Source organism: Cryptomeria japonica, chromosome 8, assembly GCF_030272615.1.
Source record: "Cryptomeria japonica chromosome 8, Sugi_1.0, whole genome shotgun sequence".
In the NCBI taxonomy this organism is placed as follows: domain Eukaryota; kingdom Viridiplantae; phylum Streptophyta; class Pinopsida; order Cupressales; family Cupressaceae; genus Cryptomeria; species Cryptomeria japonica.
The window spans coordinates 589391102-589463190 of record NC_081412.1 but is presented as its reverse complement, the minus strand read 5'-3'; the positions used below and the strand labels follow the sequence as shown (position 1 = coordinate 589463190).

The 72089-nt window shown below is 32.4% G+C and overlaps 4 protein-coding genes and 1 pseudogene across 4 annotated transcripts; all 5 read left to right on the top strand.

The window, feature by feature from the left end:
- The first annotated feature begins 19555 nt into the window (after window positions 1-19555).
- Window positions 19556-21042, top strand: LOC131857816 (uncharacterized). Its single transcript, XM_059210546.1, has 4 exons — window positions 19556-19694; window positions 19842-19940; window positions 20034-20441; window positions 20897-21042. The coding sequence occupies exons 1-4, from the start codon at window positions 19556-19558 to the stop codon at window positions 21040-21042; spliced, it is 792 nt and encodes a 263-aa protein (XP_059066529.1).
- Window positions 21043-31819: 10777 nt separating this feature from the next.
- Window positions 31820-32759, top strand: LOC131029929 (glycine-rich cell wall structural protein 2). The gene has a single exon (XM_057960610.2). The coding sequence runs from the start codon at window positions 31968-31970 to the stop codon at window positions 32481-32483; it is 516 nt and encodes a 171-aa protein (XP_057816593.2). The 5' UTR covers window positions 31820-31967; the 3' UTR covers window positions 32484-32759.
- A 10178-nt stretch (window positions 32760-42937) lies between these two features.
- Window positions 42938-43810, top strand: LOC131029881 (glycine-rich cell wall structural protein 2). Its single transcript, XM_057960532.2, has one exon. The coding sequence runs from the start codon at window positions 43113-43115 to the stop codon at window positions 43596-43598; it is 486 nt and encodes a 161-aa protein (XP_057816515.2). The 5' UTR covers window positions 42938-43112; the 3' UTR covers window positions 43599-43810.
- A 4871-nt stretch (window positions 43811-48681) lies between these two features.
- LOC131029936 (glycine-rich cell wall structural protein 2-like) lies at window positions 48682-54661 on the top strand (annotated as a pseudogene).
- Window positions 54662-62943: 8282 nt separating this feature from the next.
- On the top strand, window positions 62944-63730 carry LOC131029946 (glycine-rich cell wall structural protein 2-like). Its single transcript, XM_059210016.1, has one exon. It carries the CDS (start codon window positions 63097-63099, stop codon window positions 63586-63588), a length of 492 nt encoding a protein of 163 aa, XP_059065999.1. The 5' UTR covers window positions 62944-63096; the 3' UTR covers window positions 63589-63730.
- The last annotated feature ends 8359 nt before the right edge of the window (window positions 63731-72089 follow it).

Genomic DNA, 72089 nt, shown 5'->3' with positions numbered 1-72089 from the left:
TTTTAATAAAATGATGCTTTATGGGGTTTTTTACCTGAGAGGGTTTTCCCCATTTATATCTTGTGTATTGTGTTAATTTATGGTTGCATGTTTCTTAATGCAAGGTGAACTCACAATAATGGTTCCTACTTTTTCTTGTGAACGAAATTCGCAGGTTGGGAAAAAACAATTTAGGGAGTTCGACCGAACTGGGGGTATTTGAGTGAACTACCCCCATGGGTTCAATAAAACCTAAGATGGATTTTTGGGTTCTCTCGAACCCTTTAAAAAAAATAAAAAATTTAAGTCTCTATAAAGCCGAAAAATGACAGTTAAATAGTCATTTTTGATTTGGGAGTTTACTGTGGAGAGGGGGTTAGAGAAAACCTGACATCAATATTATGTCACTGTGCCATGTCAGCAACAACCAGCGCTTCTCACCTTTCATCTTTTGATCTACATTATTTCAAGTGCACCAAATAACCTTTCTTTGTTTAATAATGTTTTTTTTTTTTGTTTTTTTTACTTTTTATTAAATTTATTTTTAAAAAAGTAAAGAATATGTTTGTTAATTTTTTTTTTTAATTAAATAATTTTATATTTATTGTGTCTTTTAGCATTTTAGAAAAAACGTTAACAAAAACTTAGAAAACATAGATACTAAAATTTAAAAACTTAGAAAAACTTTTGAAATTTTTTAGAAAAACATTAACAAAATTAAAACCTAGAAAAACGTTAAGAAAAACTTTAGAAAAATGTTAGAAAACTAAATATAATAAATTAAAATGTTAGAAAAATAAATAATAAATTAAAACTTTAAAAAACATTATAAAACTTAGATAATAAATTTAAACAAATTAGAAAAAACTAAATCTCTATGACCCCTTTTCACATCCTATTACACACACAAGATGACCCCTTAGGACCCCTTAAGACCACATATACCCTTGATGACACTATATGACCCCTTAGGACCATAGAGGATTGTATAGTGTCCTAAGGGGTCATATGTGGTCCTAAGGGGTCACACATGTGTTATAACACATGTGTTATCCTTTAGGAAATCATATGACCCCTTATAACATCATAGTGTGTACAATATACCCCTTAGGACCCAATTTGACCACATATTAATTGCATAGTGTCCTAAGGGGTCATATGTGGTCCCAAGCAGTCATGCATGTGTTCTAACACATGCATGACCCCTTGGGACCACATATGACCCCTTATTTAACATCCTAGTGTGTACCACATACCCCTTAGGATCACATAGTGTTCTAAGGGGTCATATATGGTACTAAGTGGTTAGGAATGTGTTCTAACACATGTGTGAACCCTAACAACTACATATGACCCCTTATAACATCCTAATGTGTACAACATACCCCTTAGGATCACATAGTGTCCTAAAAGGTCATATGTGGTCCTAAGGGGTCACACATGTGTGACCCCTTAGGACCACATATGACCTTTTAGGACACTATATGATCCTAAGGGGACCACATATGACCCCTTATAACATCCTAGTGTGTAAAACATACCCCTTAGGATCACATAGTATCCTAAGGGGTCATATGTGGTCCTAAGGGGTCAAGCATATGTTCTAACACATGCTTGACCCCTTAGGACCACATATGACCCCTTCTAAAATCCTAGTGTGTACCACATACCCCTTAGGATCACATAGTGTCCTAAGGGGTCAAGCATGTGTTCTAACACATGCATGATCCCTTACAACCACATATGACCCCTTATAACATCCTACTATGTACAACATACCCCTTAGGATCACATAGTGTCATAAGGGGTCATATGTTGTCTGAAGGGGTCACACATATGTTCTAAGACCTACATGACCCCATATTTAACATCCTACTATGTTCAACATACCCCTTAAGATCACATAGTTACCTAAGGGGTCATATATGGTCCTACGGGGTTAGACATGTGTTCTAACAAATGCATGACCCCTTACGACCACATATGACCCCTTATAACATCCTAATGTGTACAACATACCGTTTAGGATCACATAGTGTCCTAAGGTGTCATATGTGGTCCTAAGGTGTCACACGTGTGTTAGAACACATGTGTGACCCCTTCGGACCACATATGACCCCTTATAACACCCTAGTATGTACAAAATACCCCTTAGGATCACATAGTGTCCTAAGGGGTCATATGTGGTCCTAAGGATTTAGGCATGTGTGTTATAACACGTGTGACCCCTTAGGACTACATATAACCCCTTATAACATCCTAGTGTGTACAATGTCATATGTGGTCCGAAGAGGTCACACATGTGTTCTAACACATGCATGACCCCTTAGGACTACATAGGACCCCTTATAACATCCTAGTCTTAACAATATACTCCTTATGATCGTATAGTGTCCAAAGGGGTCACACACATGTTCTAACACATTTGTGACCCCTTACGACCACATATGACCGCCTATAACATCCTAGTGTGTACAACATACCCCTTAGGGTCATATGTGGTCCTAAGGGGTCACACATACATGTTAGAACACATGCATGACCCCTTAGGACCACTTATGACCCCTTATAACATCTTAATGTTTACAATGTACCCCTTAAGACCCAATTTGACCACATACTAATTATATAGTATCCTAAGGGGTCTTACATGTGTTAGAACATGTGTGACCCCTTATGACCACTTATGAGGTCCCTTATAACATCCTAATGTTTACAATGTACCCCTTAGGACCCAATTTGACCACATATTGTTCACATAGTGTCCTAAGGGGTCACGCATGTGTTCTAACACACATGCACATGACCCCTTAGGACCACTTATGACCCCTTATAACATCTTAACATTTACGTTGTACCCCTTATGACCCAATTTGACCTCATACTGATCATATAGTGTCCTAAGGGATCACACATGTGTTAGAACATGTGTGACCCCTTAGGACCACTTATGAGGTCCCTTATAACATCCTAATGTTTACAATGTACCCCTTAGGACCCAATTTGACCACTTACTGATCACATCATGTCCTAAGGGGTCATATGTGGTCCTAAGCAGTCACACATTTTTTCTAACACGTGTGACCCCCTAGGACCACTTATTACCCCTTATACCATCCTAATGTTTACAATGCACCCCTTAGGACCCAATTTGACCACATACTTATTACATTTTGATTTAGTCTTTTTCTCTCAAGTCCCTTAATTTGATCAGCATGTATTTGAATTAGTATATATGTACATGATTTAGTCTTTTGAGCTCTCTTCCCTTAATTTTCTCAGCATGTGTTTTAATTTAGTGCACATATATCTTTAATGATCTCTTTGTCTCTTTGATGAATGATATCTCTCTCTCTTTGTCATCAAAATGATCTCCCTCTCTCTCATTCATGTTTTAATAATTCAAAACATGTATGTGATATATAGATAAATTTATATATAATGATCTCCCTCTCGCTCTCTTTAAAATAATTTATTTAAATTTGAATTATGCGAGAATTTCATATAGATGAATTATACGAGAACTTCATGTGTACATTTTAATTTAATGAGATAAATATTAATGATCTCTCTCTCTCTAATTTAACTGATTTGAATTTAATGTTTTAAATTGAATGCACTTCATGTGTGTGCGCTTACGTAAATTCTAACTTTATGATCTACCTAGATAGATGGAGGATGAGGATCCCAATGTACCTATGCCTGATCCAGATTGTCACACATAAGCTCCTTATCAAGGTCCACCTCCACAGGTTCCTAATCAGGTCCCTCTCCCTGATATCGGTACCATATTTCATCATAGTGACCATGAGATGCATAAATTGAGAGGTATTTTAGATGACCCGCGAACAGATGGTGTGTACAAGAGTACATGCGAATCCATTTTTTGGAGTTTACAGTTATTGAGGGATCGTCTTGATAGCCACACCTCATTTTCACCAAAAATTATAGATTCTATCTATAAATAGTTGAGGGCTAAGGTGAGGGGTCCTCATTCCTTTGCTGGCATGTTGAGGGTAGTCTCGAAGGAAACTATTAAGGAGGGATGTTTTCTACAGTATCAGGAGAAGAACAAGGTGAGAGGATATCACGTGACATGATGCATTGATCCATAGGGTGCAGGGTTGATTTACCCACACTTCTTAGCTGCAGATGGTCATTATCCTAATAACGACCAGATACCATTATACTTTGCACAATAGGTCTATACTGAGGTTCACTATAAGTTGAAACCCAACTACCGTGACCTTCCTAGATATTATGGATAGGGGAGGGGCATGATTGCTGATAGAGATGCATATCGTAGGTGTGATAGTTCTCTGCCCAGACACAAGGATCTTGTTGGTGAGAGATTTTCGATGATAGTCCCAACCCTCACCCCCATAGTAGATCATGTTGTGATTGGTTGTCAGAGAGAAACAATGGATAGGATTGGAGATATTGCATCAGCATCAACCACCATATCATCAAATAGGATGGGTAGATATATGATGAGATGACCATTTTCCAAATCATCCACAGATGCATCTTCCAGTCACGAGGTGGCTTCAAATTTAGATCAGTATGTTATTGTTGGCATTCCCTTGCTAGATGATGTAGCGGCTATAGCAAGAGGTGCTAGACATGTATAGATGTCACAGTATTTATTTGAGGACCTACTACATTCATATTTTTTCATTTCATCTCAACTTGGGATGCCATTGGTTGTTGTTAGAGATGAGATTCTTATAGGCACGCAGGCTACTACATCAACGCATATGCCATGATAGTCACAACATTCTCATCACTCTATATATTCTCTAGGTGACACACCTATAGATAAATTTGTTGTTGTAGAGGAGGAGCTACGGGCTAATCAGGTCCATATCATAGATGACGGCTTGGATTCATTTGAGGAGCAACTACGTGGTTTGAGTCAGACTAGTTTTATGGATATGCTACTAGCATCAGACACTTCATCAATGCCCAGTCATTTAATTAGCCCCTTGCACTCCTCAGTCATTCATACAAGCAGAGAGAGATATGCATGCATGACTAATGTGGTTGATATGATCATAGGAGAAGATTAGACTATATAGGTTCCTGCTACACAGGTATGTATGTGTGTGTAATTTTTAAAAGGATGTACATGTAATTTCTAGATTTAATAAATAACTTTAAATAATTATCATTTATTATTCAAAATAATCCTAAAATACACATGTGTATGTACAAAAGTTACCTCATGTCACTCCTAGCTTTGGCTCAGAGCATGTGCGTAGGCGAGATTCTTTCAATGCTACACCTGCTAGCGGACATGTTAGTTATGGATTTTGTATGTACTTGTGTGTTACAGTATATTTTAATTTACTAGTCTATTTGATTATTTAAATAAGATTCATACATTTAGAGATATTTTAATATTAAAATATAAATTCTACTTTTGCAGGGGTCTATTGGACATCCAAACTCTCACCAAGACTCTCACTTAGACAATCGCTCTGTTCGTGGCCGACATGATGCATGTTCATTTTCCACTTTATAGCTCATGTGTTTATCTTTTTATATACATTCCATACTTTCATAGACGTGTATTGCTACATTCAGACTTACTTTACATTGCTATGTATTCAGAATTACTTTATATTGATCTTGTATTCTTGAGCTTACTTTATATTTCTATGTATTTAAATTATATCATGTGAACGTTAGATTATACTTTGTATAGTTTGTGTTTGATCATACTTGCACATTTGATTATACTTTATATATATACATGTGTTTGATTATATTGTACAAGTATTATCATATGTGTACAAATGTGTTTGATTATATTTAAATATCTAGATCATGTGTGTTTGAAGTTTAGAAAATGTTTAGTTCACTTGAATATATATCATGTTTCAATTTGTGCTCATTTAGATTAAAAATGATTATATTTTGAATTTAGATTGAATGTACATGTTCATACATGTGTACAGATGCATTTGAATTTAAATGAATTTGAATATGTACAGATGTGCACTGAATTTAAATGAATTTGAATATATGTGCATACATCTTAATTAAAATTTCATATAGTTGTAAATGCATTTAAATTACATGTATAGTTGTGAATGCGTTTAATTAAAAATTAATACATTCTAATTTAAACTTAAATACAAAAATGTACTAGAAATAATTGAAACCAAATTTCATACATGTCTTAATTTACACAAAAACATCCTAATTTACATAGACACACATGTATCCTAGTTTACACATCATGTCCCAATTTAAATCAAATTTCAATCAAATTAAGCATTTTTAATTAAATAAATTTATGCCACACGTGTCCTAATGAGTACATCTATATGCATGCTAAATAATTTTAATAACTTATAAAAATTATGCATCTGCATTTAAAAAATTAAAGATATACATGATCCTAATTGTGCATACACCCCCTTAGGACATTTTTAACTCATCCACATCACAATTTATTTTGTACATGTACACACATACTATTATTTCACATCACAAGCTATATAAAAATCAATTCATGGGTTCAAACAAATTTACTTAGGTGTACTAAATAGTTCATACCACATCAAGTGGTTTAGGCCGCTCTTCAATAACACCTAATATTTTCTCATGATCTTCCCTATCTAGTCTCCACTTTTGAGACCGCTTGCGATGTGGAACTATATGAAGAAATAGGCCAACAACAATAAGAAAGTGGGTATATTGATATACCTTTTTATCAATTTGGTATTTAGTGAAATGAATCCCATGTTGAAAAAATTTAACTTGTTTAAAATATGTCCCTTGCACTACAACTGAGCTTGCATACATGTATAAGAAATGAGGAATAAAAAATTTGTGTAAGCTGTGTATAAAAATTAAAATGTGCACATGTACATTTAAAATAAATTAATTAATTTAAACATTCAAATCAGTTCAAACCTCTGGGAAAGGACATTCCATCACTTATTTCTGATTTTTTTAACTTCTTTCTCTCTTCTATGCAAAAAAATAAATAATAACTAACACCTTCTATATTTTCATCTTCTGCTATGACTGCAAAAATATCTCCTACAATTCAAAACAAGATATAAATTTAAAATGTACTCGATTAAAAACATGATATTTGTACATGAACACAACATTTTTTAAAGGAAATATGTATATATATATATAATAAATATGTATACCTTTTTTAATCAATCCTAAAATATAGTCATAATCAACAGAAATCAAATGAGTGTCTTACAAGATTTTGTCCTCATTTTCCTCATATGTGTTAGTAACATCTAGTGGCACAATATTCCATTCACTGATATATGCAATCTCTTGCTTCTTGCATTTATCATAGTTTTCCAAAATGCAATTAGAACAAAAACATGAATAATTCCTAGTGTACAATGTCCATGGGCGATTATTTGTACTCATGAGACAATGCAAAGATCTTGTTTTCTCCACTCTCTTGCATTGATGCATTGATCTTCTATCCACATCTGAAAAATGTACATGTGTACACAAACATACATATCAAGTTGTTTATAAACATTTGAACTAAAAATTTAAAAAATTTAAAAAAATATTTTAAAATGTTAAAGGAGATCACATAGGTCAGTTATCTCCCAAAACACTTTATATGGAATGGGCCTGTATGTTCCCCATGATGAACCGAGATAATTATGTTGCACAAAGTGTTTCTTACACTATTTAACAACATGTGCATCATCTATACGATCTCCTGCATAATTTATTTGATGCTTTCTTAGAGCACATTTGATACAAGCTCCTACACCATCATGTTCACCCTTTCCATGACCACTCTAAAAAAAACTCCAAACATGTGGTATTTTGTCATTTCGATGATATCTACATAGTGTATAAAATAGCCTCAAAGATTTGAATTGTGTCACACATTCATCAGACCAAACAAAATGTTTAACTATTGTTATGCCTCTCTCTTTCAAATATTCAAAAAACTTATTAAAGCAATGTTGTACAAAAAGTGTGTCATGCTCCTTATCATCACTAATGTAGAAGTGGTACTCTTTCTTAATGACATGATTTTCAAATGTACTGTCAGCACCATCCAAATCCATTTATGCATGTTGATAATACACATGCACCATAATAGAGATTTTCTTTCAAAAGTAATACTCTGATTGAATCTCTTTTTGATGTGCAAAAGAGTAATTTTCTGCAAAGTCCACTACTCATAGAATAGTTCTGGATGGGAAAGTGTCTCTTAATATATGAAATTTTTGTGCTTTCCACTTGGTAAAAAAACCATGGCATATATATGGTTTTATCAACTTACAAAATTTTTCCATAAATGTTCCAATAGGTATCTCCTCTTCTACATAATCTAACCTTGTAGATTCCTTTCCAAATTTTGTTTTAATTTTTTGATACTTGTAACTCTTGTAATTTACCATCTTTTTCATGTCAATATCTTCATCTCTCAAAGGAAATTTAACCAACTTCCCGCATGTTCTACAAATTCCTTTTATGCAATTTATTTGACAGGTTGCATTATCATTTGATTTATCACATAAGATGGATTCTATGAATTGACTTGTTAGTTTAGGAGGAGCTTTTTCATAACCATCACTACCTTCTCTAATCTTTCAAAACACCTGATAGTACAGATCAAGTTTGATGTGATAACAACAACAAAAAGTTTCGAAGACCTTGTTTACCTTCACATAATATGGCCTTAACATTTCAAACATGGTTTGTCCAATCTTTATATGAGGGTTTGATTTAGTAAACAACACATACAATTCATGTTTTGTTTTGTCTAACCAATGTTTTACATGGAGATCATAACGATTAGGGCCAATCTTTTTTTTGATAACATCTCTACTATTTGATGAAGGACGAGTATTATCATTCCAAAAACTTGTCACCAAGTTCCTAACAACATCTTCAGTTCCATTAGAATGAGGAGCTCTACACATAATTTCCCAATTCCCTTTTGAGGTAGTATCATCCAAACTCCTTCTCCTTTTCACATATTTTGATATTGTCCTTCTACTAAAACTAAACTCAGATGATAGTAAAGAGATTTGTCTTTTTTGAGGCAATCTTTCATTTACTAAAGATGTCAACATCACTCTTCTTGAAATGGTCTTATCTATTGTTTGAGTTTTTTTACCAATTTTTACCAAACCTTTCTTAACATTTTCAACAATAGATTTTTGTAGTTGAGAACTTTTCCTCTTACCCAACAATTTCAGTGGATATATTAACTCTTTACGAGTAAGTGCAATTGATATCAATTGAGATTCCTCTAGTGTAGTATCAAGATTATTGAAATGAGATATTATTTCTTTTGCACTTTTATTCATTGACCTCCTTTAAGTATGTTTAGGTTCTTCATTGAGATGTTTCAACTCATTCACATCCATTTCAAGTAAATGATCTAAGTTTTTTATAAGAAATATTTCTCTTCACTTGTTTAGTTAGATCCACAATATGCTCATCCATACTGGTAGGACGTAAGGAGACTGACCCCTCTCCTTTGACCTTCATTGGTTCAAATTGGGCAATGTCCTTCCTATGTTCTTCAACTATAATGTGTTCTTCAACAGGTTCATTTGCCTCAACTCATGCTTGAGAACTTCCTTCTTCTCGAGCCCGTTCTGCACATAATTTAAGATGATAGAGAATATTTTAAATGCAATGAAAATCCAAGCATAATTTGAAACCAAATTTCCAAGTAATAATAAGACCTAAATATCATGTCATAATAGGTGGACTATTATGTCATATTTAAGACATATTATCGTATAATAGGTTTTAATATCACATGTAATAGGTCCTAATATCTGCATAATATAGGTCTTAAGGTGACTCAAGTATAATATGAATTTTTTTTTACATACGTTGACATATTAAGTCATAATAAGACCTATTATGTCATATTTAAGACCTATAATTACATAATAAGTCCTAATATCACATAATAGGTCCTAATATCAAATAATATAGTTCTTAATGGGAGTCAAGTATAAGGTGAAATTTTTTTCCATACGTGGTCATATTAAGTCATAATAAGACCTATTATGTCATATTTAAGACCTATTATCACATAATAGGTCCTAATATCACATAATAGGTCGTAATATATCATATAATATAGATCTTATTATGACATAATAGGTCTTAGTATAACCTAATATGACCACGTATGCAAAAACATTTCACATTATACTTGACTCCCCTTAAGACCTATATTCTATGATATTAAGACCTATTATGTGATTATAGGTCTTAAATATGACATACCAGAACTTATTATGACATAATACTTCTTATTATGACTTAATATGAACACGTATGCAGAAAAATTTAACATTATACTTGAGTCCCCTTAAGACTTATATTATACAAATATTAGGACCTATTACATGTGATATTAGGACCTTAATTATGTGATAATAGGTCATTAATATCACATACATAATGACCCTAATATCACATAATATAGGTCTTAAGGGGACTCAAGTATATAATGTGAAATGTTTTTGCATACGTGGTCATATTAAGTCATAATAAGACCTATTATGTCATAATAAGACCTATTATGTCATAATAGGTTCTATTATGTCACATTTAAGACAAGTATTATCGCACATAATAGGTCCTAATATCACATAATAGATCCTAGTATCACATAATATAGGTCTTAAGGGGACTGAAGTATAATGTGAAATATTTTTGCATACACTAAAAAAAAAATTAGACACAATGTTTGTTTGTTTGAAAGTGTTTGATTGTTTTGATCATGCAAGCACAAATCCTAGGACTAGTCGGAACAATAGTTGGTGAATCTCACTTGGGGGGCTACCCCGAGCTACATAATTCAGAGCAGATACTTAGGTGCTTGACCCCACTGGCTCCCCTCCATGACACTCACTTCTCCGGGGAAGCCAAGAACTAGTCCCCATGAAAACTCCCCTTGCGAACTTTGTATCTCTACTAATATAACCGTATGTGTGTGAGCTGCTTCAGAGGTCTGACCTCCTTCCCCAAAAACTAGAAGGTTTTCGGCTTCTAACACAAAAGAGCACTAGTAAGGGCATCTATTTAGGTGGGCATAGATCCAGCGAGTTAACGTCGCTATGCCATTTCAGCACCCATTGCTTGCAACTTTCATTACAATCACTTTTATTTATAGTGGTATGGAAGAGCTTGGCTTTATCATGTTACCACTTTGGGTCATTCCCTCTCATCGAGCCTTAAGGGATACTCAAGAGGCAAGCCCCTTTCTAAGGATAAAATAAAAAGATCCTATTGCTCAAGACACAAAAGACAAGTTTGTTAATTTTAGAGCACCAATTGAAGTGTTTGCTAAGCTAAAAAGACACTTGGTTTCAAAATCTAAATTAAATTATATATTTATGGACTATCTAACTTAAATTATAAATTATAAATGGGAAAGAGAAGGGTCCTAAAGATATAAATTTTAAATTTATTATAAATGGACTTAAGGGGGGAGAGAAAATCCCAGTTACATGAGAAGTAAGTTAATGGAATTTGAAACGCAAATACACACATTATTTAAAATTAAAACAAAATTATTTTTTAATTAAAACAAGATTATTTTTAATCCTACCATTTCCAATTTATTTAATAATAATATCATTTAGAATTAATTAAAATAGAATTATTTTATAAATTAAATTAATTCAATTAAATTAATATTATTTAAAATAATTTTCATAAAATTATTACATAAAATATATTTAACTAATACTATCAAATAAACACAAATTTTGGTGCATAATACATATAAAATTAAATAGAAATTAAATAAAATACATACTTGCAGCATAATATCTTTGTCTTCTTTGTTCTCAATATCTTTGTTCCATTTTGGGTGAATAATTCCTTGAAGTTTTAGTGTGCCTTCTCTTTTTGTTCCCCATGATTTTAAAATAACCTTCAAATATCTTTAAATTATTTCCCTCAAAATAACTTTCAAATGTCTTCTTTCATTCAAAAATGTAAATTATTTTGATCATTTGTGTTTAAAAAAATGAAAAAAATATCCATATTTATATGAAATAGTAAATTGTTAAAAAAAAAAAAAAATTTGGGTCGGTTGGGGTTCGTACGAACGTCGACCATTATAGAAGTTTGGGTTCATTTGAACTAGGTCATTACGTGAATGTTTCTTCCATTATTTTTCCCAAGGGGTTCAAATGAAAGGGGGTCCGAACAAACCCCCAATGGTTCGAGCGAACACCCTTCGTTCGAACCTTGTTCGTATGATCTACCCTTTTTGGGCATCTCTCCCTAAATTCTTCATAATTTAAAGAAATTTTGGCCTTTAAACCTCTGGTTCAAGGCTCAAATGAAACAATCTTGATAACCCAAAAATATAAGATGGTAGTGCTCAGAGCAAGCTTTCCAACGAGTATAATTTTATTACATTGCAAATTTATTATGATCTTGTTTTTTTAATTTTATGAAATATCGGTTTCACAGAACATGAACTTCTCTGTTCAATGCATGGGAAAAATAGGAAAGTAATTCAAAAAAATTATAAAAAAAATATAAGCCCTCCATATTGATTTCTTCTTTCTAAAAAATAAACAAATTGAATTTCAATATATATAGAACAAGTTATGTGTTCAAACCTAAACCTATGTCTCAATTATAACTAGTCGGACTTCAAAACTTAATAAAATGAAAAATATTCAACATATCACTATCAAACCAACCAAAATTCGAAAGAATTGAGTTTTTATCATTTATAGAAAAAAAGATATTCATTTCGGGAGGCACATCACTGTTAAAAAATATAGTTTGCTATTAAAAACTACTTTTAGAGAGGGTGATGAAAAAAAAATCTTCAAAAAAAATTGAAAAAAATATATTAAGAATCTAACGACAAAATGCTACAAATCACTAATTTACATCATCTTCAAATTATTAATAGTTTAAAAGTTATAGTTGTCGGAAGTTGAAGATTGTTTTAAAAATGTTCATCTTAGTGTCAAAAGTGGCAAAAAAGTGGGAACCATTATTGTGGGTTCACCCTGCACACTTTATATCTTGTTTATTATGATTAGTATCCTAAGATCCTAATTTCTAACATGGTATCAAAACAGGTTAGGCTATAGGAATCATTTTTATAGGTTATATTAAAAAAATATGTTGAGCTTGATGAAAAATCTTCTTATGAAAATTCCTACAATCCATGCCACAACTTTGAGTAAGTGACATAATTGTTTATTTCTATTTTTTTGAGGAAGGGATGTGTCATTTATTACATTAGTTGAGAAGCATGATTAGGTCAACTTTTTCAAAAAAAGAGGCTAGCATTTCGGATTGCACTTGAAGAGGTAAAGAGTGATATTTTTTTAAAATAGAAAGGCTATCTATGAGAATAATAGACAAATAGTTTTAAAAAAAATTCTTACTTTCCTCCATCAATTTTTGAAATATTGAATATGAAAAATTTATGTGCATCTTGTATAATGTAGAAAAAATTGAATTAATTTTTTGAATTACATGTATCATCATATATTTAACACAAAAATTGAAGACGTGAAAGGTGCATATTCATTTGAAATATTAGAATGCATTTTTCACCTTCTTAGGTAATTAAATGATATTAGTTAATCATGATTCTTTCCAACAAGACAAGATTTATTTTCAAGAGGATCTAAATTGCATATATATGTACAATTTAATAATGTGGTCTCTAACTATATCTCCATGATAATTATATCTGATAATTATTGTTTTTCTAATAATGTGGTATCTAACTATATCTCCATAATAAGATCTTCAGTTGATTGATTTTTGAGATTAAATCAATTAAAAATATTCAAGAAATGAGTTGCACCATCTAAGAACAAGTACATAAACATAACCATTTTAAATTCATCATATATCAAATAGTTTTTTTTAATGTTTCAATCAATCTTATTGATTTTATACTTCTTTTCTCTTTAATAGATCAAAACCCTATACAAAATCTAAATGATGTTTCTTTTGTGAAAGGGTAACTATCCTTTAATATTGATGGTGCATTGTTATGGGCCAGCCACAATGATCAATTAATATTGAACTAGTTATCATAAAAAGCATAAGTTGCAATCCTTACATATTGGTCACGATCCATTCTCACAACTTCCTAATATGAAGTCTATCATGGGATAATAAATCAAATGCTCTATTCTCATTGTTGATATTACACAGATCTCCCTTCCACAAACTTGATGAGTAACATTCTTATTTCTGCACTGTTTCTGGCCATACTTAATAACTACAAATAGATATACAACTTATAAATGCCAACCTTTCTAAGTGGAATTTATAGGAGATGAGAAGCAAGAAATGACATGGGACACCTTTTGCCTCTGTAGGTTGGCATGCCCTTCTGTGGAATCCTAATAAACAACTAATTGCCTTACTCATTATGTTAGATTGTGAGACCCAAATCAAAATAAGTTTGCAAAAAGAAAATGGTATAATTGGCAGTTTTCATCATCATTCTAACGCCTCTATTCAGGAAAAAATAAAATGAATATTCAAATTGCCAATGCCATTTCTTATGGTTGTCTTCCTCACATATTTTATGTTCTTGGCTTCCGTTTATTTTTAACTTTTATTAGTTTATTGGGGACAACTAGTTGATATTTTTCTCATGCCTAGCATTGCCTTCAAATCCTCCTCCAAATGTCTTATTTTGGACAGCATTTCAACAAACAACTTGTTATTCAACAACATATTATTTTGACTACAAGGAATTTTATAGTGCATTTTTTTACGATTTCTTTGGCATTCTCTGGCCAGTTTTGGAGGCCACTTAAACTATTGTAGTTCAAAAAGGAAGCTAAAATGGTTTGCAAGTAAAAATATGAAACACCCATGCAGAGAAAACAGGTGTAAAATAGAGACAAAATGGAATACAAAGAAACTATTGAAGATGTTGCAATTTCTATAATTGTTCTTGCCTAAAAATTATTATATTTCTCAAATATACCTAAATCAAAGTCTCTTGATCTCCAAAAAAAACAAATTTAGATTTAAAGCCTATCAATCTAAAATATAATTTAACTAAATAATCCACATAAACTTGGAGGATTCAATAAAATATATTTATATTTTGGTTTTACTCCCTACAAGTGAATTGCTATGCAACCACACTCAAAGATGTTGAATAAATGCATCTTAATGATTATTAAGCATAATTAGTTGTCAAGCTATGAGTTTCAACAACCATCAAAATTAAAGATATTTTTTTTGTTATCAACTCATTTCAATTTTAGAGAGGTTTGAGTTAATTATTTATAGAAAATCAAAGTTTGTTATCAATAAAACATGCTCAATATGGCACGGTTGCAATTACAATTTTGACTAAGCACCTCTCACAAAGAAACTCATTATACGATGGAAAGAAACTCGTTATAGGTTGGAAAGAAACTAATTATTCTCATGATATTATTTTCATAAATTATTTTCTTCACATTTGAATTTTACATCCTTCGCCATTAGTTTAATTTGATGCTATTTTTTTAAGAAAGAAAAAATGTGCATATATAGAAAAAAAAATGGTGTGATTATCTCATGAGGAATTCCATGTGTTCTATGAGATGTCTCGTTCTTTTATGTTGTCAAATATTTTAAAGGTCTCCACCAAACTTGCACATTTAACATACATGTTAATAATCTTATCATTAAAAATGCTCAATGTAAGAAAAACATATTGTCTATGATTAATGTACAATTTTATTTTTTTTGTTGTCAATCACATCATTGATATAAGATTTTATGTTATAAGAGATGGTGTAGACTTGTACTTTCCTAGATTATCCATTTTAACTATAGATACTTCATAATTCCCTATATAAAGGAACTTTAGAATTAATTTTGATTGCCATTTAGTATGGGTAGATATAATAATGTCCCTCTTTCATTTTTATGATATCTTCCTATAAATCACTTGTTGATGAGACGTGAACAAAGAAAGAAGCACCTCATAACTAATGGTGTTGATCCTTTCATATAATGTTATAATATGTTAGGTGCATCGAGTCCTAAGTACTATTTTCAAGTTTTCCTTCCAAATTAATTGGTGCAATAGTTCTCTAAGTTTCATTACAAAAGACTCATTAGTGCACTAACCGAGAAAAAGGGAAGGAACATCATAATTTATCTTCCAATAATGTTCTAGAGGATTATATTGAAAATATTGCTACTTGTAGTATATTTGATGAACAAATGCTTTACTAGCATTTTTTTTAGATCAAAGAGATCTATTGTTTTAATTTTTATTTGATCTATTTTTCACACTATTTATAATGGGTGGCTATCGCCCTTATAAACTGTTTGGGGAGCAAACCAGGAATGATAGCTCACCCGTTGCCTAAATTTTTCTATGGATCATTACTACATGCAGTAGCATGTCTATTTTGTATTTTAAACAAGGTAACTAATTATTCATGCTTATTCTCATGAAAATATATGTTGATCTCCTTTCTACCAATTATTGGACTATATTTTACATTTATGAGGAATATTATATCATCTTTGGCAAATGACAAATGCATACTATTATGTTCTTTCTTTTCATCAAAAATCTAATTTAATTGATTACTATGTTACTAACTATATTGTTTCTTCTATGAAAAGGTTATGCCTTCAAAACATATGGTGCAAGTGCTATTACATGGATGGTGCAATATTTTAATAAGAAGACTATGTTCTATAAGTCTTTGAATCAAATGGGGCATTGTTTCTTTGGCTGCTTATTGACAACAAGCACAGGAATGGGGAGACCATCTCTACAAAAATTGTTGGATGTTAATGGCGAAGCAGAGGGTTTTGCAGGGAATCCAAAAGGGAGGCTTTTTGCAGAAGCAGATGAGATGGTGGTGGATCTCATGGATGAGATAGAGCAACATAGACAATTCTGGGAAGAACAAGCAGTGATTGCAAGGATAATCAGCCTTAACTAGTCAAGGAAAAATATGAGACTATGGGTAGAGGAGATGTGGGGTGAACGGATTGTAATAAAATTTATTCCAACAGGATTTTTTGTGCTGCTTTTTAAAAATCATTCAGAAAGAGATCGCATTCTTCATCAGGAGAATTGGTTTGCAAATCAGCATGCGGTGTATCTACAACCTTGGACACTGAATTTTAATCGCATCCCTCTGGCAGTTTATTCATGCCTGAAATGGGTAAGCCTTTATAATCTATCGATCGAATACTGGGGTGAGGTTTTTCTAGAGAAAATCAGTAGGATGCTTGGGATGGTGTTGGAGATTGACTTTGATGATGAGGACGATCTATGTTAATATGATAGATTAAGGCTAGTGGTAGTCAGGCATATTCTGAAGTACATCACATTACACTCATTAAACGGTGTGTGGAGGCAGCAGATATAAGTTGAAAAAGAGAATTGTCATTGTCCCAAATGCACTAGAAAGTTTCATGGAGCAGAGGAATGTAGAATGTTCATTAGAAAGGCTAGGAATCCTTTCAGGAGATCTGCGTAAATATGGAGACAAAAGTTGGAGAAAACGGTTTCGGACTCAGTTGCAAAGAATCAAGAAATTAGATCTCCTCTGCAAAAACAAAAGAAAGAATCTTTATCATCGATGAAAGTCGGAGAAGATCCACAATCAGAGATTAGGAATGTGGATCCTCACATTTGTTCAATTGAGGGATGGGAGTCCTCCAGACAAGAAGTCTTGGGAACCAAGGAAGGAGATGAAGACCAGTCTTCTCCTAGAATTAACAACTTTTGCAAAGGATTATCTGATACGAAATTTGAACTGGATAAGGACTTTGAGGAGGAATTATTTCAAGAGGGTGTTTTGGAGAATGTAGACTTGAGATGTATCAATCAATCAGCTAACATCCTTCTTGGTAAAGCTAAAGGATTCAGAGGCAGGAGGAGAAACCATCAAAAAAGGGAAGACACTGCAAATGAGAAGGGCATTGTTAGTGTATTTGATTTCATGAGGAAAAATAAGGGATAAGGGCTCTCCTTTGGAAAGAGATGAAGATCATTACATGGAATGTCAGGGGTCTATCGGCTCCTGACAAAAGATGCTTGGTTAAATGAGTGTTTTGTAGATGTAGTTGTGACATAATTTCCATTTAGGAAACAAAGCCTAATACAGAGAATGCGAATATTTTTATTAAGTCTTGCAAAGTATGGGAAGGTGTCTTTCAAGAAGCCAATGGAGTTGTTGGCGAGTTGGGTGTTATATGGAATCCTTCCTTGGTCAAAGTGATGCTAATAGAAAAAGTTGAATATTGGATGTTATGCATCGTTTACAGCTTGAAGGAGAATATGGAATTCCCTCTAATAAATGTTTATGGACCAACTAAAACTCAAGAGAAGTCTCAGATTTGGCATGTCCTTTTAAACAAAATTTCTGATATGAGGAATGAGAGGATAGTAGTGGTTGGTGATTTTAATGCCTTGCTTGACTTAGATGAGAAGAAGGGAGGTTTGAGAATGTCAAAAAAGGTCATGGAAGACTTTCATGAATTTGTTGTAGAGAATCATTTGATGGATCTTATCCCAAAGACTGGGCTCTTCACATGGACTAACCGAAGGGCAAATTTGTCACACATCTCAGAAATATTGGGCAGACATCTCATTGAAGAATCATGGCTGGAGTCATCCATTCTTCCATTTTCTCTTTTAGATCATTTTCCTCTGGAGCTTAAATAGAGTGAGGCTCTAATTAAAGGAAGCAGCAGCTTCAAATTCTTGAGTATGTGGTGGAGAGATAGTGAGCTCATTGCACATCTTGAGCAATGGTGGAAAGAAAGTAATATTTATAGGGGAACCCTGAGTTATAGCTTTGTGAAAAGACTAAAAAATTTCAAGGATAAGATTAAAGTATGGAATAAAGATTCTTTCAAAAATATAGAGGAGGAATTAACTTGATTAAACTTAGTCACTATAATCTTTGGGATGTCTAATGATGCGCATCACAAAGAAGTAGCTCTCAAGAAGGAATTGGCAGAGATTCTTCTTAGAGAAGAATTTTTTTGGCACGATAAATCCAAAGAGCTTTTGATTAAAGAGGGTGACATGAATACCAAATTATTCCATGCTTTGGTAAAAACTAATAGGAACAAGAACAAAATTGTCTCAATCATAGATCAGGAAGGCAAGCGATATTCATCTCCTGAAGCCATTGAGGAGGTAGCGGTGAACTTTTTCAAGGACCTACTTCATGATGCTAATGGGCACAAACCTTCTCAACCCCATTTGATGATGGATATTATTCTAAACAAGATCTCAGAGGAGGACAACAAATTTCTATGTTGTCCATTCACTTTAGAGGAAGCTAAAAAGTCAGTCTTTGACTTGCATCCAAACAAAGCTCCGGCCCTAGACGGGTTCACAATGGAGTTTTTTCAAAAAATTTGGGGGTTTATGGGGAATGACATTCTCTAAATTTTGGAAGATTTTAGAAAACAGAGGAAGTTTGTTAAGGAGATAAATCATACCAACATAGCTTTGATCCATAAAAAGAAGGATTTCTCTTCCATTGTGGATTTCAAACCCATTTCCTTATGTAATTTTGTATAGAAAATTCTATCCAAGGCAATGGTAAACAAGCTTAAACTGATTCTAATGAAAATAATTTTGCGGGAACAACATGGATTCACCTCAGGGCACAAAATTATGGACAGCATTATTATGGTAGCAGAAACTATTCATTTAATGCATTCCTCCAAATTCCAAGGTATGATCATTAAATTTGATGTGTCTAAGGCTTATAATCGAGTAATGTGGAGCTTCCTATCTGAGGTTCTTAGGAAATTTGGATTTGCTAAAAGATGGTTGAAATGTATTGAGCATTGTATTTCATCTGTAATCTTTTCAATCATAGTTAATGGATCAGTGTGCGGCTTCTTTCAAGCTACTAATGGGTTTCGGCAAGGAGACCCTTTGTTGCCCTTTTTGTTTGTTCTTATAGTAGAAGTGCTTGGTAGGTAGATAAAAAGAAAGGTTGGGTGAGGTCTATGGAAAGGTTTCTCAATTCATGAAATTTTGAATCCGATCTCCCATTCGTAATTTGTAGATGACACTATTCTCTTTGGCTCAGCAACACAAAGAGAAGCTTATGTCATTAAGAGCGTGTTAGAAGACTACGAAAAGGATTCGAGGCAATGTATGAATAAGAAAAAATCAAGGATATATTTCCTCAACACTAACAAGAGAATTCAGGCAAAGATAGAGGGACTGTTGCAATTCGGACAAGGAAGTTTTCCTATTAAATATCTTGGGGTTCCTTTGTTTGCAGGAAAATTGGATAATAGAATGTTGGAAGAAGTGGTCAATAAGTGCAAAGCCAAATCAACTTTATGGAAGAACAAATGGCTTTCGCAGGCGGGGCGAATTCAGATGATAAAATCAGTTTTATCTACAATTCCTATCTACTACATGTCATGTTACAGAGCGTCTAGCAAGGATTTGTCGGCACTAGATGGTATGCTTAAAAAGTTTATTTGGGAAGGCTCGAAAGAAAAAAAAAAAAGATCCCAATGATCAATTGGGAAACTGCTTGCATGCTCAAGGAGGATGGTGGGGCAAGTCTCAGGAATATGAATTTACAGAACTTGGCTCTTGGTGTGAAACTTGCATGGAAGATGTATAATTTTCCCCAAAAAGGTTGGTGTAAGTTGATGCCTATTAAATATTTGGACTTGAGTGAGACAAAGAGAATATTTACAATGGCTAATTTGATTGGAAGATCACCGATATGGAAGTTCATTTGGGAAAGCAAGAAGATCATAACAAATCACCTTACATGGAAGATAGGTGATGGGCGCAAAGCAAAGTTCTGGAGGGACTCTTGGAATGGAGAAAAAGCATTGCTAAACAAGATCGGGAATCAAGACTGAATCAATGAAATGGAGGCAACTATGGGAGTTTTTGTGGCAGACTATGTCCAAGAGAATTGTCGTCCAAATTCTCCAATAATATGGACAAGGTTTGGAGAATCGCAGACTGTCAACAGTGTGAAGGTGGCTGACATTCTCAATAGCAGAAAAATCTATATTTTGTCTGAAAAAGATTCCCTTATCTAGAATGCTGCTAAATCGAGTAATTATAAAGTTAGTTTGGGATATGAACTGCAAAGAAAGAGGCAAAAGGACTACAATTGGCCTATCGTTCTATGTTGGGACAAATGGGTGTTACCCAAAGCTAGTGCCTTCCTTTGGATTGCATTGCATGGAAGGATTCTTACAAGTGACAGACTAAAATCAATAGGCATAGCGGGGCCCAGTAGATGTTGCTTTTGCAAAAAAGAGGAAGAATCCAAAAAATATTTAATGTAAAATTACACTTATTCAAGGAAGTGTTGGGATTGGCTGCAATTGAAGCTTCAGAATTATATGGTATACAATAGTACGTTCAAATATTTAATCTTTGTTTGGCCGATGAAGGGCAAGTTCTCAAAATGCAAAAGTTTGTGGATCACTAGCCCATCTATGATCGTTTGGCACATGTGGAAAGAGAGAAACAAAAGGATATTCAGGGAGGAAGAGATGGAGGTCAATCTTCTTATTAGTAAAATCCAAGTGGCAGTAGAAGAAACTATTAATGGTAAGATCTACAGAAGTAGATATAAATATTATTCTAAATGGGATATGGAGATGGAGCAAATATGGAAGTTGAAACAAAGTAGTAGTCATCTTCAAGGCATGAAACCAGTAGAGCGAAAGAAAGTCAAGTGGACACCTCCCCCACCCGGGTGGAAAAAAGTTAACTTCGATGGAGCTAGTAAAGGAAATCCAAGATTATCTAGTTATGGCGCAGTTGTTAGAGATGACAAGGGTAGATTAGTCAGGGTAGTATGTGGTCAAGTGGGAATTGCCACTAATAACATTGTGAAAATTACTGCTCTAGAGGAAGGATTGATATGGGCAGCATCTAATGGAGTTACAAAAGTGATGATAGAGGGGGACTCAAAAATTATTTTAAGCGGGATAATCAAAAAAGGATTCGAGAATTGGTGGTTAAACACTTGGATCCCAAGGATATATTGTCTACTTCAAAAGTTAATGAACTACCATCTTCAACATACCTTCCGCGAAGGTAATCAAGTGGTGGATTTTCTTTCTAACCAAGGGATCGCAAAGACTTTGCCAGCAGTCTTGTCATTAGCAAATGCAGGGAATAGAGATCTTCAGAATATCTTGTATGAGGACAAAGCTCATTTCTCAAAGATGGGGATAGGGTGAAAATAATTACAATTTTTGTTTTTAAGATAAGAGAGGTACACTCTTATTAGCTTTATTCATGTGGGCATGGTAGTAGATTTTATGGTATTCCTATACTAGTTTTGAAATCCGGGTGGGAGAAAAGAGGACGGGATTGGATAGTTGGATGGTTGTTTCTAGAAGTGTTAGGTCTATTTATTGTAAAGATAATACCGAGCGGAGCAAGCATCTCTAAGAACGCATAATGGTACATAGGTTCAGCATAAGCTATCTCTGTCATGAGGAGTCTTTGGAAGCCCAGTGTGAATGTCTCTTCGATATTGACATTGAATGTGAAAATGCCATCCAAGGCTTGCTTGAGGATGCATTTAGTGAGGAGAGGCACTAGTGCAATGGTTACATTTATGATATCATTATGTGCTTAATTGTTGATGTTCTGCCATTGAAGGAAGCATGCGTACAGAAATTGGTGGGATTTATGAGGGAAGAAGATCTGTGGAAGCTATGGGGGTGTGGTTTTGGAGGTGGATGAGGAGTAGGCCATCATTCTAGGCCCTTATTTCAATCCTGCGGCCATCCTATCAAATGTAGAGTCTTCAGACCCAAAGGATGAAGCTCAATTAGCTGCAGTAGCCCTCAGGCTCAAGAAAGAGGATTTTAAGGCAGAATCGTGGGAGGTCTTCAAGGTTGAGATCATGAATTCCGATATGGGCCCATTCAGGAGGATGATGGAAGAAGAAGATGGATGGCTCTCGGAAGGGAGCATTGATAAGGTGGTGACTATAGGAATGCGGGTGGCCACCATTCTAAGGCTATTGTAATTTGATTTTATTTAGTTTGTTTTGGTTCGGTCAGTTGAATATAATATGTAATTTTTTCTTTTTTGATAAATATAGGGCACTATCCCCACCTTGATAGCACTTGATTAAAAAAAAAAAAAAAAAAGTCTTTGAATCAAATGGGCAAAATATGAATTTACTAGCTCCTAAAGAATAAATATGGCCTTGAAGATTTATGGAAGAGTTCCATATGGATATATATAAAAGTACCATCTTACTTGAAGTTACTTTACTCTTTCTGGAGAATATCATTTCTTAAGATCAAAATGAAGATCATGGGCACCTCATTCAAGTGAAAGCAATCTGTAATAAAGACACCTTAAAGATCATGGGCGCCTTACTCAATTGAAATCATTCTATAATAAATACACTTTGAAGATGATGGGCACATGCTATATATTGGAATTTTAGCCATCACTTTGAAATCCTCTATGCAGTGATTGGTTTTAGGTGATGCCATTAAGGGGGAGTGTACATGACACCGCCTAGTGGATAAATCCTATATGTAAGACCTAATAGGCATAAGAACTTTAGGAATTATATTCTCCAAATTCAAATAATACTTGGCCTTGGGTGATTCCATTGAGGGGGAGTGTGCATGTCAATGACACCACCTAGTGGCTAAATCCTAGTTTTAAATCCTATGGGTAGGAATATGTCCTAATAGGTATGAAATAAGACCTATATAGGCATTAGTAAGTCCTTTAAGCCTCTAGATAGGCATATGTAAGTCCTTTTTTGTTTTAAATACTGCAGGTAGGCATTAGTAAGTCCTATAGGCACATTTGTGCTTAAGTCCTACTGGTATATTGTAAATTATTCTTCTTGTAAATCTTCCACTTGTAAAAGCATTGTATTAAGTCCTACGGGCATATTTGTATTAATTCCTATAGGGACTATGTAATGAATCCAGGGAGAGGCTAAATTGAGGAGACCACAACTCTAATATAATTTGTTAAGACCTCGTAGCATCATTTTTAGAACACTAGGATTATAAATTATGACAAGATGACTTTCATGTAGTCTAAAATGCATGATCTTCATGTTGGCATATATTTGTGTCCCTGTTTATCAAAGTCAAATAAGACCTATGTTACTGGGGTACTTCATTTTTTCTTTTATGGAAATTGACATGTGATCCCCTATTAACATTAAGGGGGAGTGTTAAAACATAACGTTATTAGTGATCACATCCTTATAACATATATATATATATATATATATATATATATATATATATATATATATATATATATATATATATATATATATATATATATATATATATATATATATATATATATATATATATATATATATATATATATATATATATATATATATATATATATATATATATATATAATGTTCTAATATATGGTTTTAAATCCTTAGATATTATATTTTTTATAAGCATATCCCATTTGGAAAAATTATAAACTAATAACTATTAGATTATTAATTATTTATGAGTAGGGGTTATTGAAAAGGTGTGACTAGTGAAATCACCCTTAATCCTATATTTAAGGAGGTTCTCTCTCATTTGAGAGGTGTGGGAATTTGGAGCTTTATGGTGAGTTGTATCACTATGCACAAGAGATATTATTGGTCATGTGGAAGTATTGGTGGAGTATCCCTAGGTACAAGTCTATTTTATTATAGACTCTATTTTGTAAGTGTTTTAATAAAATGATGCTTTATGGGGTTTTTTACCTGAAAGAGTTTTCCCCATGTATATCTTGTGTAATGTGTTAATTTATGGATGCATATTTCTTAATGCATACTTTATATCTTGTTTATGATGATTAGTATCCTAAGATCCTAATTTCTAACAGAGATTCGTCAACTATTTGATGTTGACACAAATCCTTACATAAAAGCATCCTCTTTTAAGAAGAAGTCACAAGTTCAACTAAGATTAGACTCCCAAAGCAGGGAGCAAGGCCTCTAAAGACTTCTTCATCCTAAAATTTAAGGGGAAGTCTAGGCAATCTAACCCACACATAAGCAAAACCACAAGACCAATTCTTGAGGTTAAAAATAGGTTCATATCTTCTCAAAGCTAAAGAAGTACACCCTAGCATCTAGGGCCCACCTAAAAGCATTAAAAAAGGTCATCTTCACAGGTAAAGACGAAAGAGAAAAAACCCATCACCATGATAATAACATCAACCTAACCTTTTGCTTTCAATTTCCTGGCAACCCAATCCCTATCCGACTCAATGTTTGGGTGAGGGCCATCAAAATTCCCCATTAGGGATTATTTGATCACAAAAAATCCCTTATCCACAATGCTATCCAGGATGGTGATGGAATAAGAGCCAAAAAATGGGTCCACGGTATAAGAAACAAGGGTCAAACTCTTACCTTTAAGATGGGAGTTAAAAAGCTTCATCCATTTTGAACTCTGGTTCGATAAGTACTTTGACATAGGTGGAGAACCCAAGCCACTAGGGTCCCCAAGAACAAGCTTTGGGGAGCTTGGGGGAATAGAAAATATTTTCCCCCCATCATCAGCTCTATTTCGGTCCTTAAAACAGTCAGTCCCATCCCCAAACACCTGACCGTCATCCTCATAATCCTCCAAACCATCACATGCACCACCTCCATTATTTCTACAAGTTCCCACCTTTGAATAATTCAAAATTCCTCCTCCTCCACTCAATGCCATTTTTACCTAGCTAGGATTTTGGTTATGCATTATGAGAATAAGAAATTATTACAACCTTTGACAATATATAGTTAATGACTTAGTAGATAGATGAAAGGGCACTTCAAACACAATAATTATCATGTAGAAGGGTATAACAAGTAGTGAAACATGTAACTAATGCTTGGAACATGTCTTCTCATGAAGAATAAATTATTAGCATAGGCATGGGCTATATTTTCAATAATAATTAAGACTAACATAGCTAGGTGCCTACAATGTTGGGCTATATGTTTGATTATAGTTTCCTTGTATTTATTTAGAGATGTAAAATATAATAAATATTTTACTACCTACACTAAAACATGAATCCAATTATGCTATTTTTTAAGAGTATTTAATGTATTGTGTAGAGAGTTAATTGCATATTATATAACTCACAATTTGTGACAAGTGTTAATATTCAATGTGTTATTGGGATTATTTCTAGATATATATTTACATATTCTTTATTTATAATACAATCATTTTATTGAACCAATTTCATATAAGGCTTGTCCTAAGGATATTTTAGGGAATCAAATGATGAATATTACTATTTGTAAGGGTAATTTTATATGATTCTTTTGTTTAGGATTATAATGGATATACCTCTCAGCGGTTTGATTCTTCCTATGATACTAAAATTTCTAAAACCATATTTGTTGATTTTGTGCATTAGGATTAGTTAGTGTTGCAACACTTTAAGATTGTTGCAAAGTCTTTGTAGAAACTATTTCCTTAATACATATGAGATTTATTGAGTATATGTGTATGTTATGATAAGGTGATGGTAACCTTGCAAATAATCCATTCACATGTCTCCATGTTACATTGGAAACTATCCCTTAGGACATGGAGAGAAATATTTAATATTTATACTTTATGGATGATTGTAATTGCATTTTCAATACCTATGAAATTGAAGAGGTGCTAAAGGTAAATTAAAATGGATAAAATACACTCCTTCCAACATCCATTTTCATGCATGAGGTGTCCAAGTTTCCGAAGAGAAAAGGTGTCCATTTGGGGATATGAACAGTCACCAAAAGTTATGGAGCACTTACAATGTCTATAGTCCAAGTGGCTTTGGATTTGACACCCAAGAATAGTCACCTAAAGAGGCATACTATTTTATTAAGTCTATTGGTTATTCATTTCCCAAGGTGTGGGTTTTTGCAAGTGGTTTTTCCCCCTTGTTTTGGGGAAATGGCAATGGTTTTTCCTCTCCCATATGGCTATAATTTGGAGAAAACATGTAGTTTTTGTTATAATTCATGATTGTTGAATTCCCACAAGCCCATATAATCATTTGCAGGAATACTTGTTACATACAAAGAAGGTATTGCACAACAAATGAGAATATTGAAGACAATAACAACAACTAAATATTTAATTGCAATTGCTTGTATTGCTTGATTTACAATGAAGGATATGACATCCTTATAAAGAAATCTAATTCTAAAGATAGAAACCCTAAAAATAATTAATAATTAATAAGTAATTAATTATTAATATACCTAAGGGATGCATGCATATTAAATACCTAAAAAATCTTCCTAAATTTAGCTTAAGTGAAAAAAGAAAAGGTGGCTTAATTAATTAATCAATATGATTAAAATTGTGACTCTTGGCCTTCCATAGGATGGGGAAGGTCTTGGGTCAATCTAATCAAACATAATAATAATAATAATAATAATTCAAAGATATGTAATGGGGATGGGGCCCCCTACTGTGTCCCCACCGGTTCATTACTCCAGTCAAAATCTATTCAAGCTTTGGCCAATTACCGATCAAAAAAAAAAATTAATCAATATGATTAAATTAATTAAGTAAATAAAACCTTTTACTCTAACACCCCCCCTAAGATGAATTTAGGGATAAGCTAGAAAGCTAAGTGCATGAATGCAGCTACATGCAGCAAAGGAAACTACATGCAAATTTGGGTCCCGACAACAAGGCCTGATGAGGTACCCAATCACAACATGCAAATCTTTGTAAAGTGGACAAAAAGAGAAAACCTAGTGGGAACAAAACTCCTCTCCAAAAAGAGACAAATGAAGACCATGAAGCCCTCCAAAAAATGTAGAATCTCTTGTAAATTTTCCTCCATTGGAAGAATGAGAACTAATGTCTCACCAAAAATATCAAAGTGTGGAAAAACTACGTACCAATGTTGATGACGATGAATCACTCGCTATAGATGATAAAGATCAAGTATGCAGACCAAGTATGGAAACCATCAGTTACACAAACATATTGACATGCTCAATAGAGGAGACACATCAAAGGTCTGATATCGAATTCCTAATCTACAATACAGAAGGATTGCATCATATGTGTCATCAAAAAGATGAAGGACAAAGAGGTGTAGCACTTTATGATAGTGTGTGTACAACATAGCTAAAAGAAGAAGATCCAACATGAAATGCAAGTGTGCAAACTAGAAAACATGTAGATGAGGCTGCCACCAAATGATGCCTTGTCAAAATTTGTGCAGATGATATGCCCTCTGGTTGGAATATAGAAAAGGGTAAAATTAAGGAAGCCAAAACTACCCCCCCCCCAAGGTTGTTGGTTGGAGAACATTGCATACAGGTTAGGTGAAATAAAACATGTTCTCAATTTTTCTTATTAGGACAAAATTGGTTTTTTTATTAGAAAACACACAAAAAAATGCCCCCCTAAAAAAACTCTTTGAAAAAAAGAAAAAAACAATTTGTTTTCTATTTTACAATGCATGCAAAAAAATGATTAAAAAAACAAAAAAGCACATGCAAAAAAACACTTTTTTAAAAAAGAAAAAAGATAATTAATTTTTTTTATTAAAAAAGCATGCATAAAAAAAATGATTTAAAAAATCAAAAAGCACATGCAATAAAAAATATTGAAGGTTTTTTCAATAAAAAAAACTAATAAAAACATGCAATCATTTTATTTAAACACATCCAGTCCAATGGTGATGTCAGTTTGTTGGAAATCATGAATATCTCCTAAAAAGGCGAACAGGGTCTTCAAATTTGAGCTCTGAGACCATGTTAGAATTCATGATTGTTGAATTCCCACAAGCTCAAATAATCATCTACAAGAATATTTGTTACATACAAAAGAGAAATTGCACAACAAACAAGAATATTGAAGACAATAACAAGAACTGAATTCTTGATTGAATATTGCTTGTATTGCTTGATTTACAATGAAGGATATGACATCCTTATAAAGAAATCTAATTATAAAGATAGAAACCCTAACAAGAAATTAATAATTAATAATGAATTATTTATTAATATACCTAGGGATGCATGCACATTAAATGCCTAAAAAAGCTTCCTAAATTTAACTTAAGTGAAAAAAGAAAAGGTGACTTAATTAATTAAGTGTATTATTGATGTGGTCTCTCTTTGGAAGATTAGTAATATACTTGCCTTTATTCTTTAGTAGAGTCTTTTTGCGAAGGGGTTTCTCTAAATAAATTTGGTGTCTCTTTTGGTATGGTGATTTTCTATTTATGTTTAATGGTAAAATCAAATGTTTATGTAAATTTGGTAATCTTTTAATATTTATAATCACATGAGAGTTAATATTGCAATCTTTCTTCACCTTGTTTCTCAATCTTTGGTATTAGACAATTATATTCTTCTATATTAGTATTGGATATTTTATATTTGTTTAAGTAAATTAAAATGATTAATCATGATAAGTACATGCCTTAAAATATTTCAATAAATATATTTAAAGTATATATACTAATTTGAAATAGACATATTATTACAAATTATTTTATTATTTGTATATTTTTATATATGAATATCAATTATATATATATAAAAGAATGCTTTATCTTTTATTGAGTTATTTTCATTTCTTTTTCTCTTTAAATCCTCAACATTGTTGGCCTCAATAATGAAAAGAAAAAATTAAAAACCTTTGGGTAGTTTTCAAACATCATCAAGAAACCAGTGGGACCCAATTCTTTTTTACTCATTTACAAGACATTATTTTTGTTTGATTTCTCTCAATAAAATATCCGATCAAAGGGTTCTATGCACTATCAAATCTAGGATGGGTAAAACCACATCTATTGGAAGGTTAAAATCTTATCTAATACAAGACCTTTGAAATATATTTTTGGGATGCTTGTTTTATGGTCCAATAATCTAGAACCAGAAAACCATCAACTTCAACATTAGCTCCTACATAGAATCTATTCAAGAGCATTAAAAATGGCTACCAGAAAACTCACAATAAATGTGGAAGAGTAAAATCCTTCCTATTCCAAAGGCATGGAGAGAGTGACACAAGGATGGTGTAAACCAAAATAATTGAAAACTCTGGTAGAGGATTGTTTTATGATTGAAAGCAATTGAAACTTTAATATTGGTAATATATGAGAATGGGTTTCTTTATGAATTTTTACCTTAACTATATTCTAGAATTTTCATTTGGTATGGCCAAAGGAGGATGCTAATAATCAAATTTAAATGAAAACATATAAATTAGATTAATTTGATCATATTCATTTTATTTATATATATATATATAATTAATTTCATCTTGGAAATATGTTTTGTGAGGTGTCATGTGTTCTCTATGCAAATTTGAATATTATAGGAAAGTTTACCAAAATGTATACATAGAGTGCAAAATTATGAATAATTTTTTCTCTATTATTTTCCTTTTACTTCACGATTTTGTGGAGCTATTACTTGCATGGGAAAAGAGGGCTAAGGAACTATTTTATTATGCACTTTTCATTATATCATCATGGGTCACTTAATTATGCCCTTATAAGGTTTCTTGCAATAATTTTGCACTTTTTCTTTCATTGCCTTGATGTAGGTATGTGAAGGCACTCCACCCCTTCTAAAGTGCCCTAAAGTTTCATATTTCTATATAACACTATTTTTTTGAGTTCTACTTTATATATCTCAAAGTTTCAAAAAATACAAGGATACAAGTAATTCATCATTTTTTGATAATTAGCTCAACAAGTCTAATTTTAATCAATTTATGTTAAGCATTAGTTTGAAGGTGAAATTAAAAGTTAATATTATCATTTATGCACAAAACTTTTTCATCTATTAACCTTTACATTATGCTGAATACCTAAACATTAAAAATAAGCATTTTACATGTACCTCATAAGTTTTAATATCTTAAATCAAATGGATCATTAATTGAAATTCTAAACTTTAAAAACATAAAAGTTTAAAATATATTATATAAAATTTTTAAAAACATTGTTAAATTTATAAGCTATAACATATGAAAACTTCAACTACAATTTAACATAGGGAATGACTCTATGCAAACAAAAGTTCCAATTTCATGCTATCACTAATAATATGATTTGATTGGCCAATTTCAATGATATCACACCCACTATCAACTTCTGGCCAATACGCATTCAATGATCTTATAACCACAAAAATATGTTGCTCAAGTGCCCAATACACATTCAATGATCTTATGACTACTAATTATTTTCACTGTAATATGGGGAATCTCTCTGTTCACTACGCATAAGATTCTAAATTTCTATTGAAAGAAAAGATTTAAAAGAAGAGTACAATAATAGGGGGCCTCACGCACGATATGTCCATGCTACAAACATATAAGACACACTTGACAGAGTTTATCCCGTTATCTCAGAAGTCAAAATACCTGTCACTTTTCACAGAAGTATAGCAGTAATGCAAATTATTTTATTGGCTTTTGTTGCTTTTAAAAAATGTATACTGTACCTCGCAAAAAATGTGGCCACTGACCAATGGGTACTCAACAATTGGCAGTCTCACAAACAATTTTTCGCTTGGGAATCCCATTATCCCACTAAGTAGATAGATCACACAAATGCCAAAGAATGGCGATACACTTCTTAATGTGGTAGTAAGATTTTGCTGACTTGTTTAGCATGCTTTATCGCTGGCCACCCACTAAGAAATAATGGAGCACTCAGCCTTACTTCTACCACACACACCATGCTTTGCTTTCCAGTTTCCACCACACAAAAATAACTATTCAATAAATTTGACACGTTCACTTAACTTTTGGACCATTTTTAAGTCTATAAAAGCGTATGCATTCACTTCTCATTAGCAGGGCACTGGCTTTTACAGACCATATTCGTAGTTCAGTTAAGTTGCACTTTTGTTCAATATAATCATTCATAAGCTTTTGGAAGTCTGTAAGTAAACAAATAATCAGGCTTGTCTTAGTGTGAAAGTCTTAGTACTTAGTAGAAGCTTTAGTTCAATATAATGTGGAATCCCAAGTTATTTGTTTTGGTCGTTACGACCGCGCTTGTATTTGCATGTATTGTGGAGGGGCGGATTGCACGAAGTGATCTGGGCCTCAGCCTCGGCGGAGACGGAGGCTTGGGTGTAGGGGTAGGGTTGGGCGTGGAGGCAGGCCTAGGTCTGGGTGGAAGTGGAAGCGGTTCTGGCTCTGGGTCTGGTTCCGGTTCTGGTTCAGGATCAGGTTCAGGATCAGGATCGGGCTCAGGCTCAGGAGCGGGTTCTGGGGCTGCTTCTGGAGCTGGTTCTGGTGCGGGGTCATATGCAGGTTCGGGAGCAGGCAGCCATGGCGGCGGTCAGGGTGGTGGTTCTGGGAGTGGGTACGGTGCAGGTTTTGGTAGTGGGCATGGTGAAGGCGGTGGCAGCGGCTATGGTTCGGGGTCTGGGTCTGGTAGTGGGTATGGAGGCGGTTCGGGGAGTGGCTCGGGTTACGGGGCTGGGTCGGGATCTGGCGCCGGCAATGGTGGAGGAGGTTACTAAATTCATGCCACAGTTTGCCTGCATTAGACCTAAATAAGTCTCCGTGTCGTGCAATGCATTGTCACTGTGTGCACTTAAATATATAGAAATAATAACCTATAATGTTATCTTAATGGCAGATTTCCTTCCTTGTGTTATGTTGTTTCTCTCTGAGTATGTTGTCTCCTCTCTTATATGCAAATATCTATAACAGTGTATACGAGACATATCTTTTAAACTGATACGTTTCTCTGTAAAGCTGAGAAATGTAAATGTCACAAAATTACCGATTATGTTTGTTATTAGTTATATGGGCTGTGTGCTAGTTTAGATTGTTATCAATTATGGTGTGCAAGTCAGTTTGGTTGTTATCAGGACTGTACTCTTCTAGTATTGACTGTTTAATGTACTTTAATTTTGTTACTATTTGAAGGCTTTGTCTTTTTAACAGGGTGTGAGGTCCATATGGCTCGTTGGTTTTCCTAATGGTTCTACTGACGTAATTTGGAATCAGGGTCCTTTTATTACTTAATCTATCAAAAATATAAAAAATTATCACAGCCACAAAAATATATGAATGTCAAATAGATCATCTTTTTAACTCTTCCACTATTTTGGAGAAGAAGAAGAAAGCAGCTTCTTAATAAATTAATAATATCAAAATTGTATCAATGTGTAAAATATGTACAAACAATGAAGTTGAAGATCAAGCCATACATACCCATTCGTCTATGGAAAGCCTTCACAAACCATCTATTGGATAAGAGATCCAACAAAGGATTGGTAAACACAGACAGACTACTCTTTACAAAACAATAATACCAATATTAATTTAATTGTGGTTAAATGTCTTTAGTCAATTATTTTATAGTTTTGTTTCACTTAACATATACATTAGTTTATCATTAAATAGAAATTAACATATACATTATTTTATAGCTTTGTTTCACTTAACATATACATTAGTTTATCATAAAATAGAAATTAAAATTCTCTGTTTTAAATATTGTAAATTTTAATTTATTTTGTGAAATTATATAAACTAGAAAGAATTTTAAAATTTATAATAGATTAATAAATATTATTGAATTGTATTTTTACCTTTTTATTATAAAAAATGGAATATTAATTATATAAAATTGTTTAGGTGTTAGATATCTATTTTTTAATGGGTATTTTCTTGATCTTTGTTGTTGGTGTTCTAAAATGATTACTTATCCCATCTAATTTTAGTACATCATATTATACATTTTATTTAAGCCTCAATTTAGAAATTGAAATGGTGCTCTTGTGTTACTTTTCTCGCTCATGTGGATCAACTCAGTTCTCAATGTGAAATCATAGTGCATCTCATATTTTTCTTAGCCTATGCTTTATGTTTCAATTTGGAGTTGATTTCCTATCACTTATTGCTATAAAACTTAATTGAAACCCTTTTATCTTTATGTTGATTGACAAACCTACTAGTAGACTCAAGTTTTAATAGTGGCAAGTGGGTCAAGTGAATCATTACCTACTTATCATTGTGTAATATATTGTCTATGTCACTTGTATGTAAGTTGTTTTTGAGCTTGGTTGATTGATCACCGTGGCCTATTAATATGGCCAAATATAGCTACCTGAAAACTAAGTATGATGGCATGTGGTGGGTTGCAAACATAAAATTTCTACAATCAATGATATCATTAAAATGTTTCTTTATTTGACTATGTTAAATTTTTCATCAACTTTTTGGATCAAACTCCATGATCCATTATTAGGAAGTAGAAAATGAGAGAAGATAAAAAAAAAAGTGAGGTGGGTCAACAAGATCATATATGCATTTTATTGAAGGGTTGTGCATAATGAAGATATGTGGTAGACCTGTTCATGTTGCTCAGGAATATTCTATGTTAGAGACAATGGTGTGGCGACCTCATGAGAATGTATTTATGTTAACCAACTAGTGGCAATTATCAAGTTTTAATATGGCCATTTTTGTTATGTGAGCTAGTAGGCGATCAACTAGGAAAGTCAACTAATCTAGTTAATTGCCACTTATCACTACCCATTAAGACACAAATAATTAGCCGCATGTGTTTGGTGTAACATGGATACAATGTGCATGGAAATTTCATTTTTACCTATTAGTAATGATGTAGATGGTTGGACTAGTTTCAATGTGCATGGACCAATTTCATGGTGCCAAATGCAATGTGGTGAATGGTGTATAAGTAGCATGTGATTATTATTATTATTAGCCATTTAAACGAGCGAGTAACTATTTTGCAGGTCCATATGTATGCACTTGAGCACATTACAAGGTACCACATGGGCATGTGATGAATGGTGTATAAGTAGCATATTCTTATTGTTATTAGCCACTTAAACCAATGAGTGATTATTTTACAAGTCCATATGTATACACAAGCACATTACAAGGTTTAGCATATCTTAAAGTGGTTAGCTAATTGATCTATTTTATCTATAACAAGGGCTAATATTTAGGACATATATGTTTATGTAGAGGAATATGTGGCATAAACTCTCATAATTAGTTATTTTATTATTGGAAGAGTACATTTATTAAGAATTGATTGATAAACTAGCCCATTGAGAGATTTATTTGTACTAGTGAGTGGTGAGGGGTTGATCAAAATATCCATTACCATAACATGATATAACATTGACCTTGACAAAAAGTTCAATGGCTATGTTATTTCTCGATCTCTACTTACAATTCAAAAGGTTTAGCACTAAGGTTTGAACAAGGTGGAATTATATTTGATTGATTCAACATATAAGATGATTTTAATACTTATATAAACAATAATACCAAGGATGAGTTTGCATATGGTTGGCCAAAGTTTTGGCTATACATAATGAGCATGGTAAAATTATTGTAACCCATTGGAAATGTTGTTAATGACTTAGTAGACATATGAGAGGTAACTTCAACCACAATAGTTCCCATGTATAAGGGTATAACAACTAGTGATAAATTTGACTAATTCTTGTAACAAGAATAAAAAATTCTTAAACAAGCATGGGCTATATTTTCAATAATAATTGAGACTAGTGTATCTAGGTACTACAAGGTTAGTGTATATGATTGAGTATAATTTTTCCCTATAATTTATCTAAAAATATTTTAAATATAATAAATATTTTACTACCTAAAATAAATTTTAATTCCATTTATGTTATAGTGTTGAAGATAATTTAATGTATGGTGTAGGGAGTTAGTTGCATATTGTATATATAACAATTTGTGACAAGTGTTAATATTGAATGCATTATTGAGACTATTTATACATATATATTTACATATTCTTTTAATGTAATAAAAACTAGTTATTGAACCAATTTCATAGCGAGATAGTCCTAAGGATTCATTTAAGGAATGAAATGATGAATATCACTTTGTAAGAGTATTTTTTAATTATGAATGTTGTGTTTAGGATTTTAATATTTATATCTCTCACTAGTTGGATGTGTTCATATGATAATAAAAACTCTTGGGAGTACAAGTGAGTGTGTCAAAGGATTTCTCAAGTCATATTTTTGTTAATTTGGTTAGTTAGGATTAGTTACTGTAGCAACACTAGAAAATTATTGCAAAACCTTTGTATCAATTATTTACTTAATACGTATGGGATTTTTTGAGTATATATCAACATTTAAAGAAAATCTAGTTTCACATATCGTGTTCCATTTATTTAGAAGTGTATGCAAGTATAGTCATTATTTGTAAAATCATCAAGATATCATTTTTCTTATTATTACTCTTTCTCAATTAATATTCATAGGTCCTCTTTGTCTAAATATTCAATCTGTAATTTTATATAATATCATTATTCCTCTTTAAATTTTATATGTTTTACCCATTTTCTTTATTTAGTAATGTAAGCCTATACTAACTATTTAGAGAGCCCAAATGTTAAATGAATTTAGAGAATCATTCTTGTCAACTCTAAGTTCTATATGTTGTAGTGTAGAAAATTTTATACATGTTTAATTTCATAGTTCAACAAGTCCTCGCTTTAACTCTTTGATAGAGTATCTCAATTGCAAAATCTTAGCACTTGGATTCTATTATTATGAAATTTTTATGATAAGCTAGGCATTCTAGGTCTAGTCTTTCTTTAACAAGAATGCAATGCATAAACATCCATGCAACACATTAATTTTACAAAAAATCATGATTTCAATGGTCCTTTGAACATTAATTTCCCCTAGTATCACTAAGATTAAGGATAGTAATGAATTTGCATGGAATCCCAACATAAAACTTCCTTTTTTTTAGTCTAAAAGAAATGTTTTTGGCTTCTAAAATTTTCATATTTACAAAAATTTCAAAAGGCTTTTTCATATTCAAGAAAAAAAGTTAGCAAACTATATATCCATACTAGCTCTTTGAATGTTATTTTTTAAAATATCTTCAAGTAATATCTTTGTTATATTTTAGTGGACAATAAAAACAAAACAACAACACTCTTCTTGGGAATTTTTATAGGATTCTAGGTGATTTATTTTTTTAACATTTTTCCTTTTCTCCTTATTTAATTTACTTACTTTTATTTATGAAATATTAAGTGATAGCATAGAGTCACCAATATTTAATCTCTATATTATGTCCAAGATTTTATCTCTATATCAATTTCTCTCATCTTGAACCAAAGCATTACCATTTTTTATTTTGAATATTATGAAAATTATAGGTTGGCATGGAGGTAGAAATATCAAAATAGAAGTTTGAATTTTACAATTCCCTTATTAAGAACAACCACATTTTTATTGTTGTTGCATGTTTATATTGGAGAACAAGCAACTTTATTTGGTGATATACCATTCCAACTCTTATTCTAGAATTTCAGTTATTTCTTTTGAATATTTGAATAGTTAATTTCACTTTCATTTCTTTATTTTGAGAACTAAAACTACTTTAAAAAAATTAATTATATTCATATAGGAAGTACATCAATCCTAGATAGTACTTTTTTCCTTGCGTCTAGATTAGATGACAATGGATTGTGTATACTAGATGATAGCATTATGCATACTAGACTAGATAATGCTTTTTATTTTACATCTACACTAGATGATAGCATTATGCAAAGACATACATGTGATGTGAATATTTCCATGCGACACACTAGTGTCTATGATAGAGGCTTCTAAAAAGAACCCCATGTTCTCATTGAACAATATTTTTTTCTTTCTATCAATAAAAAGATGTACTAATTTCTTTGTGAAAATATAATTTCAATAGTTCGTTGTAATTAAGTATATTTTCTTGTAATTTTTAATTTTATATTTAGTATCGAGATTTTTATAAAAAAGGATAATTAAAGAAGATATAGGAGAACCTAAGATACTTGTTTATTCTAGTGTGAAGAGTTGATTTTGTTCTCAAAGGAATCCCCTTTGAATTATATATTATTTCAACCCTAACATTTTGGTGAACCACTACATCGGCATAAAATCTCTTCTATTTTCAAACCAAAAAATAAAAAAATCAAACACATTTTCCTTGTTTACTTTATTAGAGTTCTAGATTGAGAGTTGTAAGACCTTTTATAAGTTTTACAACCTAGTCCCTCTCCCTGGGTAATGTAGTTTGAAGAAGTCTTTGCTCATACAATATGACACACTAACATACATTTACAACAAATACATTTACAACAACTATCTACATTGTATGTAACTTCACATTTTAGCAATTTTCTATTGGGATGCTTCAATCCTCTCCTCCAATAACCTTAGAATCTATAACATTAGAATCTACTCCCCTATCCAACTCTTATCATCATGTGGATGCAACTTTTTATCATGACGCTACTCCTCATGCCTTTGAATCTCAATTGTAAATTTAGATCAATATTTATATCAGTTTCAAGACTTGTTTGCTCTCTCCAAAGTAATGCTTGTCCTTGACATTATGTAAAACATATGAACAAAATAATTGAATCATAAGAATTTCTACAAGACTTGGTGCATATTGTTGAAGGCAATATCCCAACCTACATTTTAATCGATGAAGATAAATTTTTTGATGAAGATAAAAAATTTAATATTTAATTATATTTAATGATCTTATGACAGTTAAATTTTTCCACTAGCGAATCTGAGAGTTCTCCTCCTATATATCTTAAGAGAATAACAAATGGAACCGATGAATTCCCCATCTCTCCAAAATAGAACTTTTTATCACTATTACTTTATGCAAAAGGATTTAATTTATATCCATTAAAAAGCTTAGAAGTTTGTAGAAGACTATAATAATAGAATAAAAGACTTCAAGCACGACATGTTCACTACAAACATATAAGACACATTTGAGGGAGTTTATCGAGTTATCTCAGAAATCAAAATACATAGTCGCTTTTCAGAGAAGTATAACAGTAATGGAAATGATTTCATCGGCTTCTGTTGATTTTATAAATTTATACTACACCTAACATAAAATGTGGCCACTGACCAATAGATGGTCAAAAATTGGCATTCCTCACAAACAATGTTTCCTGATTAGGAATCCCACTAACTAGATCGTACACCGAAGAATGGCAATATAAACTCTTAATGTGGTTCTATCCATTTGTTGACTTATTTAGCATACTTTATAGCTGGTCACCCACTTACGAGTAATGGAGAACTCAGCATTAGTTCTACAACACATAACATACATTGATTTCCACCACACAGAAGAAACATAAAACAAAAGAATTTCGTACAATATGTTGTCTCCGCTCTTGGATAATATGCAAATATACACAACTTGTTTGCTTCACCCTTTAACAGCATTTCTAAACATATATTCTAAATTGATTGATTTCTCTGCAAAGCTAAGAAATGTAACTCACTCACTCGAAAGTAAATATTTTAAAAGCCACAAAAATATACGTGTGTCAAATGGAATTAGCCCCTTCATAGTGATTATGTCAATAAGTCTTTAATTCCTCCACTGTTTTGGATAGACGGGAAGAAAATAATTACAAAATGTATGAATGTATTAGATGTACAAACAATGAAATTGAAGATCAAACCACACATCTATGGATAAGAGATCCAGCCAATGATTGGTAAACAAAGAAAATAAGGGCAAAGTAAGAAAGCCTACCCCGTATATTAATAGATACCAATATTGATTTATTTACAATTAAAACTCTTAATTAACTATTTTATAGTTCTATATGTAGTAGGTTGATGTTGTTCAACAATGTTCTATGATAGTCTACATTGTCAGAAACGAGAAACAAAAATCGCAACAGAAATGGCATGTGTGTGTGAAAGTTTGTAAAATGCAAAACATAATAAAAATAAGGATCAAGAATATTATAGATCACTTCTACATAATTTTTAAAAAAAATTAGTTTAAAATGAAAAAAACAATAATCATAATGTTTGCGGATACATAAATAAAATATCAAAAGATGTCATCAAAAGTTTGATGTTGAACAAGTGCTTTTGGTTGTTTCAACTTTCTACATTCCAACTAAAAGTAAATGCTAAGAGATATACATTAAATCTACAATTGTTGATGGAAGGATTGATGATCCATTGCTCTTTGAATAGAATCACAAGTGTTGAATCAATGGCATGACAAACACATGAACATGAAAACCCAAATAAAAATGCATCCTTGCATGAAGATTGATGTAACTTTGATCCATGTTGCTTGAAGGATGAAATGCTACCTTGAATGCTTGAGAATGTTGCATATGAAGTCTTCTCAATTTTTGTTTTTTTTAAAATAATGTTTGGTAATAAATTTAACGTGACTGGCGATGCTGGCATGACACGCCCTCAAACTCCACGTGAAACACTTTTGACCCAGAGCTATGAACCGGCGAGGCCACAACAAGGGGACCTCATCCCCACACTTTACTTGTTCAAACCCACGAGCACAACGACCCAGGGAAGATACAAGGCCTACGAGCACAATGGCCCAGCAGGGGTTTGAACCTTGGTGGTCGCTTCACCAACAAAGTGTTTTAACCATGACACTACATGTCTGAAGACATGAAGTCTTCTCAATTACTTCTAGTTCTTCGATTGAAATAAATGTCTTTATATAGGTTTTCCTAGGTGAATTGTCGATTAGGCTGACTTTCGGCGATCGTGTAGCCACAAGGATCAAATTCCATCGAGGAAGGGGAGTGCCTATCCTATTTCAAATTGGGTCCACTTTAAGGGGGACAAGGGTATCTTGGGGCGCCCCATGCCTTGCTCCTCCAAAAATAGGACCAGCAGATGGGAAATAGGAGAAGGCGAAACCTAGGATGAGGCCTGCCTAATATTGTCAACAGATGACATCAAGGTTGGAGTAAAATGAGCCCAAAATAGACCTAGGGGGAATGAAAATGGGACATGCTAAAGTAGGAGCACAAAAATGAGGTGTAAATTGTACCGATTACAATTTATGGTGCTACAAGGATGTGTAAAACCACATCTATTATAGGGTTGGGAAGCTTACCTAATGGAAGACCTTTCAAATATATTTGTGGGATGCTTGTTCTATAGCGTAATTATATAGAACCACCAAGCAATCAACATCAACATCAACATGAGCTTGTAGGTTGAAATAGTTTTAAAGCATAAAAGTGGCTACAAAATGTACAAAATAAAATGTTGAGGATTAAAATCCTTTCTATACCAAATGAACAAAGTGGCATAAGATGGTAATTAGCTACACAAAATTTCCAAATCTTTGCAAAGCACTGCTCTTACCATTGAATGAAATTGAAACTACAATTTTGGTTATCTAGGAGAATGGAGAATTTTTATTTTCAATGACAAAAGGAGGATGGTAACAACAATCAAATATAACATGAAATTTATAAATTACATCTATTTGAACATATTTGAAGCTTCTATATATATATATATATATATATATATATATATATATATATATATATATATATATATATATATATATATATATATTCTTTATAATATGTTTTGTGAGGTGTCATGTATTCTTTATGCGAATGTCAAGGTCATAGAGAAGTTTACCAAAATACCTACATAAGGTACAAAATTATAAATAGCTTTTTCTCTATCATTTCCATTTATTTCTCAATATTGTTGAGCTTTAACTTGCGTGTTAAAAGAGGTTGTGGAGCTATTTTATTTTGCTCATTAATTTTTCATAGGTCATTTAATTATGCCCTTAGAACGGGATCAAAGATTTATTACTTGTCTAGATGTAGGTATGGGAAGGCATTCCACCCCTTCTAAAGTGCTTGAATGTTTCATATTTCTACATATCATAATAATTATTTTGAGTTCTACTCTATATATCACAAAGGTTTAGAAAATGGGATACAAGTATTTCATCATTTTTTTGTCAATTAGCTCACCAAGTCTAGATTTCCATAAATTTGTGTTAAGTACTACTTTGAAGGTGAAGATAAAAATTAATATTATCATTTATAGATAGAATTTTTTTATCTTTGACCCTTTACATAATGATGAATACCTAAACAATAGAAATTAGTTTTTTACATATTTTCCTACAACCTTATAACTTTTAATATCTTCAATCAAATCCATCATTAATTTAAATTCTAAACTTTAGAAACATAAAAATAAAAAATATATTATAACGAAATTTGGAAAAAGATTCTTAAATTTTTAAAAGCCTCATACACTATGACATGATGAAAGCTTCGAGTACAATTAACATTGGGAATGATTGTATGCAAACACCATTAAATGTTGAATAGATACACATTAAAAGTCTCAATTTCATGCTATCACTAATAATGTGATTTGACTGGCCATTAAATTACCCAATACAGATTCAATGATCTTGTGACTTCTAATTCTTTTCACTGTAATATGGCGAATCTCTCAGTTCTATTTGAAACGACGAATTCTCTCTCGCCTCAAAATAGAAAGCTGTATCCATATTACACTACGCATAAGATTGTATTTTTTATCGAAAGAAAAACTTAAAAGAATAGTACAATAATAGAATAAAAGGCCTCCAGCACGATATGTCCACTACAAACATATAAGACGCACTTGAAAGAGTTTATCCAGTTATCTCAGAAGTCAAATTACCTGTCAGATTTCACAGAAGTATAACAGTAATAGAAATTATTTTATTGTCTTCTGTTCATTTATAATAAACAGAAAATGTGGCCACTGACCAATGGGTACTCAACAATTGGCAGTCCTTACAAACAATTTTGTCGCTTGGGAATCCCAATCCCACTAACTAGATAGATCATAGAACGCCAAAGAATGTCAATATATTTCTTAATGTAGTTGTAAGATTTTGCCGACTTATTTGGCATGCTTTATCGCTGGCCACCCACTATCAGTTAATGGAGCACTCAGCCTTACTTCTACGGTCTACCACACACGCCATGCTTTGCTTTCCACCACACAAAATAATTATTCAATAAATTTGACACGTTCACTTAACTTTTGGACCCTTTTTAAGCCTATAAAAGCGTATGCATTCACTTATCATTAGCAGGGCACTGGCTTTTACAGACCATATTCGTAGTTCACTTAAGTTGCACTTCTGTTCAAATATCAATATATCCTTTCATAAGCTTTTGCAAGTCTGCAAGTACACAAATAATCAGGCTTGTTTGTTTTAGTGTGAACTGTGAAGGTCTTGGTACTTATTAGTGGAAGCTTTAGTTAAATATAATGTGGAATCCCAAGTTGTTTGTTTTGGTCGTTACAACCGCGCTTGTGTTTGAATGCATTGTGGAGGGGCGGATTGTACGAAGTGATCTGGGCCTGAGCCTGGGCGGAAACGGAGGCGTGGGGTTGGGTGTGGGGGCAGGCCTAGGCCTGGGTGGAAGTGGAAGCGGCTCTGGCTCTGGGTCTGGTTCCGGTTCAGGCTCAGGATCAGGCTCGGGATCAGGTTCGGGCTCAGGAGCCGTCTCTGGGGCCGGTTCTGGTGCGGGGTCATATGCAGGTTCGGGAGCAGGCAGCCATGGAGGTGGTCAGGGTGGTGGTTCGGGGAGTGGGTACGGTGCAGGCTCTGGTAGTGGGCACGGTGAAGGCGGTGGCAGTGGGTATGGTTCGGGGTCTGGTTCTGGCAGTGGGTATGGAAGCGGTTCAGGAAGTGGCTCGGGCTACGAGGCTGGGTCTGGATCTGGCGCCGGCAATGGTGGAGGAGGTTACTAAATTCATGCCACAGTTTGCATGTCATTAGACGTAAATAAGTCTCCGTGTCGTGTACTGCATTCTCACTGTGCGGAAGTATAAAGTATATAGAAATAATAACCTATAATGTTATCTTAATGGCAGATTTCCTTGTGTTATGTTATTTCCTCCCTGAGTATGTTGTCTCCTCTCTTATATGCAAATATATATAACTTGTTTGCTTCAGCTTTTAACAGTTAATACTAAACATATCTTTTAAATTGATACGTTTCTCTGTAAAGCTGAGAAATGTAAATCGTTCATTTGAAAACACAAAATTACCGATTATGTTTGTTATTAGTTATATGGGCTGTGTGCTAGTTTAGTTTGTTATCAATTATGGTGTGCAAGTCAGTTTGGTTGTTATTAGACTGTACTCTTTTAGTATTGACTGTTTTGAAGACTTTTTAACTGGGAGTGAGGTTTATATGGCATGGCTAATTGTGTTGATGTAATTTGGAATCAGGATCATTTCGTTACTTAATCTATCAAAAACGAAAAAAACTATCAAAACCACAGAAATATATTAATCTCAAATGGAATCATTTTTTAACTCTTCCACTATTCTTAATAAATTAATAATATCAAAATTATGTGAAGATGAAATATACGAGCAGTGAATTTGAAGATCACATCACACATACCCATTCGTCTATGGAAAGCCTTCAAAAACAATCTATGGAATAATAGATCCAACAAAGAATTGGTAAACAAGACTGACTACTATTTTTTTTAAATAATAATACCAATATTAATTTAATTGTGGTTAAAACTATATTCAATAATTTTATAGTTCTACTTCACTTAACAAAAATATTAAAATATTAATTTTTTGTGTTTTATATGGGCATCCGATTAATGGTGTTATAAGTGGCATGTTCTTATTGTTACTATCCAGTTAAGCCAATGAGTGATTGTTTTGCAAGTCCACATGTATAGACAAGCATATTACAAGGTGTCACATGTCTTAAAGTTGTTAGCCAATTGATCTATTTTATCTACAATAAGGGCTCATTTTTAGGAAAAATGTGTTTATGTAGAGGACTATGCTGTATTGACTCTCATATTAATTATTTTATTATTGGAAGTGTAAATTTCTTAAGAATTTATTGATAAAGTAGCACGTAGAGGTATCCCTTTGTTCCAATGAGTGGGGAGGGTTGATCAAGATATCCATTTACTATAACATGATATAACATTGACCTTGGCAATTTTTTTCAATGGCTATGTGCTTTGTTGGTTTCTAATTACAATTCAAAAGGTTTAGCACTAAGGCTAGAACAAGATAGAATTTTATTTGATTGATTCAACAAATAAGAGATTTTTAATACATATGTGAACAACAATAGCAAGGATGACTTTGCATATGGCTGGTTAAGGTTTTGGTTATGCATTATGAGCACGATAACTTATTGCAACTCATTGAAAATGTTGTTAATAACTTAGTAAACATATGAGAGAGAATTTCAACCACAAAATTTCCACTGTATAAGAGTATAACAAGTAGTGATAAATTTGACTAATTCCTGTAACTAGAAGAATGAATTCTTAAACAAGATTGGGCTATATTTTTACTAATAATTGAGACTAACAAAGCTAGGTGCTACAAGGTTGGTGTATATGATTAAGTAGAAGTTTCCCCTATTTATATATAGAGATTTGAAATCTAATAAATATTTTACTACCTACAATTAAAAATTATGTCTCGTTATGTTATATTGTTCAATATAATTAAATGTATGGTGTAGGGAATTAATTGCATATTGTGTAACTTATACTGTGTTGTAAGTGTTAATATTGAATCTTTTTGAGATTATTTCTAGATACATATTTATTATTATTTTAATGTTATAAAATATATTTATTGAACCAATTTTATAGAAGGTTTGTCCTAAGAATATTTTAGGGAATCAAGTGACAGATTTCACTATATGTAATGGTAATTTTTTTTATGAACCTTGTGTTTAGGATTGTATTGTTTATATCTCTCAATAGTTGTATGTCTCCATATAATATTAAAAACTCTTAGGAGTACAAGTGAATATGTATTAGGATTTTTTAATTCATATTTATTAATTTGGTTAATTAGGAGTGGTTAGGACAACAACAGTATAAAATTATTGCAAGGTCTTTGTAGCAATTTTTCACTTAATAGATATGGATTTTTTTTAGTATGTATGAACAATGAAATAAAATATAATTGCACATATCTTGTTCCATTCATTTAAAAGTATATGCAAGTGTAGTTATTATTTATAAATTTATCATGATATCATATTTCTTATTATTACTCTTTCTCAATTATAATGGATAGGCCCCCTTTGGCTAAATAGTAAACCTCTTATATTATATTATAGTAAACCTCTTATATTATATTATATCATTATTCCTCTTTATATTTATATTTTAGGATTAGTTTTAGGTTCTACCCATTTTCTTGAATTAGTATTAAAAGCCTATACTAAATGTTTAGAGATCCCAAATCCCAAATACATTTAGAAAATCATTCATGTGGACTCTAACTTGAACATGTTGTAGTGTAAAAAAACATATACATGTGTAATTTCATAGTGCAACAAGTCATAAATTTAACTCACTAATATAGAGTATTTCAAATGCAAAATCTTAGTACTTGGATTCTATTATTTTGGCATTTTTATGATAATCTGTGTATTCTAGATCTAAACTTTCTTGGACAAGAGTGAAATGCATAAACATCCATTCAACACATTAATATTATAAAAAATCATGTTTCAAATGGTCATTTGAACATTACTTTCCCCTAATATCACTAAGATTTAGGATAGTAATGGCTTTGCATGTAAGTCCAAAGAGCATCCCAACTTAAAAATTTCTATTTTTTAGCCCAAACAAATATTTTTGACTTCTTAAATTTTCATCTTTGGAAAAATTGCAAAAGGCTTTGTCATCTTCAAGCAAAATAGCTAGAAAACTATATAGACTATATGTCCATACTAGCTCTTTAAATGTGATTTTCTTAAATATCTTCAAGTAATATTTTTGTTAGATTTTAGTGAACAATAGAAACAAGACAACAACACTCTTCTTGAGATTTTTTATTCCTTTCTCCTAATTTGTGCTTCTTACTTGTATTTATGAAATATTAAGTGTTAGCATAGTGTATCCAAGATTTTATCTCTATATCAGTTTCTCTTACGTTCAACCAAAGCATTATAATTTTTCATTTTAAATACTATTAAAATTATAGGTTGGCATGGAGATGGAAAAAACAAAATGGGAGTTTGACTTATACAAGTCCCTTATTAAGAAGAAGAATATTGTTTTGTTATTGTTGCAGGTTTATATTGGAGAACAAGCAACTTGATTTGGTGATATACCATTCCAACTCTTATTCTAGTATTTCAGTTATTTCTTTTGAATCTTTCAATAGTTAATTTCACTCTCATTTCTTTTAAATTGAGTATTATAACTATTTTTTTTTTAAATTACATTATATGCATATAAGAATTACATCCATTCTAGATAGTACTTTTTGCTTTGTGTGTAGACTAGATAATAGTGCATTGTATATACATCTTTTTTAAGAAGTGCATCCATATAAAATGATACTTGTTACTTTACATCAAGACTAGATGATAACATTATGCAAAGATGCCCCTGTGATGTGAATATGTCCATGTGAAATGATAGTGTCTATGATAGAGGATTCAAAAAAAGGACTCCATGTTCTCAATGAATAATAGTTTTTTATTTCTACAAAAAATAAGATGCACTAATTTCTACTTCATATGTCATGAAGTTTTTAAATGAAGAAGGATAAGAGTAATTCATCATTTTTTGTCAACTAGCTCAGCAAGTCTAGGTTTCTATAAATTTATGTTAAGCATTAGATTGAAGGTGAATATAAAAATTAACGTTTTCATCTTTGACCATTTGCATTATGATGAATACCTAAACATTAAAAGTTAAATTTTTACATGTTTCTTTACAACCTCATAACTTTTAATATCTTAGATCAAATCAATGATTAATTTAAATTCCAATCTTTAAAAACATGAAAATAAAATATATATTGTAACAAAAAGTTTAAATATATTCTTAAATATTTTAATGCCCTTAGACACTATGACATGATGAAAATTTGAACTACTATTGACCTTGGGAATGACGCATTCAAAGTTTCAATTTCAAGCTATCACTAATAACGTGATTTGATTGGCCAATACACATTCCATGATTTTAAGACCACTAAAAATGTGTTGCCGTAGTACCCAATACACAATCAATGATCTTGTGACTACTAATTATTTCTCACTGTAATATGGGGGATCTCCCACTTCTATTTGAATCGATGAATTCCCTCTCACCCCAAAATAGAACGCTTATCCATATTACACTACGCATAAGATCCTAATTTTCTATCGGAAGACAAGATTAAAAGAAGAATGTATCCTAAGTTTCTGTTGATTTTTAAAATGTATACTGCACGTCGCAGAAAATGTGGCCACTGACCAATGGCTACTAAATAATTAGCAGTCCTCAGAAATAATATTTTGCTTGGGAATCCCACTAACTAGATAGATCATAGAACGCCAAATATAGATTTTGCTAAGAATGTCAATATATTTCTTAATGTAGTTATAAGATTTTGCTAATAATGTCAATATATTTCTTAATGTAGTTGTAAGATTTTGCTGACTAATTTGGCATGCTCTATCGGTGGCCACCCACTATATCAGTAATGGAGCACTCAGCCTTTTCTACCACACACATGCTTTTCTTTCCACCACACAAAAAAACTATTCAATAAATTTGACACGTTAACTTAACTTTTGGACCATTTTTAAGTCTATAAAAGTGTGTGCATTGACTTCTCATTAGCAGAGCACTGGCTTTTACAGACCAAATTCATAGTTCAGTTCAGGTACACTTCTGTTCAAAATATCCATTCATAAGCGTTTGGAAGTCTGTAAGAAAACAAATAATCAGGCTTGTTTGATTTAGTGTGAAGGTCTTAGTACGTAGTAGAAGCTTTAGTTAAATATAATGTGGAATCCCAAGTTGTTTGTTTTGGTCGTAACGACCGCGCTTGTGTTTGCATGTATTGTGGAGGGGCGGATTGCAAAGAAATGACCTGGGCCTGAGCCTCGGCGGAGACGGAGGCTTGGGTGTAGGCCTGGGGTTGGGTGTGGGGGCAGGCCTAGGCCTGGGTGGAAGTGGAAGCGGTTCTGGCTCGGGGTCTGGTTCCAGTTCAGGCTCGGGATAAAGTTCGGGATCAGGATCAGGCTCAGGAGCGAGTTCTGGGGCCGGTTCTGGTGCGGGGTCATATGCGGGTTCGGGAGCAGGCAGCCATCGCGGGGGTCAGGGTGGTGGTTCGGGGAGTGGGTATGGTGCAGGTTCTGGTAGTGGGCGTGGTGAAGGCGGTGGCAGCAGGTATGGTTCGGGGTCTGGGTCTGGTAGTGGGTATGGAAGCGGTTCAGGAAGTGGTTCGGGCTACGGTGCTGGGTCTGGATCTGGCGCTGGCAATGGTGGAGGAGGCTACTAAATTCATGCCACAGTTTGCCCGCATTAGACGTAAATAAATCTGTGTCATGCATTGAAATGTCACTGGCTGCACATTAGTATATATAAATAATAAACTATAATGTTATGTTAATGGCAGATTTCCTTGTGTTATGTTGTTTCCTCTCTCAATATGTTTTCTCTTCTCTTGCATAATATGCAAATATATACAACTTGTTTGCTTGAGCTTATCTTTTAAATTGATAGGTTTCTCTGCAAAGACAAGAAATGTAAATCGCCCATTTCGAAACACAAAATTATCAATTATGTTTGTTATGGGCTGTGTACCATTTTTTAGGGTTGGTTATCAATTATGGTTTGCGAGTCAATTTGGTTGTTATTAGAACTGTACTCCTCTGGTATTCACTGTTTATTCGGCTTTAATTTTCCCACTGTTTGAAGGTCTTGTCTTTTTAACCCGGTGTGAGCCCCGTATAACTCATTGGTTTTTCTAATAGTTCTGTTGATGTAGCTTGGAATCACGGACTTTTTCCTAATTAATCTATAAAAAAAATTATCAAAGCCGCAAAAATAGATGAATGTCAAATGAAATCATCTTTTAACTCTTCCACTATTTTGAATACAGAAAAAGAAGACAGCTTCTTAATAAATTAATAATATCAAAATTGTATCAATGTAGGAAATATACAAACAATGAAATTGAAGATCAAATCACACATATCCATTTGTCTATGGGAAGCCTATTTCATACCTAGAATGAAATTGAAGATCAAATAACACATACCCATTTGTCTATGGGAAGCCTTCACAAACAATCTATGGAATAAGAGATCCAGCAAAGGATTGGTAAATACAGACTGACTACTCTTTACAAAAAAATAATACCACTATTAATTTAGTTGTAGTCAAAACTCTAGGCAATTATTTTATAGTTCTACTTCATTTAACAAAAATATAAAAATATTACATTTTTCCTGTTTTATATTTAATAACTTTTAATTTATTTGGTAAAAGTATACGAACTAGAAATAATTTTAAAATTTATAATAGAATAATAAATATAAATGAAGTATTTTTTTTGTTCTTTATTATAAAAAATAAAATATTAGCTGTATAAAATTGTGTAGGTGTTAGATTGTATTTAAGATATCTATATTTTAATAGGTATTTTCATGATCTTTGTTGTTGGTAATCTAAAATGATTACTTATCTCATCTAATTTTAGTAGGTTTTATTATACATTTTATCAAGTCCCAATTTAGAACTTTAAATGATGCTCTTGTGTTACTTTACTTGCCCATGTGGTTTAGCTAAGTTCTCAGTGTGCAATCATAGTGTCTCTCATATTTTCCTTAGCCTATGCTTTATGTTTGAATTTCGAATTGATTTCCTATCACTCATCATTATTAAATTAATTGAAACCCATTTATCTTTCTATTAATTGACAAAACTATTAGTACACTCAAGTTTTAATAGTGGCAAGTGGGTCGATCTAATCATTAATCACTTATCATTTTGTAATATATAATCCATGTCACATGTATATGAGTCATTTTTTATGTTTGTTGATTGAGCACTATGGTCTATTAATATGGCCAAATCTAGTTGCCTAAAAACTAAGTATGATGGTAGGTGGTGGGTTGCAAACATAAAACTTTCACAATCAATGATATCATTGAAATGTTTCTCAATTTAACTACATTAAATTTTTCATCAACATTTTGGATCAAACTCAATGATCCATTATTAGGAAATAGAAAACAAGAGAAGATAAAAAAAAAAATGAGGCGGGTCAACAAGATCGTATATACATTTTATTGAAGCATTGTGCACAATGAAGACATGTGGTAGGTTCCTGAACTATTAAAAAATATTCTATGTTGGCTACAATGGTGTCTTGATCTCATGTGAATGCATTTATGTTAATGTACTAGTGACAATTGTCAAGTTTTGATATGGCCATTTTTGGTTTGTAAGTTAGTAGGTGATTAACTAGGAATGCTTTACATTTTTTATAGGAGTCAACTAATTTGATAGGTAGTTAACATTTTTTTGTTTCTCCTAATTTGCATTTCTTTTTTTTAATTTATGAAATCTTAAGTGCTCGCATAGTGTGTCCAATATTTTATCTCTATATTAGTTTCTCTCATCTTCAACCAAAGCATTATCATTTTTCATTTTGAATATTATAAAAATTATAGGTTGGTATGGAGGTAGAAATATCAAAATGGGAATTTGACTTATGCAAGTCCCTTATTAAGAACAAGAACATTTTTTTATTATTGTTGCAAGTTTATATTGGAGATCAAGCAACTTTACTTGGCGATATAGCATTCAAACTCTTAATCTAATATTTCAATTATTTCTTTTGAATATTTGAATAGGTAATTTCACTCTCATTTCTTTTATTTTGAGAGCTATAACTACTTTTTTTTTAAATTACATTATATGCATCTAGGAATTAAATCCATGCTACATAGTACTTTTTATTTTGCATCTAGAATAGATGATAGTGCATTATGTAAAAATCTTTTATAAGAAGTACATCCATACTAGATAATACTTTTTACTTTACATCTAGACTAGATGATAGCATTATGCAAATACATCCATGTGATGTGAATACGAGGCTTCAAAAAAGAACTTTGTGTTCTTAATGAACAATATTTTTTGTTTCTACCAATAAAAAGATGTACTAATTTCTTTGTGAAAATATATTTTCATTCATTTGTTGTAATTAAGTAATTTACAGTCTTGTAATTTTTAATTTTATATTTAGTATAAATATTTTAATAAAAAAAGATGATTAAAGAAGATCTAGGAGAAGCTAAGATACATGTTTATTCTAGTGTGAAGAGTGGAGTTTGTTCTCAAAAGATTCTCCTTTGAAACATTTATTTCAACCTTTACATTTTGGTGAACAACTACATCAACATAAAACCTATTCTATTTTCAAAACAAAAAATTGAAAACTTAAACACTTTTTCCTTGTTAACTCTATAAAAGTTGTAAATTGGATTTTGCAAAACCTTTTATGAGTTTTACAACCCAGTCCCTCTCCTTTGGTAATGTAGCTTGAAGAAATCTTTGCACATATAATATGTAGACTAACATACATTTACAACACCACTCTACATTGTATGCAACTTCACATTTTAACAATTTTCTACTGGGGTGTTTCAATTCCCTCCTCCAATAACCTTTGATTCTTATTGAATGTACACTAGATACTAGATTTATTTGTCTTAAGATCATTGATTCTCATGTGGATGCAACTTTTTACAATCCCCTCCTCCAATAACCTTTGATTCTTATTGAATGTGTACTGGGTACTAGATTTATTTGTCATAAGATCATTGATTCTCATGTGGATGCAACTTTTTACAATCCCCTCGTCCAATAACCTTTGATTCTTATTGAATGTGTACTGGGTACTAGATTTATTTGTCATAAGATCATTGATTCTCATGTGGATGCAACTTTTTATCATGAGGCTACTATGCATGCCTCTGATTCTCAATTGTAAATTTAAATCAATATTTACATCAATTTCAAGACTTGTTAGCTAGGGAAGCCCTCTCTAAAGTAGTGCTTGTTGTTGGCATTATGTAAAACATATGAACAAAAAATATTGAATCATAAGAATTTCTATGAGACGTAGTGCATATTGTTGAAAACAATGTCCCAACCTACACTTCAATATTTGCAAATTAAAATTTTAATGAAGATGAAAATTTAAATATTTAATTAAATAAAAAATAAAGATAACAAATATAAAATACATGATTAAGCCATATATCATTCTTAAATTCTAAACTAAAGAACACCTAATGATAATTAAATTAATTAACTAATTAAAAACAAAACATTATCATTTTATCCTTAGACTTCGGTCTCTCTAAAAATGTGTTGCTTTAGTACCCAGTACACATTCAATGATCTTATGACAATTAAATCATTTCACTGTAATATGGTGAATCTGAGAGTTCTCCTTCTATATATCTTAAGAGAATAACAAATGAAATCGATGAATTCCCCCTCTCTCCAAAATAGAAAGCTTTATCCCTATTACGCTACCCAAAAGGATTTAATTTCTAGCCATAGAAAATCTTAAAATGTTGCAGAAGACTGTAATAATAGAGTAAAAGACTTCAAGCACGACATTCCCACTACAAACATATAAGACACATTAGAAGAAGTTTATCGAGTTATCTCAGAAGTCAAAATACATGTCGCTTTTCAGAGAAGTATAATAGTAATGGAAATGATTTCATCGGCTACTGTTGATTTTATAAATTTATACTACACCTCGCATAAAATGTGGCCACTGGCGAATAGATGGTCAACAATTGGCAGTCCTCACAAACAATTTTTCTGATTCGGAATCCCACTAACTAAATCGTACACCAAAGAATGGCAATATAAACTCTTAGTGTAGCTGTATCATTTTGCCGACTTATATAACATGCTTTATCGCGGGCCACCCACTTACGACTAATGGAGCACTCAACCTTAGTTCTACTACAGACGCGATGATTTGCTTTCCACCACACACAAGGAACAAAAAAACAAAAGAATTTCGTACAATTTGACACGTTCATTTCACTTTTGGTCTCTTTTTAAGTCTATAAAAGGCTTTGCATTCACTTCTTATTAGCAGAACACTGGCCTCAACACTATCTCACGATAGCTTCCACAGACAATATTTGTTATTCAGATGATTTGCATCTTAGTTCAGTAGCTTTTGGAAGTCTATACGTAAACAAATAATCAGACTAGTTCGATTTAGTGTAAAGGTCTTAGTACTTAGTAGAAGCTTTAGTTAAATATAATGTGGAATCCCAAGTTGTTTGTTTTCGTCGTTACGACTGCGCTTGTGTTTGCATGCATCGTGGAGGGACGGGTTGTACGAAGTGATTTGGGGCTGAGCCTGGGAGGAGACGGAGGCTTGGGTGTAGGCCTAGGCCTAGGCCTGGGTGGAAGTGGAAGCGGCTCTGGTTCAGGCTCTGGTTCCAGTTCAGGCTCGGGATCAGGTTCAGGATCGGGCTCAGGCTCAGGCTCTGGATCCGGTTCTGGGTCTGGTTCTGGGGCTGGTTCTGGAGCCGGGTCGTATGCAGGTTCGGGAGCAGGCAGCCATGGCGGTGGTCAGGGTGGTGGTTCGGGGAGTGGGTACGGTGAAGGTTCTGGTAGTGGTAGTGGGCATGGTGAAGGGGGTGGCAGCGGGTATGGTTCGGGGTCTGGTTCTGGTAGTGGGTATGGAAGCGGTTCGGGAAGTGGCTCGGGTTACGGGGCTGGGTCTGGATCTGGGGCCGGCAATGGTGGAGGAGGTTACTAAATTCATGGGATAGTTTACCTGCATTAGACGATAATAAGTCTCCGTGTCGCGCACTGCATTGTCACTGTGTGCACGTAAATATATAGAAATAAAAACCTATAATTCTATCTTAATGGCAGATCTCCTTGTGTTATGTTGTTTCCTCTCTCAATATGTTTTCTCTTCTCTTGCATGATATGCAAATATATACAACTTGTTTGCTTGAGCTTATCTTTTAAGTTTAATAGGTTTCTCTGCAAAGCTAAGAAATGTAGCTCGCCCATTTTGAAACACAAAATTATCAATTATGTTTGTTATGTTTCTTATTAGTTATGGGCTGTGTACCATTTTTGGGGGGGTTGGTTATCAATTATAGACTGTGAGACAGTTTGATTGTTATTAGGACCGCACTACTCTAGTATTCATTGTTTATTCGAATTTAAGTCTTCTACTGTTTGAAGGCCTTCTTTTTAATCGGATGTTAGGTCCGTATAATTCATCGGTTTTTCTAATGGTTCTGCTGATGTAACTTGGAATGAAGCCCTTAATTCTTTATTTATCAAAACAATAAATAAATAAATATATCACCTTTTTATAACTCCTCTACTATTTTTAAAATTCTATCAATGTATGAGATATACAAACAATGAAGTTGAAGATCAAATCATGCATACCCATTCATCTATGAAAAGCCTTCACAAATAATCTTTGGAGTAAGAGATCCACCAAACGATTGGTAAACAAAGACATTTAGTTTTGGTTAAAACTCTAGTCAATTATTTTATAGTTTTGTTTCCCTTAACATAAATATAAAAACATTACAATGCTCTGTTTTAAATTTAATAACTTTTAATTTATATGGTAAAATTATATAAACTAGAAATAATTTTAAAATTTATAATAGATTAATAAATATAAACGAAGTATTTATTTATTCTTTATTATAAAAAGTAGAAGATTAGTTATATAAAATTGTTTTAGGTGTTAGATATCTATTTTTTTATGGGTATTTTGATGATCTTTGTTGTTGGCATTCTAAAATGATTACATATCCCATCTAATTTTAGTAGGCCTTATTATGCATTTTATCAAGCCCCAATTTATAATTTTAAATGGTGCTCTTGTGTTACTTTACTTGCCCATGTGATTTAGCTAAGTTCTCAATGTGCAATCATAGTGCCTCTCATATTTTCCTTAACCTATGCTTTATGTTTCAATTTGGAGTTGATTTCCTATCACTCATCATTATAAAATTAACTAAAACCCATTTATCTTTGTATTGAAAGGCAAACCTATTATTACACTCAAGTTTTAATAGTGGCAAGTGGGTTGATCCAATCGTTAATCGCTTATCATTTTTTAATAAATGCTCCATGTCACATGTATCTAAGTTGTTTGTGAGGTTGGTTGATTGAGCACCATGGTCTATTAATATGGCCAAATCTAGTTGCCTAAAAACTAAGCACGATGGTAGGTGGTGGGTTGCAAACATTAAAATTCTACAATCAATGATATTATTGAAAGTTTTCTCAATTTGATTACATCAAATTTTTCATCAACATTTTGGATCAAACTCTAGGATGCATTATTAGGAAGTAGAAAACAAGAGAAGATTAAAAATGTGAGGTGGGTCAACAAGATCATATATGCATTTTATTGAAGGGTTGTGCATAATGAAAACATGTGGTAGGTTCATGTTGCTCAATGATATTCTATGTTAGCTACAATGGTGTGTTGACCTCATGGGAATACATTTGTGTTAACCAACTAGTGGCAATTATCAAGTTTTTATATGGCCATTTTTTGTTTGTGGGTTAGCAGGTAGTTAACTAGGAATGCTTTGTGTTTTTGGTAGGAGTCAACTAATTTGGTTAATTACCACTTATCACTACCCATTAAGACACATATCATTAGACACGTCTTTGGTGTAACATGGATGCAATGTGCATGGAAGTTTTATATTTTCCTATTAGTATTGATGTAAATGGTTAGACTAATTTCAATGTGCATGGACCAATTCCATTGTGCCACATGGGGATTCGGTGAATGGTGTATAAGTAGCATGTGATTATTTTTATTAGCCATTTAAACCAATGAGTGACTATTTTGCAAGTCCATATGTATGCACAAGCATATTGCAAGGTACCACAACAAGTCAATAAATAAATAAGTAAATGATAAATAAATAACCATTAAATAATAATTAAATAATCAATTAAACACTAAATAAACCAAATATATAAATAGCCATGCTATATAATAAATTAATATAAACATTACTAAATCATTTTAATCCAATTATTAATCAAATAATAACCACACCACCACATCACCACAAGCAACCCGACAAAAGGGTCAAAATCGACACAAGACTCTAACCACCAACTTATGCCACAACACTACTAACAAGGTGAGCAGCTAAGCCTAGAGTATGAGAGGGAAACACATGCCATCTCTGACAACTTGCCATTAGGATAAGACACACTCAGACTTGTGGATCTAGGTGGAGTCGATGTCTGGTACCTGCAAACCTCCAACCACCACCAAACATAATACGACATATATACACCATATATACATCATAAATAATCAAGAAAGTGATAGAGAAACACAATGTCATATCATGCTCGCCATGAGTGATATGACATCATCTCTAATCACGAAGACACTAGAAGGCAATCACATACACCATAATATCAAATCAATCATCATGATCATAGAATAGGGTTAGCATAAACATAATATCCTCAAAATCCCATAAGCAGTATGATCCATCATGAATAATGAGCATATATAAACCATCAAACATAGGTCCATCATCAGTATAGTCTAAAATTTGTCTTGATCATCCACATGAATCTTCAAATAGCATATGTTCACATAAAGTATCTAGCATCATCATAGGTAAGGATAGAGTCATAAGTAATCATCAAAACATCAACCATATGTCTCAATAAGTCTATAAATGCATAAATCAAAATATGTGTTCTCAGTATATACTCTGCTCCCCTTCTTTGCTCTACTTTGTGCCTTTCTCTATGAAAGTGATGGATGCGAATGAGGAGATCTTTCCCCCAAGCTCCTATTTATAGGTGTTGTAACCTTAATTGCTCGTGTTACCCTTTTGTGGTCCCCATAATCCCCCATGACCTATAGTTGGTTTTTTCTTCACCAAACTAACCTTGTCTTTACCTTTTTTGCCTAGTCTATCCTCTCCCTTGTCAAGAGATTGTCTAATCCTTTTCTCTTTCTTTTATTTCACCCAATCTCTCGAGGGAGCATATATCACTTTTTGTATCAAGGCATGTATTGATTCAAATTTTCTTCTTTGAAAAAAAATGATAAACTACATTGTCTCAAAGAGGGCCCAAATGAAGACACCTAAAATTTTCCTAGCATAATTAAAAAAATATTTTTTATTTATTTAATTACTTCTCTTTTCTTCTATTAATTAAATGAATATTTATTTATTTAATTAATTCATTGAGTCTTTTCTAAGCCTTTTCTATCCTAATTTAAATAAATGTTTTTATTAATTTAAATTTCCTTTTTCCTAAATTAAATAAATATTTTATTTATTTAATTTATGTTGTCCTTCCTCTTTTAAATAATTATTTAATCAATTCATTAAACCTTTTTCCTCTTCCATTTATCTAAATGACAAGTGACCTATTTTCTATCTTACCCACTTCCTTTTTATTTTATTATTTCCTCTACCTACCATTCAATCTTGGCCAATCATCTTTTATCTCACCTCTTAATCATATCCCTCCTTTCTTTTGGATGTTCTTTATAAAAGAGGATTCCTCCTCTCTCTTTCAAATCAAATCTTGGAGCACACTTACACTTTGCCAAAATCATATCTTACATCAAGTTTATGTCATCACAACCGCATTCATTCGTCATTGAGCTATTGTGAAAGCATAAAAATTTGAGAGAAATCATATCAAAACAAGATAAATGGAGATAGCAAAAAAATGAAGATCAAACCCATTTGAATGTGTGAAGGTATCATTTGATTTATTTTATTATTTTGCATGTTTAATGGTTATTCATTGATGTTTTGTTGAGTTTTCTTGTAGATATAGGGTTTTGTGGTTGGAACTAGGGTTTGCAATAATGGTTCAAATTCAGTATATACAATTTGGGAAGAAGGAAATAAAGAATTAAAAGAGGAAAATAGGTCACAAAAGGAAGTAGTATCAAATTTTAGAGAAGAAACTAATTTGTTCAATCAATTACTTGAAATATGTGTAGAGGAAAATCAGTGTCTAAAGTATAATCCTCACTATACAATATATTATGTGATACAAATGATTTATTTTATTTAATTGATGAATCATATGACATACTTAAAATTTATTTCACTAAAAAGTATATGATTGAAAATAAAAATATATTTTGATCTACAATTATTTCTATCTTTAAGGATAATGACAAAGGATTCTAAAAAAATATTGGTTTTAAGATAACAGAAAGAATAGGATATGAAGGAAAAAATTTGGGAGAAAAGAAATTATAGAGAAAACTACACCAAGAGTGAGACTAAATAATGAAGGAATTTAATATGTTAGTAGAAAGAGAACTAAAATTAATATTGGAGGTATCATAAGTTTAAACAAATCATCTAAAAAAAGCAATTTATGAATTGTTCTCATTGTCATAGGAAATGATATAAAATGGAAACATGTTGTGATCTTCATTTGTTTAGTATTTGTGGATTGAAGAATCATTCTGTGAAATTGTGTTAGACCATAAAGTGGCTGAAATAATCACTAGAATATAATATACAAATAGATTATAGATGGATCAATGTATCTAATTGGCATAGGTTCACAACTATGTCCAAAATGTTGTACAAATGTAAATATTACCACAGGAAACAGAGTAACAATCATGCAACATAGAATATCATCCTATAAACCATATAATTTAATCTATATATTTTTTACCATTAAGAGCTAATTGAGTTCTATCCATGTAGAGGTACAAATTTTAAAGTTGGATAATTCATATATGTAATATTTGGAGTAGGAGAGCTCTTATACTAAGAATAGCAATTATTATTTTTGAATGTTTGTAAATTTGATTGCTAAGTTCATTAATAAACCTAAAAAATTTATAGTTTTGATCGTAGAGAGACCATTTCTTAATAATTTTTGCATTGATTGCAAATATTACTGATGAACCTAAAATAAAATAGCATTGATCACAAAGGTCATTATTGAATGGTTGTAACATTAATTGCAAATATCATTGTTGAACATAATAATTTGTAGCATTGATCAAAAAGATCATTACTAAATGGTTAAAATTTTGATTTCAAAAATCATTGTTGAGCCTAAAAGTTGTAGAACTAATTACAAAGATTAGTGTCATTGTAGCATTGATTGTAGAGACCATTACTAAAACTATGAGGATTTTTCTCACAAATATCATTCTTGAAATTGATCTCATAGATTATTTCTAAACCTATGAAGGTTTTGATAAAAACTTTCATTGTTGAAATTGATTACAAAGGTTGTTTAAAATATATGAAGGATTTAATCACAAGTATCTTTGAAAATGCTTCACATTATTTATTGATTTTTAACTATGAAATATATCTTATTTTGGACAATAATGGAGAAAATAAATTTTAGTAATTCAAAAAAAGGATTATAAGTTATTATACTTTTGAGAAGGCATTAGTGTTAAATATTCTTCGTTTGTACAAGAGCAGCTAATAAGCCTATTTATAGGTAGCCCCATCATCTAGTTAAGTTCTTTGATTAAATAAAGTTTATGGGGGGTGTTAAAAATATTAACTATATTTAATCACACTTGTTATGTAAAGTCATATCTCATACAAGAGACATATCCCTCGATCATAATAACTATTTAAGGATCTTTTGATCGATCTATTTGAATGACACAAAAATCAATTGATGGTCTCCAATTTTAACACTTGATACCATGTGGAAATATTAGTAATTTTGTTATATCTACGAAAAATCATCCTATTTTTCCCTTGCCTTCAATCATAACCAATATTAATTAATATAACTATATATTTTTTACTAAAAGGTTGATACTCACCATTTCATGAAACTTGTTTATATAATGTCTTGGTTTGTCTATCACCATAAGATAAGACAATTATATTTTTATATATTAGTATTAGATATTTTAAATATGTTTATGTAAATTAACATTATTGTTCATGATAGCTACCTATCTTAAAATATTTCAATAGATGGACTTATAGTATATAAACTAATTTGAAATAGACATAATTATAAATTATTTGGTTATTTGTATATTTTTATATATGAGTATATATATATTTGGGAAAAGATGTATAGACATTGTTTTTTTTTCATTTACTTTATCTTTTAGTGAGGAGTTAATTTCTTTTCTTTTCTCTTTATAGCCTCAACATGGCTAGCCTCAATAAAGAAGAAAAGAAAAATCCTTTGCTAAGGTTTCAAACATCATCAAAACCGAAGTGGTCCCCAATTCTTTTTGAACCGTTTACAAGGCATGATTTTTGGTGAATTTCTCTCGATAAAATATTCAAACAAAGGTAAAGTGTTCTAATCATTTGTATGCACTATCATATCTAGGATGGGTAAAACCACATCTATTGGAGGGTTGGAAAGCTTACCTAATGGAAGACCCTTGGAATATATTTCTTGCATGTTTTTTCTATGGTGCAATAACCTAGAGCCACCAAACTGTCAACTTTGACGTGAGCTTCTACATTGAACTTGTTCGAGGGCATAAAAATGGCTACTAGAAAAATCACAATAAATGCAGAAGATTAAAATCCTTCCTATTCCAAAGGATTGAAGTGACATAAGGATGGCGATAAACCACAAAAATGATACAAACTCTAATAGAGGATTGCTCTTACCATTGAATAAAAATGATACTCCAATTATGGTAATATATGAGAATGGGTTCCTTTATGAAATTGTATCCTAACGAGCTATTCTAGAATTTTCATTTACTATGGCCAAAGGAAGATGCTAACAATAAAATCTAACTCAAGACATATTAATTATATTGATTGGAACATCTTTGAAGCTTCATTTAATATATATTTGAACATAGGCTTCAATCAAGGAGTTGCACCTTGGGATTAAGGAGTTGCACCTTGGGAATATGTTTTGTGAGGTTTCATGTATTCTTTATGGAAATGTGAAGGTCATAGGGAAGTTTACTAAAATGCATACATAGGGTGCAAAATTATACATACATTTTTCTCTATTATTTTGCATACTTTATAATTTTGTGGAGCTTTAACTTGCAAGGGAAAATAGGGCTAAGGAGCTATTTTATTATGCACTTTTCATTACGTTATCATGGGTCACTTAATTATGCCCTTATAATGTTTCTTGAAATGATTTCGTGCTTTTTTCGTTATTGGCTTGCAAAAACTTATTGCTTGTCTAGATATAGGTATATGAAGGCACTCAACCTCTTCTAAAATGCCTCAAAGTTTCATATTTCTTTATAACATAATCCTTTTGACTTCTACTTTATATAACATAATTCTTTTGAGTTCTACTTTATATATCGTAAAGTTTTACAAAATAGAAGGATACAAGTAATTAATCATTTTTTGTCAATTAGCTCAGCATGTCTAGATTTCCATAAATTTATGTTAAGCATTAAGTTGAAGGTGAATGTATAAACTAACATTATCATTTATGAATAGAACATTTTCATCTTTGATCATTTGCATTATTTTTTAACGTGTTTTCTTACACCTCATAACTTTTAATATCTTAAATCAAATCAATGATTAATTTCAATTCCAATCTTTATGAACATAAAAATAAAAAAATATATTATAACAAAAAATTTTAAAAATATTCTTAAATTTTTAAAAGCCTTATACACTATGACATGATGAAAACTTAAACTTCTATTGACCTTGCAAACGACGCATTAAAAGTTTCAATTTCATGCTATCACTAATAATGCGATTTGATTGGCCATTCCATTAGAAAATTTGCCTCAAGCACGATATGTCCACTACAAATATATAAGACGCACTTGAGAGAGTTTATCCTGTTATCTCAGAAGTCAAATTACCTGTCACTTTTCGCAGAAGTATGCCGCAAATTATTTTATTGGCTTATGTTGGTTTAAAAAATGTATACTGCACCTCACAGAAAATGTGACCACTAACATATCATGGATACTCAACAATTGGTAGTCCTCACAAAGAGTTTTTAGCTTGGGAATCCCACTAAGTAGATAGATCATAGAACGAACAAAGAATGGCAATATATTTCTTAATGTAGTAAGATTTTGCTGACTTATTTGGCATACTTTATCGGTGGCCACCCACTGTCAATTAATGGAGCACTCAGCCTCCCTTCTACCACAGACACCATGCTTTGCTTTCCACCACACAAAAAAAACTATTCAATAAATTTGACACGTTAGTTTAACTTTTGGACCATTTTTAAGTCTATAAAAGCACATGCATTCACTTCTCATTAGCAGAGCACTGGATTTTACAGACCATATTCGTAGTTCAGTTAAGTTGCACTTTTGTTCCATATATCCATTCATAAGCTTTTGGAAGTCTGTAAGGAAACAGATATTCGAGCTTATTTCATTTATTGTGAAGGTCTTAGTACTTAGTAGAAGCTTGAGTTAAATATAATGTGGAATCCCAAGTCACTTGTTCTGGTCGTTACGACCGCTCTTGTGTTTGCATGCATTGTGGAGGGACGGATTGTACGAAGTGATCTGGGCCTCAGCCTCGGCGGAGACGGAGGCTTGGGTGTAGGGGTAGGGTTGGGCGTGGGGGCAGGCCTAGGTCTGGGTGGAAGTGGAAGCGGTTCTGGGTCTGGGTCTGGTTCCGGTTCTGGTTCGGGATCAGGTTCAGGATCAGGATCGGGCTCAGGCTCAGGAGCGGGTTCTGGGGCTGCTTCTGGAGCTGGGTCATATGCGGGTTCGGGAGCAGGCAGCCATGGCGGCGGTCAGGGTGGTGGGTACGGTGCAGGTTCTAGTAGTGGGCATGGTGAAGGCGGTGGCAGCGGCTATGGTTCGGGGTCTGGGTCTGGTAGTGGCTATGGAGGCGGTTCGGGAAGTGGCTCGGGTTACGGGGCTGGGTCTGGATCTGGCGCCGGCAATGGTGGAGGAGGTTACTAAATTCATGCCACAGTTTGCTTGTCATTAGACGTAAATAAGTCTCCGTGTCGTGCACTGCATTGTCACTGTGCGGACGTATAAAATATATAGAAATAATAACCTATAATACTATCTTAATGGCAGATTTCCTTGTGTTATGTTATTTCCTCTCTGAGTATGTTGTCTCCTCTCTTATATGCAAATATATATAACTTGTTTGCTTCACCTTTAACAGTGAATACGAGACATATCTTTTAAACTGATACGTTTCTCTGTAAAGCTGAGAAATATAAATCGTTCATTTGAAAACACAAAATTATTAATGTTTTTTATTACTTATGGGCTGTGTGCCAATTTAGTTTGTTATCAGTTATGGTGTGCAAGTCAGTTTGGTTGTTATTAGAAATGTACTTTACTAGTAGTGACTGTTTATTCGATTTTAATTTTGCTACTATTTGAAGGCTTTGTCTTTTTAATTGGGTGTGGGGTTCACATGGCTCATTAGTGTTCTTAATGGTTCTGCTGATGTAATTTGAAATCAGGGTCTTTTTCTTACTTAATCTATCAAAAATGAAAAAATTATCAAAGTCACAAAAATATATGAAAGTCAAATGAAATATACAAAAAAAAATAGCTTCTCAATAAATTAATAATATCAATTAATAATATCAATGTATGAAATATACAAACAATGAAATTGAAGATCAAATCACACATACCCATTTGTCTATGGAAAGCCTTCACAAACAATCTATGGAATAAGAGATCCAGCAAAGGATTGGTAATTAGCATATATATATATATATAGGTTATCATGGCCCATACATTTATAATACTAAACTATCATGAAAAAGATTGATAACTGATTTTGGTTGAAAATTTTATCTTTTTTCAATTTGTTCAAAAACATCTCTCCTTAAACTTGATTGTTTTGATAAGAAATTTTAGCTCAGTTTCCATTAAAATTATAAATAGTTATATGATAAATTCAAAACTAATTACATATATTTACATAAAAGAAAAAAAAACTATATTTGATTTTAAAATATACATAATATTAATTAAAAAATTAAAAATATTTAATCAATTAAAACTATATTATAAAAATATAATCACACAAGTAACATTTAAAATTATAAAACTATAAAAAATTATAAAAAAATAGGGATGACCCTTTGGTGAAATGGTGGGGCTTTTTGCCTTAGTGCCTATAACCTAGGTGCAAAGCCCATGGGTTTGTCTCTGCCGTATTAAAAATGGAGTACCCTTACCTTGGGGAGAACCTTGGAAAAATAGTTGGGCTTCATTCCTATAGTGCTTACATCCTTGCTTCAAACCATTAATTTAAATACCATATGTTGGTTTTTGACAAAAAAAAATAGACACACTAATAATACAAATAATAATAAGACTGAAAACGTGAATCACAAAGTTTCTTGTGATAAAAAATGCTCCCACGCGGAGCGATGAGGAAGGAGAGTGGCGGGAGGTTTTGGGGAAGAAAGTCATGAGGCGCCGGAATTCTCAAAAGATTTCTTCAAGTGCTAATATTTTAGGAAATAATGGTTGTCCTCTTCTGAGTAGCACCAAATATGAGTGTTTCTCGCCATCTCTCCCCAACTCATCCAACATTGTCGATTGCTTTGTGAGAAAATTTTGTAATTATAGAAGGATTTTGAATGGTAGATGGTTAAATTCAAATCAATATGGCTTTTTGCAACCACAAAGGCTATCATAGGGTGATCATCATAGCCCTAGGGTTTTTTCTAACCCTCCCACAAATTTCCTCCCTAAGCAGACAAATAAGGGAGATAAGATAGCTTTTCCTCCAGTGTTAGCTAATTCCGGTCAATTTGTAATGCCTAAGAAACAACAAGATAGGAAGGTCATTAAATTACATCCAGACCTCCTGCAAGATTATTGGAATTTCTGTAACAATAAGGGTATTATTGCTTACTCGAATGGGCAAGATCAAACCTTTGATGAAATGAAGGAATGGTGGAAGGAGGAATTCTCTAATCAGGTAAGTATTTCTAACCTAGGTTTTAACTGCTTTCTCATTACCTGTAATAATTCAAATATCAAAAAGGAAATTTTGGTGTGTGAAGTAAAATTGATAGAGGATATGTTTTTCAATGTTTTGATTGGATGTTGAATTTCAACCCTAAAACCTTCAAATTTAAGAAAGTTGTGAAGTGGGTTAATATAGGCCCTTTGCTGGTAGAATTTCATTGTCCTAAAATCATGGATTTCATAGAATTGTAACTAGGAGCTTTCCTAGGAGTAGAAGGTATCTTGCATAAGGATATGGAAAAGGATATAAAACGTCTTCTACAATTCGATTTTGAAACCCCAAATTTGAACCCCATTGAGTTAATATTTGAGAAGGGTAGTTGGTGTATATCTCCCTCACTTTACAAAGGAAAAATTGACGCCACTAATATCTTTATTCGAAACCCCCATTGTAGGGAACTAATCTCTGAAAGTAATACATCTCCCTCCAACTTAGGTGGCAGAAATAAACCGAATTCTGCAAAAGGGGTCTTCCGTCGACCTCTAGGAAAATTTCAAGGGCAGATAATGTAAATGGTAGTCCTAACAAGTCTCGCCTGAAAAAACAAGGATTCAGTGTGCCCCCAGAAAGGTAAGGGTTCTCCAATGTGCCCAAATGATATACCAATAACATCGCCAGTTGTATCATCTCCCACAGTAGGTGAGAATTTATGTCATGGAAATATAACTTCTGAGGCTTGTACCAAAAGTTGAAGCACTAGTTCTCCTAAGAACAGGGACGAGAGGCAATCAGCCTCAGATATCAAGGAAGAATTGCAAAAATTGTTGTTAGGAGCGGAGGAATTCAAAGTGAATGTGCAGGAGAAACTAGAGTTATTGGATCAACAAGTTGTCCTAGATCATAATGTAGTTAAGTACCCCGATCTGGAGGAGATAGATGATATCAGATTAAGGGTTGATTGCCTCTTTAAGCAGTTTACGGTTTTGGAAGAGGCTATAGGAGAAGGAGATCGGGAAGGGGATCAAACAATAGATGGTGATGAAGGGACTATAGGAGGAGGTAAGTTGGGGATAGGTAACTTTTTAGAAGGCAAGACTAAACCAAATTGCGGTTTTTCCTCGAAAAAGAGAGGAAGGAAATCTACAATCGACCTTAAAAATATTGGCGGAGAAACAATAGGACAAGCCAAAATAACCTCAATTCTGAATGTACAGAAGGGGAAGTTCCTTCCCATTCAACCATGAAAATCATTACGTGGAATGTTAGGGGCATGAATGCCCCTAAAAAGCAATGCATTCTAAAGAATTGCAGGGTAAAAGTACAAAGTTGTGTCACACTTTTATAAAGGAAATGGCCAATGTTGATTAAACTTTTTAAATTAAATCAATAGAAAGTGAAATATATGTTTTGAATTTTGAAATGATGAAAACTAATAAAATTTATATTCTTTTGTCTATTTTATGTTTGTAATTTTCACAAAAATTTAAAAAATTATTTGAATGTAGTTTTTTATAAAGTAAACACTATAATTTAGTTGCTAATAAAATGTTGAAATTGAAGTTACACAAGCCACCACACTTTATTTAGTAAATTTTACCTTCTTTCCTTCAATTTTTTTGTGTATATTGATAACTTGAAACTTTAGTGCATTGATATATTTTTTACTATTTTTTATACATATATATTTTTCAATAAATTTGAAAAGTTACGTGTATTGAAATATAACTTTTTACAATTCCCACCACCTTTTTTCTTAATTATTTATCCAAAATACAAAATTATTATATCATCTTGGCATAGATTCTTTTCTCTACTGCATAATCATTTTTTTTTTAAATTAAGTAAATTTTAGTATTTTTCCTTGGCAAGATAATCAACCTTTTATTTTAGTGTTGATAACCTACTTTCAATAGAAATAAAATACAAAATATAAAAACTAATTAAAATATTAAAAGGTATATATTTTGAAAAATTCACTAATAGATCTATTAAAGGGTATTTTTATATTTCAAAAAAAATGTTATTTATAAGAGTAGGATTTGCTGAAACATCAAGTTTTTTTTATTTTTTATTTTTTGGGTAATTGGACCCAAAGTGGTATAAAATATACATTTAGTAGACACTTCCAATTGAAAAAGTTGTGGCCCATATATAACTTAGCTATAATGAACTATATAGACCATATGTTTGACTAAACTTAATTTTTAGTTAGAATTACTTAAATTCACTTGTGCTAACAAGTTGGTCTGAAACATGACAAAGTTTTGTGCTTTTACCCTGCATCCTTACCTCAAAAGCGAAATTAACTTTAGTTAGGGAGACCAAGTTAAACCAAACTAAGATTGAAATTTTTTGTAAAATGTTAGGCTATCTAGATTGGGAAGCGATCCCTACAGAAGGACCCTCTGGGGTATGGGTATCATCTAGGACCCAAAGCGGATCTCAATTGATATCTTATCAAGCAATAGATTTTGGATATGCTCCTTTGTTAAACATTTTAGTTGTAATCTGAACTTCACCCTCTTCAATATTTGTGGCCCCATCCTTACACATGAAAAGATAATAGTATGGAATGAAATAGGTTAGGTATTAGCATCACACCCGGAGTGGAATTGTGTTTTAGGGGGGGGACTTCAATGCCATAGTAGACCTTTCAGAAAAATACAGGGGTCTTAGGAGCGAACCCAAGCTTTCATGGATTTTAGGAATTGGATCAATTATCACAATATGATAAATATCAATACTCATAATTTGGTTCCTTCACCTGGAACAATAGAAGGCAGGGGTTCTGCAATATTGTTGAGAGATTGGATAGGTTCCTTTTCAAAGGCAATATCTTAGATTTTCATTACCTTCTTAAGGCTTCTATCCTCCCCATTTTAGGCTCAAATCATTTCTCGATCCAACTAACCATTGAGGAGGACTTAAAATCTAAGAGGTGTCCTTTCAAATTTGAAAAAATGTGGATGAAAAATGAATCTTTCCTGGAGAATGTAGAAAGATGGTGGAAAGAGGTAGATGTCTTGAGATCAAAACTATTGTTTTGTAACCAAAATTAAATATATAAAGAGAAAACTACTCCAATGGAATAAGGATATATTTGGTGATATCTTTTCCTCTAAGAAGGCTATAGAATCTGACTTGGCCCTTCTAAATGATAAAATCATTAGAGAAGGAATGGATCAAGACAACTACTTGAAAGAAAAGGAGATACTCCTAAAATACGAAGATATCTTGTCTAAGGAAGAAATCTTCTGGAGGCAGAAATCCAGAGAAACATGGATCACAGAAGGTGACCAAAATACCAAATTCTTTCATGCCTCTGCAAAGATTAGAAACATGATTAACAAAATAACCCATATTAGGGGTGAATCGGGGTTCATATTAAATGAGCCTGGGGACATTGCAGCAGAAGTAGTATCTTTCTTTCAAAGGCTTCTAAGTAATGAGATGACCTTTGATTTAACAACTCAATCCAACCTGCTTAATAACATCCACAAATTAATTACTGACAACCAAAACAACTTATTAAACCAGAAATTCACCAAATAGGAAATAGAGGAGGCTTTATTTCAGCTCCATCTAGATAAGGCCCCTAGCCCAAATGGATTCCTTGCATTCTTTTTTAAGGCTTATTGGCACTTTGTAGGTTATGAGTTGGTAGAAGCCCTAGAAGGGGCCAGAAGCTTAGGTAGATTCCTTAAATAAATAAATAACGCCTTCTTAGCACTTATCCCCAAAAAGGAGAATGTGGATAGTATGATTGACCTTAGACCTATATCACTCTGCAATACTATATATAAGGTTTTCTCAAAGGCGTTGGTCAATTAACTTAATCCTTTGCTATCAAATATCATATCAGAAGAGCAAACTAGTTTTGTTCCTGGCAGATCCATCTTCGATGGGGTCATCATTACTCAGAAGGCTATCTATTCTATCCAACACAATTATTAGCCCCGTATGCTGATGAAATTAGATATTAGGAAAGAATACGACATGGTAAATTAGAGATTTCTATGTAAATGCTTAGAGGCTTTTAGATTTAGTAGGTCATCGATTAATCTAATTCTTGAATGTATCTCAAGTCCCAAGGTCTCAGTTTTAGTTAATGGAGCTCCCGAAGGCTTCTTTAAAATCTCATGGGGTCTGATACAAGGGGATCCACTATCCCCCTTACTCTTTATCATCATGGAAGAATTCATAGGAAGGACCATTCAAAAAGCTCAGGTGTTGGGTAGGGTGTATGCACAAAGTTGTGGTACCAAAAAGGTACCACACTTAAAAAAAAAAATTAAATTATCATAAGGTGCACGCCATATAACCTTTTCAAACCATAACAAAACATAAGTCCAAATTTTGGATACATTCTGCACTCCCAAACCCGCATTTTGGTGATTTGGGGTGCCATTTTCTTGCGCTCGCCCTTTATAGAAGCTTGATAGTGGGCACTAAGTTGTCCATCTCTCATCAAAATGTCGCCATGCCATCGAAGAGCTTGAAGAGGTATGTATTTTTTTTTTATTATTGTTATTTTTTTATTAATTTAAAGATTAAACTAGGTTTCTTGATTTAAATTTATTTTGGGTACCTGAAAGAAGTTGTGTCCACTTTTTGGCCAAAAAGTGGAAGTTTTTTCCCATTTTTTTCAATTTCATCTTGTTTGACCTAAATATTTGAGGCACTTAAAGAATGAATCTTGAAAAAATTCGTTACTAGAAAATGTAGTGCTCAAAGTCTACTTTCCAAATATATAGTTTATTTTAATACCCATATCTTAAAAATGAAGTTTGAATAGGCTTTACTAAAACCTATAGTTTAAAAGTCACTTTTCAAGACCATACCATGCCCGTGTACGGCAAGCATAATTTGACCTAAATGAAATTATTTTTATAAATCCTTTTGGGAAAAAATCTATAACTCACTCACCTTTGATGAGAATATTTTTTTGTAATTTTTTTCAGCATATGTTTTTTTTGTTAATTTTTTATTGGGCATAATCATTGTTTTAAAAAATTCTTGTGTACGGCAAGCATAATTTGACCTAAACTTAACATTTTTTGGTTTTTTTTTTTTTTAAACTATATAGAATTGTCTCTAGTTTGATTCCAGGTAAAAAAAATTTCAAAAAACTAAGAGACAAAAAAGTTATTAAAAAACTAAAAAACCATGTTATTTCAAGTTTATAGACCTCTTTCATTAGTAATTATTTAAAAATGAAAATATTGCTCAATTTTTTAAAACAATTATATATTTCGAATCTAGATAGTCTCTACTATAATGGGTTTTCATTGTCTAAAAAAATTCTGAAAATTTGGTGTTCAAATATATTTTTGAAGCCATTATTTTCTATGAAGATTGATTTGGCCTTCAAGTTGCAGGTCAAACCAGGTCCAAGCCAAAGGTTCGGCTCTCCAAGACATTTCCCAAGCCAAAATTGAAGCTACAACTGAACCAAAGTTTGAAATTTTTAAAAACGGGATCCCATTTCGTTTTTTAAAATAATTAAAAAAACATTTAGCAAACAGGATCCCATTTTGAAACAGGATATTACGAAACGGGATCCCGTTTCTTTTTTTAAAATAATTAAAAAAGCATTTAGCAAACGGGAAACGGGATCCTGTTTCCCTTTTTTTTTCTTTTTTTTAAAAATAAACTATATACATTTTTTTTTAAAACAAACTATATACACATGAAATATAACATCTAAGTTTAAGTCACATTTCCCTTTGTATTTTTCCTTTCTTATACTTTAAGTTATATTTCATGTATATATTGGCAGGATGTTTGAGAGTGGTTTCAAATCTCTAGGAGTTATAACACAGATTCTAGATTTTAGAAGATCTTATAAATTGTGACGTAATAGGACCTATAATGTCATAATACAACCTATTATGTCATAATAAGTCTCATTGTGACATAATAGGTCCTAATGTGTCATAACAGGTCCTATTGTGACATAATAGGTCCTATTGTGTCATAATAGGTCCTATTATGACATAATACGACCTATTAAGTCATAATAGGTCCTATTATGTCATAAGACCCCTCAAAAGGACCTATTATGACATTATACCTCTTAATAGGAACTATTATGACTTAAGACCCCTTAGTAGGACCTATTATGTAATGTCATAAGACCCCTTAAGAGGACATGTCATGTCATAATAGGTCCTATTATGTCATAAGACCCCTTAAGAGGATGTATTATGATATTATACCCCTTAGTAGGACCTATTGAAGGGTATTATGTCATAATAGGACTGATTATGACATAATAGGACCTATGATGACATAATAGGTCATATTATGTCATCATATGTCCTATTATGACATCACAGGTCATATTATGTCATAAAATCCCTTAAGAGGACCTATTATGACTTTATACCCCTTAGTAGGACTTGTTAAGGGGTATTATGTCATAACAAGACCTATTGTGATATAATAGGACCTATAATGTCATAATAAGACCTATAATGTCATAATACGACCTATTATGTAATAATAG

Bases quoted from the DNA above. Each gene is read 5' to 3' on its own strand.
- LOC131029946 (XM_059210016.1), top strand. From the start codon at position 63,097: ATGTGGAATCCCAAGTCACTTGTTCTGGTCGTTACGACCGCTCTTGTG.
- LOC131029929 (XM_057960610.2), top strand. From the start codon at position 31,968: ATGTGGAATCCCAAGTTATTTGTTTTGGTCGTTACGACCGCGCTTGTA.
- LOC131857816 (XM_059210546.1), top strand. From the start codon at position 19,556: ATGGTAAACAAGCTTAAACTGATTCTAATGAAAATAATTTTGCGGGAA. The intron at 19,695-19,841 runs GTATGATCATTA...TTTCAATCATAG, and splicing joins GCATTCCTCCAAATTCCAAG to TTAATGGATCAGTGTGCGGC. The intron at 19,941-20,033 runs GTAGGTAGATAA...CGTAATTTGTAG, and splicing joins TCTTATAGTAGAAGTGCTTG to ATGACACTATTCTCTTTGGC.
- LOC131029881 (XM_057960532.2), top strand. From the start codon at position 43,113: ATGTGGAATCCCAAGTTGTTTGTTTTGGTCGTTACAACCGCGCTTGTG.